The 72,089-nt window shown below is 45.4% G+C and overlaps 2 protein-coding genes across 5 annotated transcripts in view; one reads left to right on the top strand and one right to left on the bottom strand.

Annotated features, from left to right (window-relative positions):
- The window catches only part of TSHB (thyroid stimulating hormone subunit beta), a 1,330-nt gene extending 458 nt beyond the window's left edge, over window positions 1–872 (top strand). Inside the window, exon 2 of the mRNA XM_050954416.1 lies at window positions 542–872. Coding sequence (XP_050810373.1) covers window positions 542–784 — 243 coding nt within the window. The 3' untranslated portion in view covers window positions 785–872. The remainder of the gene's footprint in view (window positions 1–541) is intronic.
- Window positions 873–13,320: 12,448 nt separating this feature from the next.
- TSPAN2 (tetraspanin 2) lies at window positions 13,321–60,797 on the bottom strand. 4 transcript variants are annotated; one of them, XR_007774574.1, is made up of 9 exons: window positions 60,643–60,797; window positions 50,113–50,215; window positions 24,254–24,351; window positions 23,695–23,769; window positions 22,966–23,064; window positions 21,518–21,589; window positions 20,421–20,504; window positions 17,954–18,149; window positions 13,321–15,962 (listed from the first exon to the last, which is right to left on the bottom strand). XR_007774574.1 is itself a non-coding variant. In XM_050954397.1 (8 exons), the coding sequence occupies exons 1-8, from the start codon at window positions 60,709–60,711 to the stop codon at window positions 18,084–18,086; spliced, it is 666 nt and encodes a 221-aa protein (XP_050810354.1). In that variant the 5' UTR covers window positions 60,712–60,797; the 3' UTR covers window positions 16,535–18,083. The 4 variants fall into 4 exon arrangements, 2 of the variants coding, with proteins under 2 accessions (XP_050810354.1, XP_050810355.1); XR_007774575.1 differs by having other exon boundaries at window positions 13,321–15,175; XM_050954397.1 differs by lacking the exon at window positions 13,321–15,962 and having other exon boundaries at window positions 16,535–18,149.
- Between the last annotated feature and the right edge of the window lie 11,292 nt (window positions 60,798–72,089).

Below are 72,089 nucleotides of genomic sequence, written 5' to 3'. Positions count from 1 at the left end.
TGAATTCGGGGGTTAGGATGGAAAAGAGGTTTTTCTCCCACTTAATGAGGGACAGAATTTTTTTTAAATTACTAAGTGAATTGTTTCAGTAACTTCTGCCTCATCATGTGTGCAGCTGGTAAGTCAATGCACTGATCACAGTGATGGCAGTACAGTGTGGGGAGAGAGGTGTCTCTTACATAGGCAAGTCCCATGCTACCCTTAGAGCCAGCACCTAAAATTCCACCCTTAAACCAATAGGCAGTCAGTGCAGGTCACGGGGCTCTGGTGTCACTTGTGGGTTTACCTATGAGCCAGGCAGCAGGGGCAGCATAATCTGGAAATCTTCATAGAGATGTGGAGACTATTCACATGCAGATTTTTGGTGAGGGATCTCAGTAGAACTACACTAGAAATGCTGCAGCCATTACAGTCTGCAGGGAAAGATGCCTGCCTTCTGAACACAATCCGAATGACTCAGGGAGGTCTTGAGTCACTGGGTCACTTGTGTATCCTTCAGTAAAACAGAATAACAACATCTCTCTTCTTTATTTTTTTGTAGGACAGCAATGGTAAGAAGCTGCTCCTCAAAAGCGCCCTGTCCCAGGATGTGTGCACATATAAAGACATGGTGTACAGAACGGTGGTACTCCCTGGCTGCCCACGACACACCGTCCCCTATTACTCTTACCCAGTGGCCATGAACTGCAAGTGTGGTAAATGTAACACTGATTACAGTGACTGCATTCATGAGACAGTCAGGACAGACTATTGCACTAAACCACAGAAGTCCTATAATGTGTGAGCTTATTACTGCATGAGGTAGAAATGTACCTTCTGCCCCCCTGCCCCACTTAGCTAGTGGCTATCTATAACTGAATCATGAATAAAATTGTATTTCACACCAGATCTGCAAGCTGGTCTGTAGGATTTTTTAATCTAAAGGAATCCTAGCAAATTTACTGTTGTATCACCCTGAGCAACTGCAACACGGGAGGGCACTGGTGAAAGTGAAGCGAGGCAAAAAGGATAAAAATAATTGGTGTGCAGGGAGGAGTTAGGCATTGCTAGGAGGATACACCCTGGCCTACTGGATGATGTTCTAAGATGTGGTGATGCTGCTGTGTCATCTCCAGGCTCAACACCTGATCGTGATTATTTATTTTGGATCTGTTCCATGCCCCTTGGTGCCTTCTAGACTGAGTCACTGCAGTGTGCTCATTTCCTCTTTGTTCTCAGGTGCTGACATCCATGTATACAGCTTAATACTGTCTGTCTGAGAGATGCCTCTCCCCATGTGCAGTGTCCTCGGGTGCACAAGCTACATGTCCATGGCTTTAGACATCTGGGGTTGGGAATTCCAGAATCAAGGACTTTGCATTGAAAAAAACCCTTCTCCACTTGACTGAAGGAGCCTTGGTTTGTTGAGCTTTATGGCTTAGCTGTAATTTATGTTGAAGGGTAAAGGGAAAGGGGGAAAGTTGAACCTTCTGTTTGAGTTTTGTTTGTAAAGATTATATGAAATGTGGTTCGGACATATTGGGCTTGGTCACTTCAAAAAAATAAATAAAATAGGTGGCACATGGTCTTCTCCCAATGTACATTAAGTGGAATTACACATGCCCTGCTCCTAAATTTGGGGTCTACACTCACTCTGTGCACAGTAAGTCGCAGCCTTCTTTTAGGTACCGAGCAGGCATGGGTGAAGAGTCTGTGCCCACTTGTAGGGAAATCAGAGAAGGTGAATGAATGAATTTTTGCCTCACTATGAACCTCTGCAGATGTGAAACTGCAACAGGTGCTCAATGGTAAGCTATAAATAAAACAGACCAAACACACGGCGACAGGGCTAGGTAGTTTCTAGCAGGTGGTTCACAGCAGGGGAAAAAAGCTGCAGAACCCACTTACAGAATTTTACATCCCTAGCATTCACACATCTATTTTATTAACAGAATTGGAGAGGTCAGAGATGGAAGAGGGCCATTCAGGCCCTTTTCTCCTATGCCCAAGCCAATCTCACTCCCTTCACTTATCCAAGGACTGTATGTGTGTGTGTGTGGCGGGGGGGGGACGACATGCAGGGCTGCAGCAAAGAAAAAATATGCCTCATTAATACAGAAGGATCACTAGCTTTCACTGCAAGGTGGTATGGCAGGCACAGGGTACGGATGGTTTCTACACAGGGCCGGCTCCAGGGTGCCAAGTGCATGCTTGGGGTGGCATGCTGCGGGGGGCGCTCTGCCGGTTGCCGGGAGGGCGGCAGGCGGCTCCGGTGGTCCTCCCGCAGGCGTCCCTGCAGAGGGTCCACTGGTCCCGCGGCTCCGGTGGAGCATCCGCAGGCACGCCTGCGGGAGGTCCACTGGAGCCATGAGACTGGCAAGCGGCAGAGCGCCCCCCGGCTGTGTGCCGCCGTGCTTGGGGCGGCGAAATGGCTAGAGCCGGCCCTGCTTCTCCAAAGTTGCCATTAATGTCATAGAGGGCTTCAAGCTTTCCTTGCACCATATACATTTAAATTGCAGACTGCACACAGTGGATTTGGGGAAAGAGCCAAAGATACTGACCAGTTTATTCCTCTGCAAACAACAACAAAGAAAAAACTGGGATCAGTCATTACATGAGCTCACTGCCAAGGAAAATGACTGGCTAAATATAATCAAAGGTAATATTTTAACCTGGTTAAAAATTCTTGATCCAGTTTTATCCTCAGGTGCAGCTCCTAGCAAATTCAGTGGTTACACTGTGTTTATATGAGGGAAGAACTGGTTTTATTGCTGAGAAGTTCAAGTATGGAGTGAGTGTCACTAACAAGTTCAAGTAGCACCTATGTCTCTGCTGAACAATTAGGGTTTATGAGCATACAAAATCCATTCAGGGCTCACTCTAGAACCCACATTGTAAGTGATAAGTAGGCATTGTACAGGATGAATTTCATACTGAGTGCCTGTCTAGGACAGTTTACCTACTATGCATGTATGGTCTGAAATGGCTTCTGTTTTTAGCAGCCACCAAAGCAACCACCTTCTTTACAAGGAAATGCTCCAAGTTGTAAACTATGACTTTTTATAAGCCACAGCCTTTTGTTCCCAATTAATTGTAAAGAGTGAATTAATGAAACAGCATTGATGGAACAGAGAACAAAGAGAAATACCAAGACAGACCTTTCTAGTCCGGTAGCTGGAAAATCAAGTGCAGCTAATAGAAAAAGACTTGGCCCCCAACCCATTCGAAAATATGTTGTTCATGTTCCCTTCATTAAATAAATATATATATACACAACTACCCCTAATGTCTGATCACGCTACCCTCCGAAAAGTACACAAAATTCAGTAAAGCAGCAATGGTCGTTTCACATATAGAGATTTATCTCTCTTAGAATCCTCAGCATTGGGAGACATTCCCATGCACTAACAATATGCAGACTCCTGTACTGCACTGGCTGTTGGTGTCACAAGTCTGGCTCTTGCTGTAAAAGAATAATAGGAAATGTCATGAAAAGGATGCATACAGCATCCCCAAGCTGGGGTGCAACACTGAGCAGCAGCCTAGGGGATACATCGTCACAACCTTCCCTTAACTTTAGTTGATTAGTAACAGTGTATTCAGGGAACCCCAGATTCACTAAGAATGTAAGTAAATCAATCTGAGTTGCAATTTGTTTCTTGGGTCCTCTCTATATCGATGATTCTTGCATGTTCTGTTCCAACATGTCCATGGTATAAGGAGCTAGGATTAAAATCTGCCATATTGGGAAAGCTCAACAAGGAACTCCCCTATTCCAATCAAGTAAATGACTTTGGCTATACCAAAGAGAGAAGCAATGACTAATACTCTGCAGCCAGCCCCTCTCAGGAAGGCAGAGGGACCCTCCTTCCATCAAATTTTCCTGAAAATAGAAGACAATATATATTTTTTGTTTTCAGGCGCTCAAACATGTCATTTAATGTTCATGCTACCACGGCACACAGAGTGTTTTTCCCTATACACATTCAGCTTTCATGAAAGAGAGCAAAAACACAAATGTAAACTTATGGCAGCAGCATGTCTGTCTAATTCAGAACTAATGCTTCACAATCTATGAAAAGTTAAGAATATATCCTAATTGTAGGAGTTCTTAGATCACTGGCAAGACAGACTTCCAGCCCCATGCCACTGCACTAAAATCAGTGGAATTTAGGAACCTAAATGCCTTTGATCTAGGTGAAAATGTATTGACATTTACATCATGGCAGTCAGCTAAGAATGGTTCCCACTTGTATAGCTCACAAGTGCCCTTTCCCTCATGGGTGCACACAGCTGTCCATGCCTAGGTGGCAACAATACAATGATGAAGGATATCACCACATTTTTTGTTGGTGATATGATGTTTGAGCCGAGGCAGTTCATATACAGGCAGTGGCTGATTCTCAGTACTTCTGCACTGAGGGACAAGACTGTTATTACTTGTGTTTTATCAAATAAGAAAATGAATTCACATTCAGCAAAAAATATCCCATTTATAAATGAATTGGAATATTAACTCCCTGGCTGTCTGCCTAGTGCTACAAAACTAGTTCACCATTAAGAACTCACTAATCTCCACAATTACACAAAATGACTCAAAGCCAGAAAGAGTACCATTTTCAAGGCTGCCCAAGTCATACAAACCCCTAATAAGTCACTTTTGAAAAATATTGCCCGTCATCATTCTTCATTTGTTACCTTACGCAGTCAGCTAGTCTGCTGTAGCTGTCCTCACTTGTTCCTTTGGTTAGTGACTGGAGCTATGTCTTTATTACTGGAAAATCAAAATGTTTCATAGTAAAGCATAGTGCTGGCTTGAATAGATTTATACAGGCAGGGCCAGGAAATGCTCTTTGAAGACACACATCTTGTCAGTTAGCCATACTAAGACTTTTCTTGCTTTATTTTAGTAGACAGCAGAGACCAGGGTTTGGGGAGGGCATGGCTCTGCTCCACAGAGTACACGCACTGTCTGCTTCACAATGGATTGGCAGCTGAGGTTCCTGTTCCTCTTGGCACTGGGATCTTGGCAGCAGGCTGGCCAGGCCCAAGGTTCAGCAGCAGGGGGGTAAGGAGCGGGATGGGGTGGGAGGCAGGGGCAGTGGGGGGGCTGAGGCTCCTGGGGGTGCATGGGTCATGGGGGGAAGGCAGTGACTCCTGTTTCTAGGGGACTGCAGGGATTCTCCTCTCTCAAGTGCTGAGGGAGGCTCCTGGGAGCAGGTGGGTGTAGGGGCTCATGGGAAGGCAAAGATCCTTGAACCCAGCTCCCCGCTGGCAATGCACCTGTGGCGGGGGGGGGGAGGGTTAGGCTGCTAAGAAGGGAAGAGGTGGGTCCTAAATAGCATCTTTAGCCAATCCACTGTGAAGCAGACAGTGCATGTAGTCTATGGAGCAGAGCCATGCCCTCCCCAAACCCAGTCCCCCACCATTTACATTGCACATTGCAGCCCTTGCTCGTGGTGGTGCAAATTCTGAGACGTTTGGTTCCGGGGCTCCAGGAATTCAACCTGCCCCCAAAATCAGTTCCTTACCCTTGTCCAAGTGCACTAAAATCCATGGGTCTGCAAACTGCTTGAAAACCTGGTATGCTGGCATGGTGTAGCGCAAAGCTGTCACTTGGGCAAGGGGCTCCTCAGGCCTACTTACTATGTCCCCCCGCTTGAACCATTCCCAGTGGTTCTGGCCAGAGGCAGGGGTTAAGGTTGCTTTGCATGTCCCTTGACACTCTAGTGCCTAGTTTACAGAGGTTTAAGTCTAGGAGCTCTCTACATTCTGGAAGGGCAAGCAGCACTGGGCAACCTTAACTCTGCCTTAATGAAGGCTGGGGCAGAGCCTGGGCAGTGCCCGAGCCTGTAGCACAGCAGGGCTGAGGAGGTGCTAGTCTTTTGATTTAGGGGTTTGAGATTCAGGAGATACCAATTGGCATCTTGATTCTTTGCCACTAATAAAACCACACCGAGACGTACTGCCGCAGGCTGTCTTTGTGGCAGAACTGTGTCCTGCGGGGTAGAATGGGGGGACTGTTTCTATGGTCCACATTTCTTCACTTGTGCAACCAGTACCAGAGTAAGATTTTATGGTCATGCTAGGCAGGGCAACTCTAGGTATTTTGCTGCCCCAAGCACGGCAGGCAGGCTGCCTTCGGTGGCTTGCCTGCGGGAAGTCCCCAGTCCTGCGGATTCGGCGGCGCGTCTGTGGGAGGTCCGCGGAAGCCGCATGACCAACGGACACTTCGCAGGCATGCCACTGAAGGCAGCCTGCCTGCCGCCCTCGTGGCGACCGGCAGAGCACCCCCCTTGGCTTGCCACCCCAGGCACGCGCTTGGTGTGCTGGTGCCTGGAGCCGCCTCTGTATCTAGGACCGTAGCCAACTCCTATTGAAGTCCACGGGAGTCTCACCATTGATTTCATTCGGCTTTGGCATGATCCCGTGATGAGGTGAGTTCAGTGTTCCTTGGAAGATGGACCCATGGAAACCCACCTTTCTGCTGCTTCCTGCTCTGATCCCATGCAACTCTGAACCTCCTCCGTGTCTACAGTGAAGGACACAATGCCCCAGCCTCACATGAGCAGCCAGGAGGCTATGTGGAAAGGAAGCGACTCCACTTTATCTGCTGCAGAGTGTTTTGTGCCCCCCATTCACTGGCAATAATGACTGGAAACCACAGACTGGGTCACAAATGGCACCTTGTGCACCGTGACTGTCACCAGCAGAGGCTGTATGCGACATGAAAATATTCTCCTCAGCGGCTTGTCAGCCGTGTACTGTATAAACAGTTAGGGACCAGTGGTCTCACTGTGCAGCAAGATTTGTCCCAAACTACTCACTTGTCATTACAGGACTGTATGTGCTGTGGCTGGCACCTGGTCTATTGTAAAGTGAAACTAGATAAGAATCAGGTTTTGAAAACCGTGGCAACTTCTTCAGAGAACTCCTCAGGCCTGACTCAGCCAGCCATAGATGCACCCAACACTTCATCAAACAGAGAACCTAAGGCCTGGTCTACACTGGGGGCGGGGGGGTGATGTAAGATAACGCAACTTCAGCTACGGGAATACTGTAGCTGAAGTCAATGTATCTTATTTCAACTTACCTCCCGTCCTCATGGTGCGGGATCGACGGCTGTGGCTCCCCCGTTGACTCTGCTACCGCCGCTCACTCAGGTGGAGTTCCGGAGTTGACGGGAAGCACATTCGGGGATCGATATATCGAGTCTCCCCAATAAATCGATCGCTACCTGCTGATACAGCGGGTTGTCTGGATGTACCCTTAGACAGACCATGTTTTATAGGAGGTTCTAAATGCAGGGTGATATTGATGTTAAAATACTATAAATAATTGGGCCTGAATGGGCAGAGATTGGTTGAGCCACCAGAAAGGGAGGAAACAACTAATCTCAAGGTATGATAGGAGAATGATAGCATAAAAGGTCCTGCAATTCCTAACAGGCTTGGAGATGGAGCAGTTTTTGTGAGTATTGCTCATTTAGTTAGGTCAAATAGGGACTATGTTTTTCACCTTAAGTAAATGAAGTGTTTTGTTCAGGCAGAAATGGGTTGTGGTGAAGTGTGGAGGTTTGTCTGTTTGATGTGCGTGACGCCTATGTAGACTGGTGTGGGGCATGTAGAAATAGTCTTGGAAGAATTCATGTTTTTAATAATTTTGATATATATTGATTTCATTTTAAGCAGTTTTAACATTTTTATCTATTTAAATTTTCATAGTTGTGCAAAAGTATAAATTTTAAGCATTTTTTATTGATTTAAATTTTTACACATGTGGGAAATTATGGGAGCGGTCAGACAATAAATATTTAATGACAGGAGAGGGGTTGAGAATCAAAAAGTTAAAGCTTTATTACTGTTAAAACACAAACTGCTAGTAACAGAAAATGACTTTAAGGCATTTGACCCAAATAGTCAGTTTCTGGGATTACAAAAGGAGGTTAAAAAAATATCAGAGAGGTCAGTTATTTTAACAGTGGCAATTTATGATGCCAAAGGACTGATGTGCATTAGCAGCACAGATGCTGGGGGAGTAATGGGAGACTTAGTTCTGGGACACTGGATTGCAGAGCAGAGACATAAAGTGCTGCAGGTCCTTCATGTACTGCTTAGATAGTCCAGTGATAGTCCATAATCAGTTTGGGGAATGTGACAGATTAAAAACTCATTAACCATGCACATTTTTCTTTACTGTTAGGAGAGCAGATGTTTTAAAACAGTCTCAAACTCTCTGCAACCTCACTACACTGTCCCAGGCCTGCTCTTAGGAGAGGGAAGCATATTTATGAAGCCATTTCATTTCCCTTTAATGTACTTTATCCTGATGAATTTCAACATATTACAGAAAGAAAATAACCAGAGTTGTCAATTAACAGTATTTTGTGTGTGTGTGTGTGTGTGTGTGTGCGTGTGCGTGTGCGTACGCGGCTGGCTCCAGGCACCAGCGCAGAAAGCAGGTGCTTGGGGCAGCCAATGGAAAGGGGCAGCATGTCTGGGTCCTCGCCGGCGGGTCCCTCAGTCCCTCTCAGAGAGGCACAGTAGAGCTGCCTCCAAAGCACTGCCGCTTACAGCTTTATATATTTTTTGCTTTTCTTTTTCTCCTTCGCTGCTTGGGGTGGCAAAAAAGCTAGAGCCGGCCCTGAGTGCGTGTTGTTCTTTTGAAACTTGTTTGTGATTAAAAGGGAGCAGAACAAGTTGGTATTAAGTGGGCATTTTACAGCAGGAAGTAAGTGTGTGAGACAGGGCTGGTCTACGCTGGGGGGGGGTATCAGTCTCAGATACACACCTTCAGCTACGTGAATAGCACAGCTGAAGTCGAAGTATCTTAGATCGATTTACCTCAGGTCCTCACAGCGCGGGATCAACGCCCGCAGCTCCCCATGTCGATTCCGCTACTGCCGCTCACTCCGGTGGAGTTCCGGAGTCGACAGGAGAGCGTTCGGGGATCGATATATCCTGTCTAGATAAGATGTGATATATTGATCCCCAAAAAATCGATCACTATCCACCATCTGGACGAACCCCCAGTGTGTTACATGTTTGGATCTGTGAACTCTGAGAAACCTCTACAGGGAACTGGGGTGGGGAGGAATAATAGCATTGTTGCCTATGATTGCTTGGCTTTCTGGTAGAATCATTTTCAGAAATGGTCACACAACAGAGCAGTTCAGAAAAAAGGAAAAACCGTTGGGAACCAGGCTGAAGCAGAGTGGGAGGAGGATAGAACAGTGCACTTCCAACAGTGTTTTCATATGCGTGCATGTGTCACAGATGAATATTCTTTGTGTTACTTGAATGTTTTTAGATTATGATTTTGGAAAAGCAAATTGTGGGGAGTTAAGACATCAAATCTAGCATGTAAGGTGCAGCAGCAGGCAGGATTAAAACCACCACAGTGGGATAAGGCTTAGGACACCATAATTAAGATATAACAGACTATGGTACAAACATTCAAGGAACAAGAAGTGGCCAGTTTGGCTTCATGAAGTATTGACTCTAAGAACCAAGTTTTTTAAATAGTGAGTCAAGGCTGCAAGGAAAAGATAAGCACCGCAAAAAATGGTACTTTTTTAATTATAAGGGGAATAAGAACAGCTTCTACAAATATTAAAGAGAATGAAGCTCAGTTAGTAAAGGGGGAGGATGAAATGATTGGAAACTCAATAATGGCTGATACTGAAACGCAACTTAAAAAGGAGCAGTTAACAATACACAACACAAAGAAGTTTGAAAAATTAGTAAGGCAGGTCCAGTAAAAATAATTATAAAGAGCAGAAAAGGGAATACTTGGTAAAATCACAGTTACAAAAATCTGCCTGTCCAGATTATATATATATATCCTAGGATAGCAAGAGGAATAGCCAGCAAATTTATTGCACCCTTGGCTGCTTTTGAAAAATCATGAACAACTGATGAGACACAGGAAGACTTAGAGAAAATGCTCTAAAGTAAAAGTAAATGGATATGGAAGTTAGAGGAAGTGGGAACAACTAGTAAGGAGACTAGGTTGTGATTGTCCATGTCCTGATAATACAAAATTTAATGAGACCAGTTAGTTTCTATAATGATTTATACACATATATGCACATGTTCTGAAACTATATAGCCAAGCCATTGTAGCACTTGAAATCACCATGGGGGGAGCGGGGGTTCAGAAGGCATTAGAATGAGGGGAGAATGGTGGTCTCACACTCTAGCTGAGGAAAGGTGTTCCATGTGTAGGGGTGACACGGAATACAGTACAGAGAATTGTTTGATGGGGAAGCAGCCATATGAGCATAAGTAGCATGGTGTGTGTGTGTGTGTGTGGGGGGGGATGTTCTAAAAATTAAACCTTGGCATAAAATTTGAATAGTAAAGCAGTTGATACTGTCTCTCAAAATATTATTTCAAATGAATTCAGACTGGTTTGGCTAACAACACTCAGGGGAATGAAAACCTATTTAAAAGGAAAAAAAAGTAATGTGAAATGATAAAGGCCAGTACTGAACTGTGTGTTGGGTACCACAAGGACTAACGTTAGGCCAATTCCTATATAATATCTTCAGTAAGGATTTGGAGGAGGAATTAAACAGCATGCTAATGAAATTCACAGACAATTCCAAACTGAGACAAGTTACAAATATTAATGAAGACAGTACAAATATAAGTAGGGCATAAGGGCAGAAAATTTTACGAGGTTCTGTCAAAATGGGGTGTAATCCAGGCAGTGAGGGGCTAGGTGCCTTCAATGCTCTCTTGCTGTGACTCACAGCTTGGACACCGATAGCCATCAGACAAGCATGTACTAAGAGTCTGTGTGCTAAGCAGGCTGCTTGGCTCAGAGAGCTGTTGTTACATCCCAGCCATACTGGTATCCACCGGCCTTGGTGACTACTATCCAAGTACCTTCAAACATGCTTCCGGTCCTGAAATTTCCCCAAACCATGTGCCTGAAATGTCCAGTCCTTTCCTGGACCATTCAGAAGCATAATAAGGTTTGTTTGCACCTTTAAAAAGTTAGTACCCAACAGTCTGCCACATTAACTGGAGTTAATCACTTCAATTCATATACAGCATATTAATATGTTTATTAATAATAGGACACAAGGTAAGTCATATCAAGTAAAAGAAATAAAGGTAGAGAAGATTACAAGCAAATTAAAGTGAAAAACATGCTTCTAAAAGTCTAAAACAATCTAGCAAAGTACAGCCTTGTTTAAGATGGTTTCATTCACCAATCACTCTTTGTCCAGCATGGCTGACTGTCTCTTAGTCAGGATCTTCCACAGATGCACAGGGTGCTGGTTCCCCTTATCTTCATAGGTGAAAGATAACTTGGGGTTCTTTGCGCCTTTCTTTTATAGTTCCGCGAACTTTTGAAATGGATTCTTCTGAAAGTTGCCCCTCCAAAATAAAGTTTATTCAAGTTCAACATGGAGTTTGGTGGTGAAGGAAGTTCCATGCTGGTTTCTTCCCCTGCTGGTATTTGCTAAAATGCAAATTGATCTGTTCCTGCCCTCTCTGATGCAAATAAATGGCCACATGACAAGTGATTGCTCATCAACTGTGGTTACATCTGCTGGAGGTGTCAGCTTGTCCTTTGCCTGGGAGGAACCTGTTTACCCTGCCTGACTTGTCTGCTAAACATATTTAGTTTCACATTTCCTTCATACTTGTATGTCCCTTGGGCATTTACCATACATATACCACACAAGACTATTAATGATCAGTACGCTATTAGTTTTCCAGTGATACCTCACATGATATGTATCAGATTCAATTTATGACAATCAATTGGAACAACTGAAACTCACTACCAGCAGTGATCCCCTGGCTCTCTTGCATGGGGATACAGACAGGGTCACAGGCTCCCCTTGGAGGAATACAGTTAATACACTGGGTGGGGGGAAATGATTCAAAATACATATTTCAATGAGAGGGGAAAACAGGGAAAGCAATTCTGATGACAGGAGCTAGGGGAGATAGTGACAGATAGTTAGATCTGAGTTTGCAATGTGATATGGTTGCAAAAAAGCCTCAAACACTTTTGGGCCATATACACAGTCATCATGTCGTGAAGCAGGGAGGTGACCTTTATACAGGTCTAGTGTGACCGACCGCACCTGGTATACTGCATTCAGATCTGGTCACCACATGATCTAATACTCCATGAACTGCAGAGAGTTCAGAGACGGGCAAGCTTCCTGAGGCATGAAAGAAGGTTGACTCCCACTTTCGACTGGCCAACATTGCCAATCCCCATTGTCTATTTCTTATATTGTCAAACAAGCATCTTCATGCTTTCTCCCATTCTGCCCCTCATGCTTGGGAGGAGCTACCTGTAAACACTGCAGAGCTACCACATTATGCCCCTCCAAATCCCTCAAAACTTCCGTTTGGCATGCTGTCTACAAAAACACTTGACAATGAATACTCCTGCCTAGCATGCTAACCAATATTGTCTCACTGTTTCCTTGTACTCCTACATCTGTCTGTATCCTTCTGCTGTCGTCTGTTTTATACTTAGATTGTAAACTCTCTGGGCCAAGGCCTATCTTTTTTTTCTGTTTGTACAGCACCTAGCACAACGGGGATCCTGCTACATCACTAAGGCATGGTGGTAATACAAATAAATAATATGTGAAAAGAATGAACCCAAATCAGATTGGCCTCAATTCCAGGATTTATTTAATACATATCCCTTCCTTATACAACTTTATTCCTTGTGTTCATCTACAATACTGTAAAGCCAGTGAGCATGGTTCAAACTCTGAGAGCTTTATTGGGCTGTGGTTTGATGGAGACAGGACGGGGATCACAGAGCAAATGGGAATGTTCGGCAACCAATGTGAATGTGGAAAGACTTGGAGAATGGGGCCCGGATATGAAAGGGAAAGAACTAGGAAAAAGTGTATAAAGACAAAGAGAGAGTTTATCACAGCAGTTTTTTCCCCAGAGATCTTTGCGCCCTTCAGTTACTGTGATGCTGGGTTACAGCAGAAAAACATGCTTTGCAGTTAGACGGACACCCCACCACTGTTAAATACAGAGCTGGTGCTTAGTGTCTTGGGTTCTGGGCTGGTTCTGCTGTCTGATTTGTTACTGAGAAACAAGGCATAGGATGTTCTGGCTTGCAAGAAACATAGAATGAGGGCAAAGGGGCTCAGCGTGGTGGCAAGGGCTATTTCCAGTACATCACTGGCAGCAGCGTTGGGAATTTTGTTCTTCACACAAGAACTGTGGGGATCCCACAGCTGGAAGTTGCCCAAGCAGGGTGAAGTATACGTTGTGTGTATGTGAATGACAGGCCCAATTAGCACTTATCTGAGGCCACAAAAACTTGGACTTCAAAGACTTGTTTCCTCCACTTCTCTTATTTCAGGTTATCGTTTATTAGAACCTTTAAATTCAGTACAGAAAAGTCAATAAAAGCCAGTTCAGAACATGTCAAATGAAAACTAGTTTCAGCAACAGCACAATCACCTGACCAACATTTACAACTCAGGGGAACTCTCATACAGACAAATGCTCTTGCTCTCACAGGCCCTACAACAATCACATGATGTCCCAGTCCTGCCTGATGTTAGCACTTGGAATACAGGAAGAAGCATTTGATATTGGAAACGGGTGGCTCAGACAATCCTGGTCTAGCAGGGAGGTCAGGACAGGAGCATTGTAATACACCAATGTAGAAGGGGAACGGATTTGATGGTGAGCTGTGTTTATAATGTACATTTAATAAGAATTTAAAGGAGTTAGTCTCCAAAAGATCACAAAAAGTGGGTTTAAAAGGGTTCAGATAACAGCTCTGTTTCTTTTTCAGTAGGGATAGAATATATTTTACCTTGAAACAATCCCACTTGTTTCTAGTGGGACGATTGGAAATGAAACAGCTCTTTATTGTGTGGATATTCCAGGGATCTACTCCACTCAGATCCTGCTTGGCCCCAGAAGGCTTCTAAAACTAGTCAAATTCTGCCCTCAAATATGCACATGTGGCTCCTACAGAGGTCAATGAGAATTTCAGGAGCTCAGTACAATAAAAAAATGTTAGACAATTATATGAATAATGAGAATAATAAGCCAATTGATGGGAATAGGAAGAAACTTCCCCTACTGGCTGCTGCTTGCTACAGATGTTTCTGGCAGCTTCCTCTGAAGCAGCTGGTACTGGCCACTGTCAGAGACAGGATACTGGTCTAGCAGGAGCCCTGATCTTATCGGCGCATTGGATGTTCTCATGCATGTACGTATCTGAGGACAGAATTGGGTTGAGTGAATTCAATCCTGATGTGCTGATTTTCTAGCACAGACTATATTTTTTGGTGGTTTGGATTCATATGCCATAGAAAGTTTCCTTATCACAGCTAGATGGAGCATGTTGGGAAGAGTGCTGTGCCATCTGGCAGAAGTGCAGAGCTTGGGAATAAAATGAGAGTGCCAGATTTAAACCAAAGAGGAAGCAGCACAATGAATGGGGAATATTTCCACAGAAACTGGGGGTACTTTTCTTCCCAGATGTCAGGGTTGGATTTATAGCTCAACCGCAACTGAACTATAAGCAGGATTGCTCAATCTAACCACAGAAATGCCAAGGAAGGGTCTAATTAGTTATTGCTTGTAAAGCACTACAGAAGAATCATAATAATTATTATAAGGGGCAAAGAGAATAGTAATTTCACCTTCTATTGCTAGTAACCACTGGCTAAGAGTAAAATGTCCTTCAAATGCTAATACAGGATAGAGGAAACTCACTAATTCAGTGATATTTTGTCTACAAAACAACAGCATGAAATGGCGAGATGGAAAGACCACACTGTTAAAGCCACTGACAGACATTTTAAATATGCTGCTTCCTGGCCTGATGCACAATCATAATCCAGAGAATTAAACCAATAACTGGTATCATTATGTTCCTGATCTTCAGTACAAAGTGCATATCCAATATTCCGGGATAGCACTGGAACCCAGAGTACACCTAACTGTTATGCATATAAATATGAACACATTGTATAGAAAAAAATGATTTCATTAGAAAGCAAGGTGATTCAAGTCTGAATTTATTGAAATACAGTTTCTTACTGGCACTCTTCTCTGTTTCTAAAAGGCACTTAGAGGTAAACAAGCAAGAAAGGTTTCTGCAAGCACCAGTCCTTGACCTGGTGCATCTCAAAAGCAGAAGTGGGCATCTCCAGACTGACTCCATGTTGCTGTAAGTGAAAAAGGAAGCAAACTCTGGCTATTTATTACTGTTCTGGTGCCAAACAAGATACAGTAATTTTTTTTTTAAATGGCAAGGGTGTGTGTGTGTTTTTTAAAAAAAAAAAAAAACTCATTCCAGAGTGTGCGTGAGAGAGATGGATCTGCCTATACAGTAAATGCCCTCCCGCATGGAATGCAGTGAGCATTACAGTTATCTGTATTATCCAGAGCACGAGACCCGGTAAGGCCAGCAATGGACAGTGCCAATAAGGTTAGGTCTTAGTTCATAAAAGATCAATAATGCCATCATGTCTGCCTAATGTGTTATTTACAGCCTGCTGGTCTGCAAAGACCTTTTCATTTGACCGGCAAAGGCTAAGAAAACTGCTTCTGTATAGCAATGTCTATTTTTTGCCAGCCTTCTCTTTATAGGGTATTCCCCAGCTCCACATAACTGCCAAGGGCTCTCTGCCTTGTCTAGAGACTCATACTCTCTCCTAAAAGTGAACTACTTTGTCAGGCCCTGAAGATCTGGACTTGGGCTCATGCAGTAACCTCCTCAGTCCCTATCGTTACACAAGGTGTTTCCACAGGACTCTCCTCCAGTGAGGTCACTGCAGAAGGATGCAAACCTAGCTCTCTTCCTTGGAGCCAGCCACATTGTCTCCACGTTGGCTTGGGAAGCCTGAGGCCAAGCCCAGAAATTCCTGGCGTGGCCGTGTGTTGCATGCCCAGCTGCTTTACTTTTAGTGGAACACAGCTGCCTTAGGATATCAATGGCCATTCAAATGCTGCCTGTGAGAAATTACAAATGGCAAATGTAAAAGATAGGCAGGTCTGACACTCAAATATTATTAAGTGAATTGCAGAAAAGGTATAACCCTAGAATGATTTCCACCACCAAAATAAGCTTGAGGTGGTATAAATATGAGGTTCCTTGGGACTATGAGGGCAGCACACTCTGGGGTACACGTATTACATACAAACACATGCACTTGAGTTCATGCAGTGCTTGAATTAATGCCCTGATATAGCAAATATTTCTTGAAGTCCTATGTCCTTCCAGTATGTTTCAATGGAGCAAAGACTCTACTACAGTGAATGCATCATATTGTTGGCGAGCAGGGATCATTTCATGAAGGTATCAGTTGAGACGAGCCCTTCTCCATTATACTTACTCTCTAATTCAGAACCCAGGAAAATCAAATCACAATTGCATTAGAAAGCTGGATAGGGCTAGACAGAGAGGCAGGGTACTACATGAGTTCATGCACACCTCTAGCACAGCTCCTTTCTGAAACATTTTGGGGGGTGGGAAGAAACTGCTTTCCCAAATGAAATGAGCCAAAAATATAAAACTCTTAGTCTCTCAGGTACTTTATTTTCCCATTATGGAGAGAATACTTCCAGGCTGTTGAATGTTTTAAAAGGAACATTCTATTGTGAATAAATAAGAAAAATAAAAATATGGAAGCAAGCTATATAAACTCAAGTCCTGAGGTATTTCAAGGATACAGTGTAATTCTTACATCTCTTACCCGCAAAGCATAATTGCCAATGAGAAAATGACTCTTTATGACTATAAAAATGTCCTGCCTTTACTTCCTGCCCTTATACCCAAAGGAGAAGGTGAGAGATTTGAGGTAAAAGCCCTGCTGAAGTGGTGATAGTCGCAGTAGTTCAGAGCAGAGGCAGAAATGAAGGTATTAAAGTGCCACTTCTGTTTCTCCCTAACATGCTTCACGATTTATTTGTCTCCTACAGCACAGCTAGCCAAAGTCTTTGGCCACAAGATCTCCCACAACTTTGCTGCTTTCCTGGATAAAGGCTCCAATCCTGCACTAGCCTCTGTGCTGTGTGGAGTTCTGCTGGGGTCATTTGGCCTTTGTACAAGTATACGCTCATGCTAGCTGCTCCCAGTGTGGGGCTGTCAGCTGCAGCTCTCTTTGGCCCTTTCTTCTGAAATCTCCGCTTTAAAAATTAATAGGATTTTAGAGACCTTTCAAACTCATAACCCTGATTTTGTCACACAGACAGGGTTGGGAAGCCAAGGCACACTTTATCCTGATATAACTGACTCTGCATTACCCATCGGCCTCCCATCTCTGTCTTAACCATCCCACTTTTGCCTGGTTCTAGGACTCCCCAAGAAGCCTTCTTTGTTCAGATGTAGGGCCCAATCCTACCAACACTCCTGCATGTGACACTGAAGTCAACAGGACTACTTACATGGAGTACATACTTCTAGGAACAGGTCCTTAGATATCAACTCATTTGAATAAATCCAATTTATTAATTGTATTTCCTTTTAATTTTGGGGAGATTGAATAAAACTACATTAAAGGTTTCATTTTAAAAATGGCAGTTGCTCCTACACTGATTATTAGCCAACAGGGCTTCACTATGAAAGGGTTTCAATCTGGATATATGCCAGGGCTGTATGCACACTCTAACATAGTGGGGAAAGTGCAGGAATGGGCATGCAAACAGGTGCCCACACAACATATGTCATATGCATGCATTCACCCACACAATGTACTATATATACAGATATCTGTACTTGTGCATTCTTGCGGATCCGTATGTGGAGACAGGCAGGTGCTTACCCAATGTATATAGATGCGCAGGCACTCAGCAGTATATATGCAAAAATATTTAAAAACAAATTAATTTTAGGTACTACCTTTGCCTTTTCACTTCAAGAAAGTACATTTAAAACCCTCATTTTACTCATTTCAGTTTTCTGACTTAAAAGTCTGAACACAATTAAGGCAAGTCACACTCACCAAATGGGGCCTTTTCCTCTCAGTTGGTTAAAACACTAATCAAAAATGTATTACAATTATTAAACTCAGAGGATGCATCTTGCCAAGTTTAGCCTGGAAGTCCCGGAGCGTAGAAATTGTGCAGTGAGTTTTAGAGCATGTCTCTTGTATTGCGGATAGCACAGCAGAGAACCATGCTGAATATCATGCCAAAGATCTAAAAGAGAAGGAATGTGATTTAGAGATTTCCATGAGATGACCCCTCTTACAAAAGTAGGTGTAGTTATAAAACTTTCATTTCAGAACAATCTAATAATTTTCACAGAGTAGTGGGAACAGATGACTGTTCCTCTCTACAAGTCTCAGGAAAGAACACAGTTAACATGCAAGAGACATCACCATTACTCAGAGCTACGATGATACAACCATAGCAGTGTCATAGATGTTTTAAATGCTCTTCAACCATAATCCCTTTCCCAAATATCACTGGGGAGATTAATACTGTCAATGATACGTCGTCTGCACTGACATAAGATCTGCACTATCATTGGTATCAAATCCAGCACTGCAACAGAGGACTTTAATTTCACTCTAGCACAGAATCGTGGTTATAGGAGGTCTCTGTTCAAGCAGTCCCATGTGTACTTCTGAATAAGAGCAGAGCTGAGCTCTGGGTGTAAGATAGGCTAACGTATGGGATTGCTGCAGGATACTGTGGGTTTAGAGAGAAACCTAAACTCTTAATAATTACTGTACATGAGGCAAGTTTATAACTGCATGTAAGTAGAATCCATAGTCTTAAAGCACAGGAAACTGCAGGGGAAGGTTATAATGGAATCCAATGGAGGGTGCTAGAGTCTCTAGTAATTCCTCCTAGTCACTGTTTTTTTACCTCCAGGACAGAGTTTACAGGCAATAAGCAAAGACTTCATCCATGGTCATGAGAAACAGGCAAGCTATACCATTGAATCCCTCCCCCAGGAACAAAGGGCGACTGCTGGCCAGTCTTACCACCTGGGAGGAACAGACTAGCACTTGCTTCTCCTTCCAGCCCAGATGGCTGAGAGTTGTCAGGTTAACGCAGGACCATGAGGACCCCAAGTGCTTCGCATCTGACATCCTCTCTTTCCATATCTGTGCCCATTTCAATGGGAAGTTATGAAGATTAGATCCCTGTATGCAGTGCACACACACTCTCAGGCACTAAACAGCCTGGTTATTGAAGCCCTGTCCCATCTGGATTGCTTTGCCATATTTTCCATGCATGCCATTATATTTTAGAAAAAAGTCACATTTCAGGTTGCTTGTGGCTAACTGGATGTTATGACCTCCCCATATTTCTGAGAACTCCCTCTGCCTCTCTCCATCCTCACAGGTCAGGTGTAGTGACCATATTACTATGCTCTTTAGTTTGAAATATATGAACCCTCCCTCCACATCTGAACTCTGTGAGCTTTGGAAAGTCCAGGTAACTCCATTAACTTCCTCCTCCAGAGAGCAGGTGGGAGTGTAATTCCTCAGAAATCTGGTTTCATCCTGTGTCTTCAGGCTGCCATTGACTGCTGGATCTGGACCAGATCGCAGCACATGCAGGCTGGAAAATGCTTTAATCTCCAAGCCTGTCAGTTTGATGGGTCTTCCTGTGGGATTCATGCACTAGTGTGCCATCTAGCGGCCACATAGCTCAGTTATGAACTCTCAGATGTTTGGAAATGGCAAAGCACACTTTGCAAGAGAAGATGGAGTTTAAAACAAGTGAAGTGAGAAGCTTTGGGGATACGATGAGATGAATCAGTCACTGACAACGTGGTGTTGTTTAACCTGGATATCTAACAGTTAGAAGAGGAATATATCCTGAAGTTGCCTGCCTAGTTTAAATTCAGTTCTGTTAAAGCAATGGGCATAGGAATGAGGATGTGCTGATTTCTATTTCCAGGTAAGCCATGAACATCTATCACAATATCACAGGTTTTCCTTCACCAGATTGTTAGTGTGCATGACCTGGGAAAATCAGTTCCTTACAAGCAACTGGTTAAATCACACATCTTCCTTCATGTTCAGATCCATTATGAGTGTACAGCTTGGATCCAAATATTTAGGGACAAACAACATCAGTGCCGACAATGGGTTGGAATGGGTGAAATCTTAGGATAGTTGGTTGCTTTTCAGTACACTCGGCCTTTTTGGCTGAAGTTATTAATTTATATTTATTTACAACAGTAACACAGTGGAATTTCTCCTGGATAGTCTGTATTCACTCCATGGGGATGAAAAATAAACTTGTAAAACTGGGACTCTCCAAAATTTATGTGGAGAGTAGAGTGACTCTCAGAGAAAAGACCTAATTGAAAGTGTCAGGGAAAGTTGGTATCACATGGGAGTCTCCTCAGCAGCTACTGGAGAGCATCTCCCAGGAAATATGGACTCAAGGGAGGGTGCTGGGATTTCATATAGACAGAAAAGACAATGATATGATGTATTTACTCACAGTGATACCAGCAATTGCAATTCCAACGATTCCAACTAAATGCAGATTAGAGTTAATTAAATTCTGGATTTCATGCAGGCAGTTCTATTAAAAACAGAATTAAAGTTCCATTTAGCTCCTAGATAAATATTTCCAGATCATTTCCCTGACCCCCTGCCTTCATGTACATGGAGAAAGGCTAAATACAGTGACCTGTCTGCTAACCTGCCTCTCTATGCCTTGTGCCCTCCAGGACATTTCTTGCTACTAGGTAGCTTACTCTCCCCTCATCTGAGCCATCAATAGGCTTTACACTGCCAGGAACCATCTCCTTTGTCCTCCTCACCATACTCCTTTGTATCCCCAGGTGCCATCTCAACGGCACTCACATGTGGGTTTTTCATTAATCGCTTCCCCAGAAGTTAAAGCCAGCTGTGTCCGGATACACTAAATCAGGGGAATATGGCCTTTCGGGATAATGATGCAACTGCAGACAGGTGCCACAAAAACTAGAAATGAGAGTGTTTCCCTCATTTTAATTGGCACATTCCTAGCCAGGGTCCTCTGAGAATGCTGAAGATAGGCACATGCCATAATTCAACCTTCATCAGGCCTTTCATTCAGATTCCTAGACACCAACATCTAAGTGCCCCTGCTCTTCAGACTGTGTGACATTACTGACACAGTTACCTGGGGAGGTGGCTGGGAGACTGCAGACAACAAGTGCAGGGGGTGTTCACATTTCTGACCCCTCACTATCCTCTGCCTCCATGCTGTTCAGCTGCACAGAGCTTCCCATGGCTGAGAGGGTGCTGGAGCCTATTCAGGGCAGAGAGCAGCTCTGACTTTCCTGAAATATGATTCTACTTGCACATTTCTCTGATTTCATCTTAAATAACTTTGATATGGACAAAGGATATTTGAATCCCCTGAAGCTGGTTGATCTGACTGTGGACATAGTCTCTCCCCAGCTAGGTCCTCTGGGCTATAAACCTCAGTCAGTCCCAGTGTCATCATTAGTGCTAGTTTTGCTCCTTGTGTGTCAGAGAAACTTCTGTTTCAAACTGACATATCTGTGGTGAAAGGTAATTAAAACAATCAGCACAGACGACACTTACCTTGGGCACCTGGATGCCCTCTGGACACGTGGGCTTCACCGGAATCTCACTTTCTTTACCACAGCACTGAAGCTATGCAGTTGCGAGAGAGAGAGAGTGAGTCAAAAAAGGGAGAAACTACAGGCTAGTTTCCTGCTGAGACTCTGCATTCAGTAGCAGCAAGTGGGCCAGTAACTAAGAGGAAAGACTAGAGACAGGGGTACAAATTTATCCCCCTTTGGTAACTCCACTCCCTTTAGTAGATTTTCATGTACACTGAATGTGGCCCAAATTCTCAAAATTCTTTTACTTTCAAATTTCTGAATTCTCAATGGACAAGTAAATACCAGTCCAGAAACACTTACATAAAAAAAGCTCCTGGAAGGGACTTTATGGCCCAGTTCAGATAGTCTGACAAACAGACCTGACTGTTCAAGGCAACAGAAATCTCTGTCATGGAGGGCCCAGCAGTTTCTAAATCTTTTTACCCAGGAAAACACAAATAGTCCAAGCAGCATGTGGGCACCATAGAAATGTGGGCACCATGCTGAAGCTGCAGCAGAATACGCTAGAATCTTTATTACAGATAGAATATGCTGTTGGGTTTGTGGCCAGTGATAAATCAGCAGAATGTTTCAGTGGGTTTGTTTTTCCCATTTACATATCTCTGAGAAAATGCTTGGAATTCCTCTCTGAGTCATAATTAACAGGCATGGGAGAAAGGCAAGAGGTTCAGAGATTGTGAAATGTTAATTATGAAGAATGTTGGAATGATATAACAGTGACAAAAGAAAGGGTTTGATCTCTGTGGGAGGCAGCATGGCTTGATGAAATGAACACAGACTTGGGCGTAAGTAGGGCTCTTAAATTCTAATCTTGGCTTGGTTGCTGACTTGCTGTGTGGCCTGGGACAAGTCTCCCATTCTGTGCTTCAGATTCCCTGGCTGTACAATGGGAATGATGACAGGACCTACCTTTAATACTGTTTACATCACAGTAGGGAGTGGGGACCCTGGGCAGGATCAGTGTTCCATTGTGCTAGGCACTACACAGACAGAGGTGAACTCAGTCTCCACCATGATGGGTTTACGACCTCTCACAAGGGAGTAATTAGTTACTGTCTGTACAGCTACTGTTCAGCTAAACTTCAGGGACACTCACAAACTCGTCCAATTCTTGAGCAAGGGACATGAGGGCTAACTGTCCCAGGTGTCTGACAGAGAATTTCACTCAGAAATTGAAGGTCTAGCAGTTTTCATTTCCAGTGTTAGTACTTACCTGCAATTTGAGCCCAGGACTTCTGGCACCTAAAGCAAGCAGCCACCAGGTCACCTTTAAACAAACCCCTCAATTCTATTCTCTTAGGGCCCAGACAGTGGGAAGCAGTCACCCTTCTGCAAACCCTGGCTTTCAATTTTTGAAGGGCACCACCACTGCAAGCACCGTTTAAGCTCACATGGGTTACTCACAGCTGTGTGGAACTGAATGAGAGTTTTGTTGCTTTTCCCCATGTCCATCACATAGTCATCATAAGCTTCTTCATAGATGGCCTGGACCTCCTGTACTGCCTGCAGAAATGAGATAAGTCCAGTGAGATACTGAATTGGAGACAACTGGGGGCCTATCAGAACCTACTCCAAATTCAATATAGATCCCCGGCTTCCCTCTCCAGCCCCTACAATCATGAGAGACTCCTCTACATTATTTTATCCCTAGTGATCTGGTGGATTGAAATAGTAATAGAGATGCTCTGGGAGGGCAGGGCTCTTGGGGACTAATGAGAACTTGGGTAGAACCCTACAGCACTTGTTTACTGTATTTCTGCCAGGCACTCAGAACCCAGGAGAGGTTCACTAACAGAGATGTTCATTGTTTTGATTATGTACAATTCCCCAGAGTGTCACCCATTCCCCTACAGCTCTCCAGGCAGTTCTGAAGTTGATGTTACTCTCACATACAGGAATTATTTTTACTTTTGGATTTTCTGTTCATATATGGGAGCGGAGACTATGTCCCACTCTGAAGCACAGCTTCTCAGGCTCATGACAACATGAGCTCTCTGTGTCTAGAGAGTCACAGAGTCCTCCTGTTTCTGTGGAATCCTTCCCTAAAATGTGGCCTTTACCTGAGCCCTTCAGATCAGTCAGCAGCAGGAATCCAAACCCAGCCCATAACATCAGAATCACCTTGCTACTCACCACTTTTTTGCCTATAAATGCAAACACTCCAGCGGTGACTTCAGCAGCAAATATCACCAGCAAGCAGGCAAAAAACTGCAGAGGAGAAACAGAGTCACTACTAGTTTATTTTACATAAGGCCCTTTATACAAACTATGGATCCCAAACCATTCCACGAGGCTCAATACCACACAACAGCAGACGGAGGAAGGTGTTAGCAGGCAGAGGCAAGGGAGAAGGAGTGGTGTTTTCAGATTAGATTTTCAATGAGATAAAGGGAAGATGAGGTAGAAATAGACCCCAGGAGGTCTCTCCAGATGGCGGAAGTGACAGAGGAGGCAGGAGGCAGCAGCTGAGTCAAGCTAGCAAGGGGATAATTTCACACATGGAAGCTCTTGAATGGGACCTGCTGGAGATGTTGGGTTAATAAAGTAGCTGCTCATTATGAGGAGTAAAAGCAATTTACTGATCTCTGACCCCAGAGCTGTTCCCACCAGTGATGAAATGGTGCACCCCTGAAGGAGATTTCTATCACAATAACTTCCAGCAGAGAGATGGTCCATCAAGCCTGTTACTTACCGCTCCAAGCAGGCACTGAGACTCCCGCACTGCTCCACAGCACCCAAAAAATCCAACTGTCGTCATCAACGCCCCTGCTCCCACAAGCACATACAGCCCTGTGGGGAAACCAGAACCAGTTAGTCTCAGAAGAGTTCTAGCAGAACAGCCTTTCAGGCATTACATCACTTTTCTTGGCAGGGAGGAGCCTGTCATCCATTCTCAGTCCTGTGTTTGTGCCCCAGGGGACAGTCCCCTCTATCTCTACAGCCCCTCAGCAGGGCTGCTGTGTCCCACAAAGGGAACCAGTCACCTCCTTAGCTCTCCTAAGGAAGCTCCACAAAGGCCAGCCTGAAAAGAGTTCCATCTGTCAGGTCTCCTGTATGGAAACCTGTAAAGTCCAGCAAGAATTCTACTGCCCACCAACAGGGACCGTGTTTTATATATCACATCATATAGAATTGTCTTATAGCTAGTCACCACACAACAAGGAGCAGGAAATACAATCCTCTAAAGTCAGCACTGCTCAGGATCTCATCTCCCTGGAGTGTACGTTCTCTGCGGAGGAGAAAGCCTTTGCCACATGGAATTCCTGACATGGCCTCTAATAGGACCCATCTCATAGAAACCTCCCTAGCTTTTCTAAAGCTTACGGGCTTGGTTTTGCCAGATGATCCAGGGGGTGGTTGGGAAACACACTGTGCAGGGGGTGAGTTTGGGAAGCCCCATGGAACCATGCTGCTGGGATGGCTGGGCACAGTGCTAACGACACTCTGTCTCCTCCAGAAGGGAAGGCACAGACTCTATAGCATGGTGCTGTCCATGGCAACTGTATTTCAGCTTTGGAGAATACTGCTGGCTACTGGAAACGAGGCGTGGGGCCTATTGGGAAACTGATGTCTCAGGAGAAATGGAATGAGATGATCACATTACAACACCTGTGGACAAAGACTGGCAATAAAAAGTCAACGTTCCCTAAGAAGCTGCTGAGGGTCAGCCAGTGTGACTCTCAATGCCGAGCTTTACCTTCACAGAGACGGGGCATCTCTCAATAGGTCAGTGGATACATGAGATGCTTCTGTATTTGGAGTGTGGCTTTCTTTCTTTGGAGCATAGCAGGGACACCAGTGCTTCGTATAATAGCCACGCTCCAGATCCATTAACTAACACGTGCACTTATAGCATATTGATGCAGATGCCAAAACATCAGACACCAAGAGCTGAGAGGGGCTCATGTTATCAGCATAAGGCCAGGGACTTTCTTCCACAGCAGCTGCCAGCACAAGCAGCATGTGTTATACTAGGCAGTGTCATAAAGAGAGAGAGACAAACCGTGGTCAGATGGTCTGGTAAAGCGGTTATGTAAGAAAGGGGCAAGCAGACCAACTCTCAGTCCAAGATTCTCATATGAACCGCAGGCAGTGCCTTCTGCAGTGCCTGTTGCCTCCAGCCGGATTTCATACTGCCCTCGATTTCATCAGACATGGTTCGAGTGACCCTGCAGTAGCTGGTGAGAACACTGCGAACTGCCTCCATATTCTGGCTGGCTGTTCACAGCTAAGTGCTTCAGAGATAACTGAAGGGAGTGGAGGGTACTGCCCAGAAACTCTGGCTGACCTCTCTCTTGGATTTGTTCTCGGAAGAGCTTGGAGCCATCTGGGCAAAGGAGGTTTGCCTCTACAGAATTTGCATAGCATGAAGACTGGTCAGAAACAGTGACAATCATAAAATGTGATGTATTAGTGGATACTGCAAGGTGTCTCAGGAGCAGGCTGGGGTGAGCCTGATCAGGTGGGAGAGGAGACGGGAGACCACAGAAAGGACCCTAGCGCTGAGGGACACAGGTTTGGCACCTCCATTCATTTAAAACTAGACTGGCCAAAGTACAGTACTGTAGAAAATACTGTAGTGATCATCTCTGCCTCACTCTGAGAGCTATTCAGCTTTTGCCACCTCCAGCATCTCTGTGCATCTCTAAGTGGCATGAGGTCACTTGCATGGTTTTGTGTTCTAGACTTATCTGGGGGAGAGGGAGACAGGTGGGGGCTGCCTCTTCCAGGCAGAGATCACATCTTATTTAGATTTGTAAATTGTTTAATGATGAATGGATAATAATTCAGCCTGGCTGCAGGCTTTCAGTCAGAGCGCAAGGAGGGTGCTCATTACTCGATGGAATCTATGATGCCTTGTCCTCGGGTGCAGCACTGACCACAAACAGGCCTGCTGTCCAGCAAGCATCCTGCTACTCCAGCCTTTGCCATCTTTGCATGGGGGCTGGGAACTCAGACATACTTAATGCATATCAAATGCTAAAATGAGCCTGCAGCACTTTCCATCCCACTCAGCATGTGGGGGATGGGGATGCTAAGGTTGGTTGTCCCACTAGAGGGCACAGTCAGTCCCGCTTTCAGAGTCAACTGTACACTGTGCATTTTTATACTTTTACTATTTTCTAATGTTAAACATTTTATTTTTTAAAATTGACCTGAATCTTTATCATTCACATAACTGCAGAATTGAATACACACTAGGCCCTGCCGCATCCAGAGACCCCACAGAAGGGCGTAGGGATAACAGAGAGAAATAATTAAAACCCTCTGCATTCCCCAGCGCATCGTGGCAGCTCTCTTTTGGAGGACAAGTTCTTTGGGGCTCTCTCTGCATTTGTGCACAGTACATTCAGCACACAGGGATGCTAGGCAAAACAGCAGAGCTAGTCAAGCAATAGAAAATATTTCTTCAAAAATTCTACAGAAAATAGTTAAGTGTTAACAAAAATTTTCATCCAGTCCCATAAGATAGCATCATAATCTTATTACAATACGGACAGCCTCAGAACTGCAGTTTACTCAAACCATGGCAGAGTTCCTGCCCCCTTGTCCAGTAGCAACGGATGATCTCACTGCCATGCCACTGCTGTCATTAAAGTGTCACACTGGAAGGTCCCTAATCCCGATGGCTTTTCTGTCTCTTTCCCTCTATAATACACCTCTACCCCGATATAACGCGGTCCTCGGGACCCAAAAATCTCACCGTGTTATAGGTGAGACCGCGTTACATCAGGGTAGGGAGAGGAACTGCTCCCCCTCTGCCCCCAGCTTGCCATGCCAATCAGCTGTTTGGCCCGGCAAGCCTGGAAGGGAGCAGAGGGCGAAGCGGACCGGCGGCAGCACGCTCAGGGGAGGAGGCAGAGAAGAGCTGGAGCGGGGAGTGGTTCCTCTGCTCCCCCCCATTACTTGCTGCGGCCTCCTCCCGCCCCCCAGCCAAGGCTTGCTGTGCCAATCACCTGTTTTGCGCGGCAAGCCTGGGAGGGAGGAGAAGCAGAGCTGAGCAGCGCACTCATGGGAGGAGGCAGAGGTGAGCTGGGGCAGGGGGGACCGCAGCAAGTGGGGAGGGCGCAGAGGAACCGCTTCCTGCCTCAGCTCACCTCCGCTCTGCCTCCTCCTCCTCCCATGAGCGCGTCACTCAGCTCCGCTTCTCCTCCCTCTCAGGCTTGGCGTGCAAAACAGCTGATTGGTGTGGAAAGTCTGGGAGGGAGGGGGGAGAAGCAGAGCTGCGGTGTGCTCGTGGGAGGAGGAGGAACGGAGCTGAGCTGTGGCAGGGGGCCCCTGGGGAGGGCCGCAGCAAGTAATGGGGGGATGCAAAGGAACTGCTTGCAGTAACATGAATTCGGATATAATGAGGTAAAGCAGCCCCGTCCCCCGGTGCGTTGCTTTACTGCATTATATCTGAATTCACGTTATATCGGACCGCATTATATGGAGGTAGAGGTGTATCAATATCAAGAATTGGTGCAATATAAATCCTGCTAAAAGCTAAATAACCAGATTATTTTTGTGATAATGACTGAAATGTTAATAGAGGAGCAGTTGCACCAGCTGTTACCCAGAGAAGTTGGATTTCCTGAATGTGCTTGCAGTTCAAAGATTCTGAATTTACCAGCTTCTTAGCACCATGCAGCTTATTATTTACCTAGAGTCTTAGCATAATTCATGCCATTGTAAATGCATGTTGCAACAGGTTTTTGACTGGGTTTAAGGTAGGGATGTACATGGGTCTGAATCAGAGTTCATCTCCATGCATAGGATGAGGAGGGGTAAATCATTATCTGTGACATGCCTCAAGAACATCTTTCATCATGTCGCCCAATGTCACGTCTGCCATTTTCTGAGGGGGCATTCAGCTCCCATGGTGATGAGTGCAGTGTAAATAGTGATACAGATTTCCTGGACCCTGCTCTGCATGTTACCCTCTGCCTCCTCCATCATCAGTTATTGAACATCTTGGCTAGAGTCTTTCCTACTTCCCTTCATGTTGCCTCTAGCAAGATCAGATGAGGTTCTTTGGGGCCTAGGGCTCTGACCACTTTGAAGAGTCCTAATTGCATTTGGATTTGCTCTCGCTTCAGTGGCAAAGGCTTTTAGCATTTTAGTCACATGACTCATAGCTAAACTGCTACCTCTCATCGGAGCTTCCCTTTTAAGGCATGTTATAGGAAGTGCCTCTCACTGCACTCGCTAAATAAACTTGTCAGCTCCCAGAGTGCGCTGCCTGGTCTGGTGGCTGCAAGGGGCTGTGCTAACCGAGAAAAGCCACCTTCATACATCTCCCATTCAAGAGATCTCATCCCAGAACTCATCCCTGCTCTTTCAGGGACTGCCGATGTCTGACGCACACTGCTGCCTCTAGCTGGAAAATATGAACAAGAGAGATTTTTAAAAAGCCAAAACTGAAATAGATTTTAAACGTCTTCTTCAAACACACATGCGCACAGACACCAAATCTTTTGTTACAGGATGGAGGAGTGGGTGGGGGAGGTTCTGTGGCCTACGATATGCAGGCAGGCAGACTAGATGATCACAATGGTGCTTTCTGGCCTTAAAGTCTATGAGTCTAAAAAACTGCCTGAAAACAAACTCGTTACCTGGTCCTTTCCTCTGAACAGGATGCACTTTCCTATGACCGAGTGATGGAAGTGGAGACAGAGATATGTCCCTGCACCAAACACAAAGAAGTACAAGGGTGAGGCCTCGGCCTCCTCAAGCTCAGAAACAGATTCCCACTAAAAAGCAAGGCAGAAGAACTCTGTGTTAGGTGGAAGGACAGCGGGAGGATGTGGGAATGTGATAGCTGCTGCCACTGAATCAACTGGCAGTATAGGAAATAGCACTGTTCAGACCCCATCCCCCTCACAACCCTGTGTAGAAACACAGGTCCTCATTCAGATCTTCTTTGATATAACCAGGAGTATCCCCGCTGAACTCAATGGAGTTAGACCCATACAAGATCAATGAGGGATCAGTTCCAGTCATCCTAATATAATCATTGACATGGAGCCTTGGGTCATCAGTAACTAAGCTGCAGAGTCAGAGGCCTGTGTTAGGCTCATTCCCTTCAAAGAGGCTGGGAGGCATGGTGAACCACCTCCATCTTCAGCTCTTACTGCCAGGCCGGATTATGGTTCTGAGGGGCCTAAAGCTAATGGGAGAAAAGGGCCTAAGTCTGAACTACGTACTGCAAAGTAAAAAAAAATGAAGTCAAACATTTATCTACATACATATTTATTTATGTAAAATTAACAAGTTTATTCTACTCTCACTACACTCAATTCTTCAAAACAACCAATTTTTTTTCTAGCTTTAGCTGAGGTAAACTAATGAATGTCATTGTAATTCAATGACCTGACGATTTCATTCTCATTGCTCAAGAAGGACAAAGCACTGAGATGCTTTTGAGTCATGGTGGATCGGAGATCATTTTTGAGCCTTGTTAGAAAAGAGAAGGAACATTCTCCACTACAGTTAGTTAACATTAGCGACAAATACAGCCGTAAAGCAGTTTCAACATTTAGGAAACATTCTGTCACATTGGATTCAGTGACAACTTGGTACATCCAAATAGATTTGCTTTCGCCATCTTTTCTCTGTATATCTGAGCATGATGTGAATTCAATAAATTGAAGAAATTCTTTAGTAAAATCTACTGGGAGATCCTCTGGGTAATTCTGACACAGATGTTTGATTCCTTCACTGACATTGGAACTTGAAAGGTTAGGTGACAAATTTGTCAGTACACTAAAGGTTTTGTCAATATTTTTGTAAGCCTGGAGCCTCTACTGAACTCTTCAGTTTGTTGATGATTGTGATAAAAGTATTAACTCTGACGGCCTCCTTGCGCTGAATGAGTGGGCAATTACATCGTCACGTCTTGTCTTTTGTGGTGTTTGGCTGACTTATACTCATGGTTAGCAGTCCTTGCAGCCCCCTGAATTTCATACTCATCATTACTATCCTGCATTTGTTGAAGAACAGTTCCAAGATTCCTCAGGTTTACAGCAGTGGAAAGGTCAATCTGAACACTTTGCAAGCTAGACTGCACCTGCTGAATGGCTGAAGTATATCATTCCAGAGCTCACAAAAAATACCAGTTTCCAAAGTGTGCATTGCATCACTCAGGATCTTCACATCTTTTCTTGTTGCGGATTTTTGAGGTTCATCATCCTTGATGCTCTCTAGTGCTTTAAGGATGTTGGGGTATCGAAGAATAACTGCATTCACAGCTTCAGCGCTGGCACTCCACCGTGTCTCTGAGAATGATTTGGGCACTGGGCATCCCTTTGGTAGTGAATCTCTAAGAATCATCCAACAACTGGTTGATGCAGAGAAAAAAAACTGTACAATTCTTAGACAAATCCAAAAAAAGTAACTGTTTCAACACAACAATCCATAGCAGACTGGTCAGCAAGGCTGAGTGAGTGTGCAGCACATGGTATGTAATCAACCAAAGCACTGCGCTCTTCTATCTTTGCCTGCATCCCTGAATATTCGCCACTCATATTCCTTGCATTGTCAGAGCTTTGGCCATGAAACAGGCTGATGTCAATCCCATTTTCAGTGAGGAAATCGAGTAGGTACGAGGTAAGTTTCTCCCCTGTGTGGCTGGTGATGTTTACGAAGATCATGACATACTCAACTGGTCCACTGGGTAGCACATAACTCAAGATGACAGTCAGCTGATCTATGTTACACATCTGGTGTTGAGTCAACAAATACTGAAAAATATCCCACATCTTTAATCTCTTCTACAACAGCTGATAGTGTCTTCTTTGGCAACAGTGCAATAAATTCATTACAAATAGTCTTTGATAGATACAATGTATGGCCTTTTCCACGATTTGCGTGTTCATTGATGTGCTGAGCTAAGAAAGGGTCGAACTTAGCGATTAGCTCTAGAACACCAAGGTAATTGCCATTGTGTTTCGATCAGTCTCATCTGAGCCACGGAATGCCAGACCACGCTCAGCAAGAAAAACTATGGTTTCAACTACATGTCTGAGAACGTTCTTCCAATAAGCACAAGCTTTCAAAAACTGATTTTTCATTTGAGTATCAATTCTCCCACTAACTTTCTTTTGGGCATGGAAGCTGCTAACTGACAATGTATACTGCTCACTCATTGCATGATTCGTAACGAACGCAGTATTCTTCCAATCACTGAAGCCTTCACAGAACATTCCCCACTTTTTGGTATCAAAAAACAGGCAGCAATAAAAACAGTACACTTTCTTCTTAGAAGGCAAATAGATGAGCCATTCTCGCTTGCCCATCTGTTTGTTAGGCGTCACATATTCAAACATTGATTTGATCAGATAATGATTCCGATTGCCGTACTCTCGCTTTGTCAATGAAAAATCAGCATCTAGATTCTGGTATTTCTGTGGGTCCTTCTCAGTCCAATATGCAATGAGATCTTGAGAAGTCATGTCCCACTCATCTGGATCATTGGAGAAAGATATTTTTGTATTACTATCACTGGGAAAGTGTTCAGAGGAGTGGGGTGAGACTGCAGGTAGAGAAGCCACAGGATGCTGCTCCTTTTCATCAGGTGCAGGCACAGCAGGTTCACTTGGGCTGGTATTTGCCTAGACTTCCTCACCACCAGACTTAGCTGGAGGAAAAAACGTTAGGAGAGAAGGAGTACCTTCCAGCACTACATCTTGTCTTCGTTGTCTTTCTTTGGCCTCCTTCAATTTCTGCCATACTCCTTTTTTTGAGATGGTTTCTTTTGTCCAGTGCAGGCCTACTGTGTACGAAGTTCAATATTGCTTGGACCCACAAACACTTACTTAGCCGGCAAAGACAAAATCACAACCACCATAAATTGAATTTACAATCTTGATGGATTAATTTGTACAAAGCAATATCTAATGAGACAAAAAAATTCTGAATGCCCAGCTACTGTCACTCAGCTATTACTTCAATATGGGATGAAGGGCCTACAGGAGTGCCTAAAACAGGAGGCCCTAAGGCTATAGCCTTATTAGCCTATGGGTTAATCCGGCCCTGTTTTCTGCCTCTGAGCTGTTTCCCTTGTGAGCCACAAAGCCCCGAAGGTCATTAATCTGGCACCCCATCAGAGCAGGAAGAGGAAGAGCAAAAACCATGAGCATGTGTGCACAGGGTGGGTGTTTGATTACCACAGACACTGAGGCAATAATAATAATAATCTGGTGCAAGTGAAAAAGAGAGTGAGTGGCAGATCAAGGCCAAAGGGGCCAGTTTCAGTCTGACAAGTTTTAGCTACTTCTCTTCCCACAAATATCTTTTGTTTGCATCTGAGTACGATCTCTAGAGGTTGGGGTGACCATACGTCCCGTTTTAAACCCTGTCCTGGCTGTCCTGACTTTTTTGACAAAAGTGGGCAGCCTCGCATGGGGCAAGGGGTGAGGGCTCAGACTAACCCCACACACAGTGTCCCGTTTTCCCTTTGGAAAATATGGTCACCCTACTACAGGTGGAAACGAAGTCAGCATTGTTTGGGTTCTGTAAGTGAGAGCTTTTGTTTGGACTTAGGGTGACCAGATGTCCTGTTTTTAAAGGGATAGTCCTGTTTTTGGGACTTTTTCTTATATAGGCACCTATTACCTCCCACCCCCTGTCCTGTTTCTTTTCCACAGTTGCTATCTGGTCACCCTATTTGGACTCCAAGGACAGGCTGTTTACATCACCTCCTCTTGCAACTACACACATTCTGCTTCCCTAATCTCTGTCAGTGCTTTGGGGACAGCAAGGTCAGATCTGCCCACATGCTTGTTTGAGTCCTTTGCTGTTTGTTCAGTGCGATGGTACACTTCAGTGCTTTACCTTGGATGCTGGGGGCAGGTGCCTGTATGAAGAGAAAGTACTGAATATGGCCACATTAATGTGACATTGAGTGTGAAGGCCAAATCTGGGACCTTATTACAGACCTGGAGAAAACTTCCATTTGAATGGCCCAGCTCCTTACAGCTTGGGAATTCACCACATCAAACAACTCATGCATTCCAATTTAACAAAGCAACCCACCATGTACACTCAGCCCATACATTGCATACAGGATGATGAGGCACCTCCCATGTAACTGAACCCAATATGGTCAATCCTAACAGACAAACTACTTGGTGTGATTTTATGGCAAAAAGGACATTCATAGATTTATAGATTTTTAAGGCCAGAAGGGACCTCTGTGATCCTCTAGTTTGACCTCCTGTATAACACGGGCCACAGTTGTTCTCCAAAATAATTCCTAGAAAGTTTTCTTTTTAGAAAAACATCTAATCTTGATTTAAACATTGTCAGTGATGGAGAATCCACCATGACACTTGGCAAATTGGTCCAATGGTTAATTACTCTCACCATTACAAATATACACCTTATTTCCACTCTGAATTTGTCTAGCTTCAGCTATTGGATTGTGTGATACCATTCTCCACCAGGTACTCGGTCGGTACTTTTAGACTGTGATCAAGTCACCCTTAACCAGGGTGGATAAAAATCAATGATTTAAAACTAAAACAAATCTAAAAAAATTGGATTTTTTTGATAAAATGCTTTTTGAGGAAAAAACCTCTCTAAAGATAGGTTTATTTAAAACTACATTATAGCTCAAAGATATCACCTCATGGAATAGAGATTATAAATTCTAATTCTATAGTATGAGACCATATAGTCTTGTAATGTTTAACAGTTTTGTAAATGAGTTCCAATACTTCATGGATTAGGGACCCAATCTCATGGGGTTCCAGCGGCTTCTGTATAGATTACTTAGGTTAATCTTTCTATCTACCCAATGGGACTCAGTGCTCAGTCTAGAAGATACCATCAGAGATGCTTAAGTTTGCAGTTCTAAAACTGTGGATTTGTGTCTCCAGAGACAACATGCTTGTTAACAGCAAAAATGTTTTAAAATAAATAAATAAATAAATATATAGAGGTGAGAAATAACAGACCTCAACCCTATTGTCCATTTGCAAATTTGTGTACACACAGTCAATCCCTTACCTCTCTCTAAAAGTACAAAGTTTCAAAAAGTTCAATAAATAGAAGATTGTTGGGGGTGCAATAGATCTGGACAAGGAGAAGCCTGGAGATAAATGTGAGAAGAGAGGGACAGGCAATAGAAACAAAAGTGAAACTGTTTGAGCAGCATATTCCAGAAGCCTTGAGGTCTTTCTGGGTGTAGACTTCATTGATTTGAGATCTGCCATACCATTCTCTCACTAGAAGAGAAATCCTATAATGGCAGCAGGCTGTAAAAGAGACCCAATTTGGGAATATTTTAATGAAGTTCCTCTACCTGTGGGTAAGACAGGCATGCATGCAAAACGCAAACAGTGCAACAAAGAAATGCAAGGCCTGGTTGCTCGAATAAAACAACATCATGAGAAACATTCCTTCTCAGGAGGAAGCTGCATTAAAGATGATGAAAGGAACATGTCTGAACATGCAAGATCTTCAGGTTAGTAAACTTTTTTATTTCATACTTCTTTCTTAAGGACTGCCTGTCTTCCTTCTGGACTATTTTTGAATTCTCATGTTTGAGCAAAAAATATAGTTGTTACTCTACCGTACTATCATTTTAGATGTAGTTGTGATAAAAAAATAAATAGCTGAAATAGGCAGATCTTCCTTTTACAGTTTCACCTTTAAAGTAGTACTGAGCATCAGTGAATGCAATGAGTAACACTAAAGAAGCAGTATGATAATAATAATAATTAAATAACCGCACTGACTTATTTTATTTAGGAGAATCCACCCTCAATGTACAGGATTCTGACGACTATCCACCTTCATGATCAATATAATTTTCTATAGTTTCAGAGTTATCTGCCAATAATAGTGTTTAAGTCACATCATGTATGTCACATTGCCACAGTATATCACCTGTAACAAAAAGAAAAAAAAAATCCCCATCATCCAGAAACAACTATAGATAAGTTTGTGATAAGAACCAGCAGATTACAAAAACAGGTAATTGATGGAAAAAACTGCCTCGTTTGTTTATGCAACAAACTCTCCTTTCCATATGACTGAGAACCCACACTTCATTAACATGGCTCAGTCATTAAGACCAGGATACAGTCCACCCAACAGAGCAGATGTTGCAGGCAAATTGCTGGACAAAGTGTATGAAAGAGAAATTGAGCAGTGTGCAAAAGGTCTAGAGGGTAAAATTGTTAACCTGAGTCTTGATAGGTGGAGTGACGTCCACAATGACGCTGTTGTATGTGCTTGTGTGACAACAGAAGAAGGGACTGTCTTCCTTACCGAAACAACTGATACATCAGGAAATGCACAAAGAGCAGAATACTGACAAATAGCAGCAGTAAAAGCCAGAGGACACTGGAAAAAATTTCAAATGTCTAGTATGCATCTTGGTCACAGACAATGCTGCAAATGTGTGCAAGATGAGAAGAAATTATTTAGAAGAGAGTGAAGAGAATCCTAAGCTAATAAACACACGGTTGCAGTGCTCATTTGGTGCACCTCCTAGCCAAAAACTTCAGTGTTCCAGAAATAAAGGCTAATGTTGTTGAAATTGCAAAATACTTCTGTAACAACCACTTTGCAGCAGCTGCTCTGAAAAAAGTGGGAGGAACCAAGCTAACTCTCCCACGAGACGTGCAGTGGGACTCTGCAGTGGACTGTTTTGAGCACTATATCGAGAACTGGCCTAATCTGATGACAGTTTGTGAACAAAATAGTGAAAAAATAGCCCTGTCACAGCCAAAGTTCTCAACATTGGGCTTAAGAGAAATGTTGAACACCTGCAGATCACCCTGAAGCCTAATTCTGTAGCCTTGAACAAAATGCAGGGAAATAGCTGTTTTATTGCTGATACTGTTGAAATTTGGAAGGAACCGAGTGAGATCTTAAAAAGAGAAATATGCAATGAAAATGCAAATTACAAGCATTAAAAAAAAAAAAAAAAGAATGGAACAAGCACTATCTCCAGCTCATTTTCTTGCAAATATTCTCAATACTTGGTATCAGAGTCAAACCTTAACTGTTGAAGAAGAGGAGTTGGCTATGACATGGACATCCAGCAATCATCCCTCCATAATGCCAACTATAATAAACTTCAGAGCTAAGGGCGAACCATTTAAGAAATATACGTTTGCTGATGTTTTAAAGAAAGTTACACCAGTGAACTAATGGAAGTCACTTAAGCACTTGGATTCGGAGACTGTTGAAGTGATAATCTCACTTTTAACAGCAGTAGCTTCTTCTTCCAGAGCTGAAAGAATATTTTCTTTGTTTGGATTAATTCAGTCCAAACTAAGAAATCGTTTGGGACTTGAAAAAGCAGGAAAGCTTGTTTTTCTTGTCCACATTATGAACAAACAGGAAAATGAAGGTGAAGACGACTGAGTTAGCTGCAGAAGCCAATATTTAAAGTTTCTCATGTTGACCTGGCTGACATAGTCGATTTAATTTTTGTTTTTTTAAAACAAATATTTCATTTAACTATTTTAGTTAAAAATAATTTAACAAAAACAAATCTGATTAAAAAAACTTGAATGTTTAACTATATACTTAACTATATTCATATGCTTGTTTTGTTAAAATATTATATTTTTGCTATTGAAGAAAAAAATTCAGAATACATAACGTTGTTATTTTAGTTAAATAAAATAATTTAAATGTCTGTTTGGTGATGTTCTCCTCCTAATACAGGATGGCAAGAAAATCCTCCAAATATTAATGATTAACTTGTTGAATTGGAGATAGTTCACCTCCCATGGACTTCATAAATATTTGCTTCAATTACCTTTGGTAAATGAAATAACCAATCATTCATTGTCTGATATAGCTGTAAAACTAATCTGAAAAGTTTTCAAAATAAATCACTTAAAAATGTATAGTGTGTACCTTCTAAAAATGAAACCTACATCTATCTCTGAGTTGTGAAGAATATGTATTAAGGTTATAACAACCAACAAGAATGCACTTTTATGTAGAAATCCATGATTAAATCGAGTCTTCCTGACTAGTGATTTAAATCAAATCCACTCTGCCCTTAACCTTCTCTTCGTTAAGCCAGACAGAGTGAGCTCCTTGAGTCTATCACTATTAGGCAGACAGCTGGCTGTGAAGGATCTGGGAAGAACTGTCACTTTGCAATAGAGCTGGTAAAAAATGGGGTCTCATCTAAGACAATTATTTTTGTGAAAAAAATCTAATTTTTGACTACATTTTTTGTTTCTTTAAACAATTTTTTTTGGGGGGAAAACCCTTCAAGTTTTTCAGTATTTTTGGAGATTTTTCATTTTGAAATAGTGCGGAAATGCTCACCTCACTGTTTTGTGTTCTCTCCCTTAAAAAAAATGGGCAAAAATGTTAAAGTTAAAAACAGGAAGTAACACTTTCATTTTTAGCAACAACATTCTTCCTCTTTACATGAGAAAACAACACAACCCTTCGACTTCTTTGTCAGTTAGAAAAGAGAAAGTGGGAGAAAATGGAAAAGAAGCCACTTTTTTATACTTCACCAACTGGCAAAAGTTGCAAAGCTGAAAGGAAGTGGGGAGAAGTAGTTTGGACTACACTTCCTTAATTGTACAAATTTTCCTATAGGAAAACCATTACTTTCCAAAGGGAAGATTTCAAACGGGGATTTTTCCAATGACAATTCCCATGGGAAAGGTTTCCATTTTCCACCTAGCTCTGCTTGTGCTAATGAGGGCAACCTCAGACAGAGAAACCTACAGCCACCAGCAAAGAAGGAGGGCAATGCAGATGTAAGGTTTAAATCCCCACATGTTCACAGCATGGAGCGCCACAATATTGGAGCGCCATGGGAATGGGCAAATTACTCTTCCCTGGCTACTGATAGAAAGCTCTGGGACAGGATGCTATTTCTTTCTCTTTCCCTTGGCTATAAGGATATATACTCTATTTTGGAATGGGTAGGAGGCAACAGCTACCCAGCTTGAAACAGCATCTAGTAACAAGGATGAAGGGAATTTTGTGCAGCACCCACAGCTGAATGGAACATTTGTCCTAAGCACTGACTGCGGAATTCTATCACCCTGAATTGTTTAGGAAAAGGAATGGACAGAACTTTACAGCTGCAAACTAGGGCATGTTGGAGCATGTGTTGGGGGATTTGAATACACGTGGGTTCTGTGCAGCATCTCCTGCCAGGAGGAGTTAAACTCATTCATAGGGTCTGTTTTCTCCAAAATCCTGCTCACAGCTCTGAGACATGGACCCATGTCTGAGGTCCATCACTGTGGAGCAGTGGGAGATAAAGGCATAGTGTCTCTGTGTGGTCTTATTTCACATGGGTTTCTTATTTATCTGGCCCTCTGTAATTTTATGGGCATTTTTTTCCACTTTAAATAGGTCTCCTCTCTCTCCTGGGCTGAGAAGCCAACACTGCGCACACAGCCAAGTGTTCAGTCTTCACTAACTGAGAAAACAAGTAGCCCCATTCTTGGCATGATGCAGCCAGAGACAGCAATGGCAGAAGATCCCAGCAGCCAGGCTTGACTGGAAGAGATTTCCACTGAACCACTCAGTAAACTCCAGGGAATGGCTACTGGCTTACTATGGTACTGCAAGTAACTACAGTCCCATAGGCAATTGCATATTCTCCCTGGCAAGGGCTGACAACAGTGACAGGGACTCTCAGATCCCAAGGCTTCATTTGGTGACCTCGAGAAACCAAAGGTGCACATGCTTTGTGGTAGAAAAATCAGAAACACATTGAGTTGCTGGAAATCATGGGCCATATCCTCAGCTATTGTAAACTAGAAAAGTGTCTCCAAAAGAGCTACACCAATTTACACCAGCTGAAGATCTGGCCCCATTATTCGGTGTGCATAGATTTTTATTATAAATATTCCTATCCAATAGGTTTACAAAACAGGAGAGCAACCAACTGCTGTTAGCAACTGGAGAGAAATGAAGTTATGGATTTACAAACAGAGGGAGATGGAATTCACAACTTCCCATGAGCACAGCAGATAAACATAAGCACATCCTGTAACTACTGTGAATTTAATAGTTACTTTGTGGTTATGAGGTTTGCTTTTAACTGACAAAGTGATAACACAGGTTTGACCACTTCACTGTAGTATTTGCCTAATTTACCTTTTCTCCTTCCTGCAACTTTTTAAAATGTAACTGTCAAACATGTTATATTTAGACGGCTATTTAAAGCAAATGAAGCTCTATGTGATATTGCTGAGAGTAACTGACAAGAGATTATCACGCTCCAAATGGTGATTTCCAGTTGCACTATAGAGCTGCTGATTTCAGAATCACTTGAGCGTTCCAAATAGCAACAAGTACATGTGCTTCTGTTAATACATTATAATTTCTGAATTTAATCCTAAAATAAGCACCACTACAATGTAACCGCCCGTCCTGCATTTCCGCCCCCTTAGTTAGGATATTTCCCTGAAAACAGAATCTTTGTTTCTTTTATTTGTATTACAGTCTAGAGGCCCATTGGCTAGACACTTACAACACACTCTCAGAGCACAATTAGCCTACTACTGTTGTTTATTCCCCCACCTTAAATCACTTCACAACCCTAAATAATTATGTTGCAAGAATGTACAAACTAACATAGCGCAGTCATTGTCTAAACCAGAACATGGAGGTAGTATGCAGGCAGCATGTGCTATAAAACACTGAGCTAATATCTAAATAAGGTACCAGTGTATGCTAGTCTTAGACATGATAGACAATTTTTAATGGAGCTTCAACAGTCCCAGCAGACTTCAAGATTACATGTGGCTTGATTAGTGACAGAAAAGTTATATTCCCTAGCGCTGTGTAAATCTGTTCAAAGGTATTGCAGGCTGACTTGTTCATCTCCCAGCACCTGTGGTTATGTCAGTGCTACGAAATGTACTGCCCTTGTGATGTTTGAATGCAAACATGGAGAATTTCTGGGTGCAAGTGCACAACAGTGAAGAGAATAATGAGGACCATCTCTTCCAGGTTCTTTAAATCAACTGCCTCAACCTTGGCTTTTGGAGCACATGTAAAACTGTTGGTATATACAGTCCATTAATAAACTTGGCAGTATAGCTCATACTCGGCAGATGAAAAATAAGAAGATTTTGGCATAAATTGCCAGTTTAATATCTGCAGCCGTAACGTGTCTGCTCCAAATCTGTCTTATCTGTGCTCAGAGTCATTTGAGATGGGGCAGAAGCTTGAGAGGATCCTGGCTTCTTTATGGTGTCCATTAAAATCTCCTCTTGATACTGCCAGTGGATAGTCCCACTGTGAGTGTTTCCAGCTCTGTAACACAGGGTAGGACACTTTCCGCATGATACAATCAGTTTTTTTGTGCTGTTCCTTTTTCTATAAGCCATTTTCTATCCCTTTCTAGAGAGCGGATTCTAAAACTGGGATATTCTAAATAGAAGAGGGTGTGTGATGTATAAGGGATCTAATTTAAGAAACCTGTATGTGCCTGGGCTTTAGGTATTGTGATGCAATGTCACAGCAAAAATGTTCTTCATTTGTTAATAGCCAACCAGGAATTTATTATCCCCAGTCAACTGAATCACATTTTTCTAGAATTAAGGCAAGTATTGTCTTGATGACAGAGTCTGGACTAGGAACAACTGTACAGCTAGGAGTCTAACTTCTGGTAGTCTGACTGGACCTTGACCCCAGAATCAGTTTTCAATCAGCTCAATGAATCACAGTGGGCTAGGGTAGCTGGGATCCAGACAGTCTGTTGCTAAATGGTGTTGTCATAGGGGAAAGCAACGAACACAATGGCAGGTGCCAAGGTGATCTGTAAGTGCTTTATATAAAAGAATCACAGGCCTGGGGAGGGGAATGTGTTATTCATAGTTACAGAGTTAAAGAGCAGGTGCATTAATGAAACTGAGTTAAACGGCAGTTGCTGCTGCAGGGTGGAGACCTACAGGAAATGGCAACTACACAAGGAAAGAGAAGAAAAGTGAAGGCAGATGCATCACCCAGCATCTCTTCAAAAGACAAAGAAATCAGTTTTAAAATGCATTTTCTTGGTTAAAGGGCTCATTAAACTCATTAAATGCCTCCTGATTCTGAGTATATGGAAAATGCAAAACCCAAGAAGAAACAGCACTGTCAGGCTTGGGGGTGTATCTACGTGAGATCACACATGGTCAGTTCTGGGTCTGGTACTTCTCAATATTTCCCTTAATGACTTGGATAATGGAGTGAAGAGTATGCTTATAAAATTGGCAGATGACACCGAACTGAAAGCGGTTGCAAGCACTTTGGAGAACAGGATTAGAATTCAAAATGACCTTGACAAATTGGAGAATAGGTCTGAAATCAATACGACAAAATTCAGTAAAGATAAGTGCGAAGTACGACACTTAGAAGGAAAAATCAAATGCACAACTACAAAATAGGAAATACCTGCCTAGCAGTATTGGTGAAAAGGACCTGGGGGTTAGAGTGGATCATAAACTGAATGAGTCGAGTAGGTGATGCAGCTGCAAAAAAAGGGCTAATATCATTCCGGGGCATATTAACTGGAATATCCTGTGTAAGACAGAGGAGGTAACTGTCTCACTCCCCTTGGCACTTGGGAAGTCTCAGCTGGAGTACTCCATACAATTCTTGGCAAAAAGGTGGATAAATTGATACAGTCCAGAGGAGAGCAACAAAAATGATAAAAGGTTTAGAAAACCTGACCTCTGAAGAAAGGTTAAAAAGATTGGGCATGTTTAGCCTTGAGAACAGAAGGCTGAGGGGGGGATCTGATAACAGTCTTCAAATATGTTAAGGGCTGTTATAAAAAGGATGGGGATCAATTGTTCTCCATGTCTACTGGAGGTAGGATATGAAGTAATGGGGCTTAATCTGCAGCAAGGGAGATTTAAATTACAGATTAGGAAGAACTTTCTAACTACAAAAGGTATCAAGCTCTAGAATAGGTTCCAAGGGAGGCTGCAAAATCCTCATCACAGGAGGTTTTTAATAACACATTAGACAAACATTGGTCAGTGATGGTCTAGGTTTACTTGGTCCTTCCCCATCAAAGGGCAATGGAATCATAGAATATTGGGGTTGGAAGAGACCTCAGGAGGTCATCTAGTCCAGTTCCCTGCTCAAAGCAGGACCGATCCCCAGATTTTTACTCCAGTTCCCCAAATGGCCCCCTTGAGGACTGAACTCACAACCCTGGGTTGGGCAGGCCAATGCTCAAACCACTGAGCTATCCCTCCCTCGATGATCTTCCAGCCCTACAGTTCCATGATTCTATGATCAGTGTATTTAAATGGCTTTTTGTTGTCGGAACTCTTATTTCATGGTTACCTGACCTCCCCATGCCAGCACATGAAGGGTCCTGGCTCTCAGGACCTCTCAGCAGGTGATACAAAACCGTGCAAGGTGAGGCGCTTCTAACAGTTTCAGTTTTTCCTTTAGTGGCTTTCAGTACAGTAGTTTTCATTTTCCACTCAGGGCTCTTTCTATGCAAACCTTCCTCTGACTGCAGCATGAGGGAGTGCAGGGGAAGAGAGTTGAGTTTACCACCTGAATCTAAGGTGGAGGTTAAAAGTATCTGCAAGGTTAAGGGTTGATGTGCAATAGCATGATTGCCAGCAGCAACTCCCAGTCCCCGGGCAGAAGGTGTCAGGTCATTGTGCCTTTCTGTGCAGACGCTGCTTTTGCCTCCAGTTCTAATTTTAAAGCCCTGCTGGAATTTGATGGGCCTGTGGATTTGGAAGAGACTGAACAGGACTTTTTAAAGTGCTGACTCAGGATATGGTACCTGACCCAAAACACACATCTAGGTGGCACTGAAAATGGTCTAAGCACAGGAGTAGACAGCTGCAGTTCATATGGTGTCATGCTGCTGGGCTGCTCCTGTTTGCGTGGGCACCCAGCACTATGGAGAAAAGCTGCTAATATCCTTCTGCTGCAGACATGACTTCATATCCTAAAGCATGCACTGTCTCGTTATAGCCACTCAAAGCTAGCAGGATCATTCAGCCTCCTCAGTGATCTGAAAGAAGAGCCCCAGCCTTCACTGTATTTCCAACCACAGCCACTCTAGCCCCCACAAATGATCAGGTTATATAACTGGGGTGGAGAAAGTACAACGTAATAAAATGATGAAGAACTTGTAATGTGAAGGGAGTGCTGTGCTTCTGAGCCGAGTGTGCTGCAGGGTGCTACCATCCAGGCTGATTCATTCACACAGATTAGTTTTCCTAGTACATTTCAAGGCAACATGGACTGGCTACATCCAGTTTATATTTTACTCTAACTGACCATGCTGTGGTTTAATATTTTACTTGCTAGGAGATATACAGTGAGTTCCCTTCAGCCTGCTCTGTGGGGCCCGAACACAGACCTTCCCCTTCTGCCTGGCCAACGCTGGAGGAAAGGGCTGGGTCTTGAACTGTCCCATAAACACCAACAGACTCATGTTCTAACAGACAAGTGGAGAAGTGATGTCCAGAGCCTAGGAGAAGGCTCTGTTCCCAGTCCCCACCTGGGAAAAACTAGGACCTGTGAAGCTGAACACCCCAACTGCCACAGGGAAGAGAGATTCCTCGGAGTGCCACACAGGGAATTCTAACTTGACTCTGCAGGCAGATGAGAAGGCTGGTCTGGGAGCCCTTGTGCTGGAGTGTCACATACTGTAGCATTAACTCCCTGCTATAGAAGCTTCCCCATGTCAGTTCTCAGGTCACAAACTTAACGTCCTGCTTGACAGGAACATATTGTCTTCATTTTGGGCTTTAACATGTTAAACTTAAAAGCAGCAGCCCCACAGGTAACATCCCGACCAGCATGAGAAGTTCATTCAGGAGTGGGAAATTACCAAACAGAGACACTGAAATGCACTCAACTAAAATCTTGGGTTCACCGAGGTGTCACTGTCCCCTTTAGAGGGTAGCACATGAACCAGGCTCGCTTTCCTTCCCCCAAAAAGCAAGCCACTTCATTTCAGATTTCTTGGCGTGATGGTCTCAGGAAAGAAACAATCAAAAGGAGTTCCCTCTTCCTGCAGATCTTTGTTCCCTCCGACCAATGCAGACAACACAAACAAGATGTGTCTGCATAGTAGCAGCCCAGCACTGTAACCATATCCCAGAAAGAAGATAATTAAAGGAAAGAGACTTTGAAGATTCATCATGAAATCTAATGGAAAAAAAAATCACTGTCTGAGAGCATAGTCACAGCTGGAGCAAATGCTGCCATTATATCTCACTAATTACAGCAGAGACATAAAACATGTGCTGTTAAATGGTGTAAAACAGAGGCACTGGCATGGCTGCTATCAGGTGTGAGAACTTCAAGCAGTTTAGGCAGTGTGTGCAGTTCGCTAAGGCTTAGGATGACTGCCTCCTCTTGCTCTGTGTATACATTTATAAACAGCTGGAACCTTAACCTCAATTTCAGCATGTATCATAAAATCATAGACTATCAGGATTGGAAGGGACCTGTGAGAAACTGCAGGGGGGTCAAATGATTTGATTACTATGGTGTTAAAATATACCCTTCCTGCCAATCCTGCTCTTGTGAACTGTAATGAGGAACCTGAACCACCAACACAAAGTCACACCAGAGACGCCCTTGAGCCTCTGACACAGAAATCTGCCCACGTCAAAATTGCCAGTTTGTCTCCAACCAAGAGGAATATTTCAGTGACTGGAAAAGTTGGCTGGACTGCTTAGCAAGTGCAGCCAGAACTAAATCCAGGAGGCAAAGATGATGCCTGATTGCTGGTGAGGGACAAGGCTATTGGGGTGGTTCATGCCAGCCAAATGGAAAATACAGGGGTATAAATTATCAATCACGTTAAAGGAAAAAATATTTCAGATGCAGGAAAACACCCCACCATAAATAAGTGAGATGGAAACCAGTTCAAACCAGGTACCATATGAGCAGAATCCGTCTCCCTCGGGAGCCAGTCTGAATGGCCTTAGAACCTCCACAGGCACAGTTCATTCGCCCTGTTAACTACATTCCATCTGCCCGGTTTTACCCACCTCCTTCAATCCATGCTCCTCCAGAAGGAGATTACAGCCAGTGCCCCAAAAATTAAGCCTAACAATCCCCCAGCACAACCCTTCTCTTCTGTGGCAGATATCTCCTCTGAGAACAAGCCTCACGCAGCCAAGTTCAGCATGAATCCCATGCCCGAGTGCATGAGCTGGTCTACACCCCATTTTTGTACTTCTATGAACTGGTTTGGAAATGGTTGGAAGCAGCGTAGCTCCCTAGTGTGGATGCAGTTATACAAGTGTAAAGTCCTTATATCAGTGTAGTTCATTTTGAAGCACCTTTATGCCAGTATGACTGTCCACACTAGCGAGTTGCACCACTTTAGCCATCTCTTTCTAAACTGATATAGTTTGAGTGGTACAAAAAAGGAGTGTAGAACAGTCCTATACTGATCAGACTGGGGTCCCCAGGAGCCCTCCTAGGATGTCCCACAGCAGATGTTATACTCACAGCTCTAATGCTTTCCTCTTGGTCGTCTTATCCTTTTCAGTAGAAGAGATTGTTTTCTCTTCCTGGTTCTCTAGAGTCTCCCCTATGTCAAGTGTGCATACTGCTAAGCCATTCCTTGCTGCTCACCTTTCCCAGCCACGTGGAGCATGCCAAAAGGACAGAATGATGCAAAAGCTACCTCCAACACAGCTACAAAGCAGACTCTGAAAGCAGCTGTAATACAGGCCCCAGCACTGCCTCTGAGCCGATATGATTACACGTGAGGATCTGGATCCTCAGGCTTGGAGAAAGTGGCTGCAGAGCCGCCATTATAAACAGGCTAGAGGAAAGATTTTTAATATAATCAAACATATTTATATCTCCCTGTCACATTGATGACCGCAGTGCCCTTGAGTGGCAGCCCCTTCCATAGGACAAACACACTCTGCACTAGGACTCGGTGCTGTAAAATCCTGGCTGTCAGCACGAAGGGGCCAGTTTGTCTGGAACAGAAGATACATACACAGCTCCTGTGCACTGCCTGGAAAAATGAGACTCCTGGAATCTCTCTGAATAGGCCCCAGTGGACAAAAAGGGAGGGGTGACTCATACCTGACACTTATAAGAGTCAAGTGCTTGGGGCACCTCAGCAATGGGTGAGGTTCAAGCATCTGAACAGAACAACCTGCTGCACAGAGAAACACGAACTCTCTTCCTATCTCTTCATGATGTGGAAGGTGCTAACATCTTTGCTAATAGTGAAGGCCTGCCAGATTGCCCAAAGGCCACAGTACTATTCAGCTGGGATTTGACTGGACACTGTGTAGTCAACAGTGTAGGTTCAAAGGGTTTCCCAGTACATTTCTGTCCTGTTCCTCAACTTTCCCTCTTAGCAGATAGGTTCTGCAGTGTAAGGGTTCTACAGATATCCAGACAAAGAATTCCTGATGTCTGATTTGTGTTCACGTATCCTTTTATGTAGAGACTGTCCGGTTTGGTCAATGTACGTGGCAGAGGGGCATTGCTGGCACATGATGGCATATATCACATTAGTAGATGTGCAGGTGAATGAACCTCTCCCATCTGGCTCTACTTACCTACATGCCTCCAGCTTCCATCCAGGACACAACACAACACATCATCCATTGTCTACAGCCAAGCCCTAAGATACAATCACATTTGCTCCAATCCCTCAGACAGAGACAAACACCTACAAGATCTCCATCAAGTGTTCTTAAAACCATAATACTCATCTGGCGAAGTGAGGAAACAGATTGACAGAGCGAGACAAGTACCTAGAAATCACCTACTACAGGACAAGGAAAATAACAGAACACCACTGGCCATCACGTACAACCCCCAGCTAAAACCTCTCCCGCGTATCATCAACAATCTACATCCTATCCTAGAAAACGATCCCTCACTCTCACAGACCTTGGGAGACAGGCCAGTCCTCGCTTACAGACAGCCCCCGAACCTGAAGCAAATACTCACCAGCAACTACACATCACATCACAGAAACACTAATCCAGGACTCAATCCCTGTAACAAACCCGTTGCCTTCTCTGCCCCCATATCTACTCTAGCGACACCATCAGAGGACCCAACCACACCATCAGAGGCTCATTAACCTGCATATCTACTAATGTGATATATCCGATCATGTGCGAGCAATGCCCCTCTGCCATGTACATTGACTAAACCAGACAGTCTCTACGTAAAAAGATTCATGAACACAAATCAGACATCAGGAATGATAATATACAAAAGCCAATAGGAGAACACTTCAATCTCCCTGGACACTCAGTAACAGATTTGAAAGTAGCCATCCTTCAACAAAAAACCTTCAACACTATCAGTTTGGGCTTGAATAGGGACTGGGAGTAGCTGGCTCACTACAAAGGGAATTTTCCCTCTCTTGGTATTGACACTTCTTCATCAATTATTGGGAGTGGATCACATCCACCCTGACTAAATTGGCCTTCAACATTGGTTCTCCACTTGTAAGGTAACTCCCTTCTCTTCAATGTGTGAATATATATTTATCCCTGTATCTGTAATTTTCACTCCGTGCATCTGAAAAAGTGGGTTTTTAACCCAAGGAAGCTTATGCCCAAATAAATCTGTTAGTCTTTCAGGTGCCACCGGACTCCTCGTTGTTTTTGTGGATAAAGACTAACATGGCTACCCCTCTGATATTAAGAGGTTGTGAACATCACTGCATCACTGAGTGACCAGGGATATATCACATGCTGTTTGTCAGGGTCTAGCCATCTATCCATTTCATACTGGCTATAAATGAACCAGCAGTAATTGATTGTGATGAACAGAATAACTTTGTGTCTACTCAGGTCTCTTAGGACATTCGGAAACACATGAGGAAGGGAAGACCTCCAGGACATGGTGTGGGCAATTCACCAGGTATCATTTCACAACGGGCTCAGAATGATGTCCCAGTATGCTGCTAACAGTATGTTCTGCTGGAGGTAACATCTTTTGTAGGAGAGATCAATTCATTAAAAATCCTGTGGGACGTTTGACAGTGAAGGGGTGTTGACCTGGTGTCCTGGCCAAATTCCAATCTGAATAATTGCATTCTGCCTCCTTAAATGTCCACTTCAGTTTTACGGGACACAGTATTCCTTCCTTCCTGTTTCTAAACTATTGCACAGTGAGCTGTCAGCCTCTGGCTGCATTGTTTAAGACAGAATTGCTGTGGATCAGGACTGAGATGAATGGGGCCCAGGACTGGAGTAGCAAGAGTTCTATAGGCCAGGATGTATGTGCATTAGGAGAGTTGAGCAAATGAAGTTTGCAAGATGCCAGGCTGCCGGCAAAACCTTGAGGCCCTCACTTGCAGGAGCACTATGGTCAAATAACTTCTAAATTACAGATACGGTGTCATTTGACCCACCAAGAGACTGGGGTTTGGGTCAATTCTTAACTGTACAATGGACATTTAACAGTAACTGGAGAAAGGGTTAACTTGGACTAAGATTCCAGGATAGAAATAACTGGTGCCATGCACTGCCTCTGGGTCAGCTTTCACTTCTGGCAGGCATTCAACTCCTCCAGTGATTCATATTTAATACTCTTACACAAGCAGCCAGGATTTTCTCTCTCGCTCTCTCTCTGGAGCTCCCCAGCTGCTGCTGTGCACTTGGCATTGGACAAGGATGAAATGACTGTGATAATCAGATTGCATTAAATGAACCCGCTTAAAGCTTAAAATAGACTCAATCTGACTTCTAATGTGATCAGAGGAGAGGGGAAACAAATCAAAGGCATGGGAGGCGTCTCACAATTGGCAATGGATGGATGAAGAAATGGGAAGTATGAAACCACAGGCAACCAATGCACAATAACCAATCAGGCACATAATATACATGTAACATCTGGACCCTCCAGAACACCCCAACAGCGCTTGAAAAGCACATCTGGAATTCTGGAAAAATTACGTTTTTAAATTTACATAAGACCAAGTAAAGCGCCCTAGGGCTGAGGAGCTGGGCTAGTCACTGCTCAGGTTGGGGGAACAATTCTGGAGGTGACAACAGTGCAATTCTACTTTTCAGTCATGTCAGGATTTGTTCCAATTCCACTGAGACAACATTGGGGGCCTGTGTGTGCAGGGGCAAGAAGAAGCAATGAGCAGTAAGTCCTCCCATTGTGTTTGGAGCTGTCTCAGAAATATGCAGAAAGGATCCTGTTGCAATCTCATGGAAACATGCTCTTGCCACTGCTTCTAATGTGGCAGGATATGGATCACTCCAATTTCACCATGCTGCTGGCTAGCACCGGAAAGGAAAGGCCTCAAAGGGTGCCGTGGCGGGCAGACCTGAATGAGTGTGCAATCCTTCCCAGTTTCTGTTTCATAAGCACCAGCATTACACAAAAATTCAACTATGAAATCATATTTAGGAATTAATTCAAGTCTGCAAAAGTTGTTGCCAAGGAGAGAGAATTAAGAGAGTCTGTCACTTAATGTGGCATGGAAGGGCAGGAGACAAGGTTCGTGCCATTCACCTGTCAGACCTTTTAAGCACCATTTTTGTACGTATTGTGTAGAGTAGTGCTTGGGATCGTACTTGCTGGTGAAACTGAGGTTGGAGATACAGCCAAAGTCTAAGCCCCTTAACTTACCCATGTAGAAGTACTCTGGGGATTTTTCCTCCGAAGTTAAGTCTCCCAGGACCCCACCAAATCGCAGCCATAGTCCAAAGGCAATGACAGCCAACCCTGCCAGCTGGAAAGCAAACAGAGCAGTTAATAACTGAACTCCAAAGGCCTGGAAAGAGCTGCAGCACGCCAAAGAATTGCAACGAGTGATTCCTTGTGCTTCCTGGAAACTCCAAAACTGCAGGATTATAAAGTCGCAGAACTCAGCAGGCACCTCTCAATATTGGATACCAACAAATTTCTGTTACAGAACAACTGGCCTTATCCTCTCCTCTGGCTCTTTAACACCACAATGCTTTTCAACCCGTTAATGACTTTCAAACATTATAAAGAACCAACCTTACCCATTCATCAAAATGGCCCCAAACAGCCTTGTAGGTTCTGAGTGCCACACAAAATGATAGGGCCCAAACAGAGGCATAGGGGAAGGGCGTCAGTGCTCAGGCTGCCACAAGTAGTTCCCACAAGTCCAAACAAGCAGAATTTTGAAGAATTTGCCCAGTGTGCTGTTATCTGGGTGTATCCTGGTGGTGTACAAACACCGACTGGAAAGTTCCCTAATGGGAAAATCTCATTTTCCTCTCTTCTGTCTGCATTTCCTCCTAGCCCCACAGCCACTCCCCATTCCGCTCCTGAACACCACAGTTACCCAACTGGGATAATTTGAAGGCAGGCCAACCCAGCTTACTCTAAGCCCAGAACATAAGTCTGAGGTCTATGGAACTGGTGCATGCCCAAGGGCTGAGATGGTAGTGCCAGCCCACACTGGCTTCATACAGAGCTAGTGGGAGAGGAATAACTTCCCTGACTGTATTTCAACCTAAATCTTGTGGCCGTTGTGAAGCTGAGTAAACAGACACTGGAGCCGGGCGAGTTCCCTGCCAGTGCATCAGTGGCCCTGCTGCATAGTCAGGAGGAGCATGGACGCAATGGGCCCAGCCTGTGGCTGCTCTGAATCTCTGAGGAAGATGAGGCCAGGGCACACACTCCTCCCCCACCTCGGTTATAAATGACAGTCTCTCTGTTTCAGGAGGTCCAGCTGCCAAACAGCATTGTCCACACGAGACACACCAGATTCTGATTAGAGGCACGTTCAAACCAGGAAAAAAAGATTCAGAAAAAGGATCCTACTTCACTGGGGGGAATGTGCTGAAGTTATGCAGGGCTAGGCCTGATCAGCCCTTGGAGGGGAGGCCACCAAGGACAACCCGTGGTGCAGGGAGTAATAGTGGCCTTTTACTACAGGACAGTCTTCACCGAGAGCCCCAGCAGGGAGTTGGGGGCACTGTCCCAATGAGGGACACACTGCGTGTCTAGCAAAGAAGGTAACAGTTTTTTCAAACATCAAGAAGAATCCCATTTGATATAAACCCAGTGCAATGGGATGTCAGCTCAGGAGAAATGTTTAGATAATGGGCCCAGTTCTGCAAAGTGCTAAGCCTCTTCTGGGAGCTGAGGAGTCCCCCAGCTCCCACTAATGTTACTGGGGCAGAGGTATTCAGCACTTTGCAGGATCAGACCCAATCCTCCCCTAGAGAAATTGAGTGCAGAGCATTTAAGTGCACTGTCAATGCAGAAATGGTCAATTTCCTGGTGCTCCGCAAAGGACACTCCTATGGTAGATAAGGGCAAAAATACCTTCTAGGTTATCCGTCTGAAACTGTCACATCAGCATGGATCAAATCCAGACACTTCAAAGAGGACCATGAAAACCATAGACATCAGCCTGGCTGTTAAGGGAAGTTCTGCCAGGGCTCCACCAATGTGCGGACAGGAGGCTGCTTCAGAATGACCCTGCAAACCAGAGCTCAGGGCCAATACCAACAGACTTCATCCCACAAAGCTAATTTAAGTAAAGATGAAGCCAGCACAGAACAGAACAAACACTGTAGACAGAGTCCAGAGCCAAAATCTGTAGCCGCTGCCCAATCTGGAGGAGGGTGAGGGAGCTCACTGCTTCATCACATCTTTGGCATCTAACTGACAGTACATGCCAAAGATGGGTCTGTCTGGGTCTCTCTCACCCTACTGGGCACCTGTTCAGTACCGATGCTAGTGACTTCAGCACAGACTGGAAGCAGCACTTGAGGGGATGGGCTGAAAGTGAGCAACAGGGCAAGAAAGCAAACTGTTGGACTGGCTCTGGGGCCTGGCTTTACTCTACCCACACAGTGACATAGCCTTCCCTAGGCAAATGGACTGGCATGAACTTCATCACTGTACACAAGCCAAGTGTCCCCTAGTGCCCCGATCATACTGCTAGAGACTGCGGAGCCAGACTCATGGGCTCGCCTTAGGATTATTAGGGTCACCAGTAGGAGTTACTGGGAAATTCAGGTTTACTTGGGCTATGTGTGCCCTTCTAGGTTCAGACAAGTTTTCTGACTGAAAGTGTCAGAGTTGTGTGCATGTAAAGCAACTTCCCAGCCAACCAGAAACAGAGAGACTGAAACCTGTCTTCTTTCTCAATACATTAAACAAGACACGATAGCCATTATTTTCATGAAATCACATAACACAAAGCTTTGTACTGGTCCTGTTGGATTCACAGCTGCAGCTGAGTAACAGCACTCCCAGTGCACATTGGCACTGTACGCATTGGAACTGTGGCACTTAAACTGAACTCAGCTCCTCTTTTGTTTAACCTTATTCAAAACCTACAAGGTAAAGGGGAAAATACCCTACCAACATTTGCCTAAAAGAAAAGGCTGAAACTGTAAGGTAGAGGGCCTATTTTGCAGCTTCTGACAGAATATGCAAAAGAAGGGGGAAAGAGTGAAAAGCTATTTAAAAAGTGTTTGTGTCCTTTAAAATAATTCTATTAAGATGTTAATGTTTTGCCCTGGAAATGTGTGTTTTCAGTGTCATTTATGCCATGAATTGGGCCTGCTAGACTTTCAATAGTTAACCATACTTCAGGAAAACTGCAGAGTATGAAACTGCAAATGGCATACATGGTAGAAATGTCTCTATGGAATCAACTTTTCCTAAATGACCCATAGCTGGCTGAAGGAACCCCAGACTTGCCTAGGAAACATTCATCCAGTCAGACTGGGTTGCAAGTCTTTCACTCAGTGCGACTGTACAGGCTCTTAACTGAGAAGCAATTTCAACAGAAGAGTTACTATAGGCAAACACAGATATTCCCTTTAAGCGTGCCTGCCAGCCAAAGCTGTATCATTTAGTTGCCAGTGTGGCTCCATCAGACACAACAGATTTCTTCTTTCCTTCCTTTATGGGAAACCTCATCAAAGGGGGACTGTTAGGTGTGAGACGTAAATACAGTGATGGCACGACTGCCCCCCAAAAGTAATACTATGAAAGAAAATGCCTTTATTATCCTTTAGTTGTTTAACAAGCTTGGGTTCTATAGTCTGCACCCTTCTGACCATATTTAGTCTGAATCGCCCTGCTCAGGATACTAAGCAGTGATCAGAGCAAGTCTGTGTTTCCAGAAGGCTTTTAAGCAGCATCAGAGGAGAAGGTACAATGCTACATACCGATCAGTTGACTAATAGGTTACAGCCCTTCTGTCAGAATAACCTAGGAGGAGTTATTTACAACATAAGTTCATGGGGAAAACTACAAGTATTCTGAATCCAAAGTATTGTATATACATTTTCTACTAGGTACTGATGGAAGTAGCTCTGGGCAAGCCCCACCGAACTGCTAAAGAGGTAGAAGGCTGTTTGAATGAGATCAAATATTTTCTGTACTGACAATGGCATGTCTCATACTGGATAGAACTTCAGTCACAAGAAAGCTCTGCAGGCTTGGAGAGTTAGCAGTAGGAGAGAAGATAGAGAATTGTGTCTATTTAGCATTCTCTCCCTCAGTGTACAGAGGCAGGGAGCTATGAATGGGCTTTATATAGGGTCAGTGTTACAATATCACATACTTTCTGCTGAGAATGCAACATTGGTTTAATTATTCAAAGTGCAATTGAAGTGTCCTGTGTCCAAGGTTCCCAAACTTGGGTCCACAGAGAGCTGTCTGGTGATCAGGTGGTGGTTCTCCTTCTTATTTCCAGCTGAGAAACATAGTAGATGTGAGGAGAGATGAAATGCGGAGCTGGAGCAGCCTCTGTGACCAACTTTTTTTTTTTTTTTAAGTGGACAAACGCTTCTCACATTAAAGGCTACAAATATACAACGGCTTCCTAAAATCACTTCTCTAGGTACCCAATGGCCCTGCCCAGTTGTACTGAACACTTTTACAACATGCAGGTCATGCTAATTGTATAATTCTAGGAAATCATCTGCCTACAAGAGACGGAAATTGCTGATGGCAAAGAAATCCTTTTATATTATCACTAATCAAACTGGAAAATAAATATTACCTCCGGCAATTTTATCCAGAGCAGCTCTCCCTGAGAGCTTGGATATCTGGCAAAGCGCTGTAACTACACAGTTGATAACTAGGGATGTAAAATGTTAACATTAGTCTTACCGGTTAACGTGCCTTAACCATTAACCCCCAGGCTGGCTGGTTGGCCCCAGCAACCCGTGCCAGCCGGAGCGGTCCCAGCCCCAGCAACCGGATCAGCCCCAGTAACCAGCACTTTAACTGGTTAACCATTTAAACAAAATATTTTTAATCTTTTAAACGATTAACTTTTTAAATGGTATTTACATCCCTATTACATCCCTAATAACACCACCATTAAACCCTGCTGTATTGTTTTGTAATTACGGGAGCTGAGGTCCTGTGTGTATAGCCAACATCTCCAGAGGCTGTCAGAAGTTGTTAAGCCATGGTTTTGGTTAGCAGACTTTGATTCCTCTCTCTGCTTTCCAGCAGTGGAAAATCTAAGCCATCTTGTGTTTGTAGATATCAAAGCAATCTTAGCGCTAACCAACATTATAACTTCCTTCTGCTCAAGTCGCAGCTCCAAGGAGGATTAGCACAGAGAAAGGAAATGGACTACTGGCTCCCTGCACAGCCAACACACCAGGATGTGCCTAGGATAAGTGACAGGTGCAGGCCCCAAGCTGGGCAGCACTGGGCACTGGGGGAGTGAGTGAGAGGTGTGGCCCTGGGCTATTGGACACTGGGGCAATGAGCAACAGGTTTGATTCCGGCTGAGAGGTCTAAGAGAATAAAAATGGGAAGGGGTGTCCTGGGAAAGGGCCTTTCAGCCTAATACTATCGCTAATGGCTGTATTATTACAGAGTTTCCTTTAGCTTGTATTCAACTAGACATCATCAGAACTGGCCCTGTTGTTAAAACTATGATAAATACTTCACTGTGCATCTTAAATTGTGCACTGGCACCCTGCACAAACTCCCGCTAAGAAAATTACATTATAGGCAAAAACTAGGCTGATGCAATAAGGATAACATATTAAACACACTAAAGGCAGGGATTCAAAGTGACAGCTCCCTCAGCAACAATAATTAAGCCCCCTTGCAGCTAAAGTACATTTGTGGGAACCAGCTCCTTGTATTTCCTGACTTCTGTGCAAATAAAACCTCAGGCTTGGAAGCTGCACTAACAGCAAGCCCTAACATGCATTGTCACGTTGCACGTTTGCTTCGGAGTCCCACTCCATGACCTCTAGAGCACTGACATCCAGAAAGACTCCAAACAGAACTGTGCTCCTTACACAGCCATCTCAAAGACAGGGGAACTCTTGCCACGTCTGGTGTACGCAAAGACTCTGGAGGACCCTGTACATACCTAGCCTGAAAAGACCTCTCCAGTGGCTGACAATGATCTGTTGCTAAACAGAAGGTCTTAATAATACACGGAGAGAAAAAATTTATTAGTATGTTTGGCAGTACTTTGGGGGTACTTTAAGTCTCTTGCAATATTTGACTGTATGTGGAAAACTGCCCTGCCTTTTCTGGTAGGCAAATGACACACCACCCACTGGTACATGAGGGATGCTGTTTTCACCTGTTTGTAACTTCTTTATCTTTGAAACTGTTTTTGTTTTTTTGCAGACTTAGCAAACCCGCACCCCTCTCTATCTAATCTAGGTATCTACTGCATCTCTAGAACATCTGCACTTGTGCCATGTGGGAGCACAGGATGACATAGACGGCAACTTTTATCCAAACTGGCTTTGAGTTATCCAGGCAGAGAAAGGCATGAGTAGGATTTTATTTTTAAAAGAGCAGAAATCCCCCTCACTCCATTCCAAAATACTTGCATAATAATTTTAAAAGAACCACTGAAAAGAAAAATGAGAAAATTCAGCCCAAAAGATAATTTTGCTAGAAACTTACAAGCCACTGAATAAAGCGCTTAAAAAGCCAGTGATGTTTAAAGTACACACAAGTGCTAAGGAAACATATTTATCTTCTATAACTTTAGATGAACCATCTGATGTTTTGATTACTATAGGAAGTGACCAGAACTCAACTGGCAGCATATGGTGTGAACTGAGTGTGCATCTGAAGAGCATCAGGTCGCTCTCATGCAGATGTGCTGAGATCGCTGCCTGTCATACTGACCAATACTGTCTCACTGTTTTCTTTTATTCACCTCTATCTGTAACCACCTCTTGTCTCCTGTCTTTTACTTAGGCAGTAAGCTCCTTGGGGCAGGGACCTTTTTCTGTTCTGTGTTTGTCCAGCACCTAGCTCGATGGGGTCCTGGTCCATGCCGGGGGCTCCTGGGCACTGCCCTGACACACATTATTATTATTTATTCTTTGTGCTGTGTGATGGGGCAATGGAAAGAAGCACAGATATTAGTCTCACCATCTAATGCACTACAGGAAGGCACTCACATACTATGGTGATGAGGGCACTAAAACGTACCTCTATGAAATGGAATGTATGTGTGGGAAGCCCAGTTACTTTCACTGATAATATACGGAACGTGTTTGTGTGTGCATGTAGATAGGTCCCTGAATGCCTAGTCACCCCTAGTTAGCAAACATGATAGGTATGTACAGATATCTGTACACTGAAGGAGCCTACTCCTAATTTTGAGGAGGCCCTGAGAATACAGACTGTGCTATGCTTTCCTTCAAGTGGCCATTAGAGGGTCTCAAGTTTTGAGGGCTGGTGCAACATCATCCCATATCAGTATGGTGCTGCAATGGATGATGTTTCATCACCACATCAGGATGTTGTTCAATGAACTGACCACACTGCGATGGAAAGCATTTGTCTCATAAGGTGAACTTGTAAAAGCAGCAGCAGACAGGTTCATAGGCTCAGCTCACAAGAGCTTGGTGCTGGAATGCATATGATGTCTTGGCTTGTGGATTTACTGTTTGACTGGGAGGAACTGGGCACTTCTGAAAGTTAACTATGTCCGTTTCATATTTTTAAAGAAAGATGCTGTCTCAGCTGAGTTCTGCCTCTCTATGTATCAAGAATTTTTTGTTCCGTGATGAGGCGTTTCCTAAGGTTTATTAAAAACAAAACAACAACAACAACAAAAGAAGAAGCCCAGAGCACTGGATAGGCAAACTGTATTTTAAAAGTTAAATCTAAAGTAATACATAAATTATGTAACTTTCTTTTGATGTATATGTGCGCTGCCCAGAAGTTCGCTTCCCACAATGTTACAGCAAAGTCACTGTGCTGAAACAAACATATCCTGTGACTGTTGCAACTGGGTGAGATACTTATCCTTCTTTCCTGTCTTGGTTATGTGTAAAACAAGAATATCTCCTATTACCACTTCACCAAGACAAGGTGTATCAGCTGGAAGACCACAGGTCCACGCTCTCACAGTCTAACATGGAGGCTTAATAAAGCTCCACATGAGAACTACACTGGACAAAACATCCAAATAAGCAATTTTACATGATTGTGAAAATATTTCCATATTTAGAGCCATGGTTTCCAACAATGGGTGGTTTTGTTTCTCTTTCGATTCATGGTTATCAGCACTGCCCAAGCCCAGATAGCAGCACAGTACTGGGAAAATACCAATTTCCAGAACAATGCCAAGGAATAAACAGCTCCTATGATTTTTGTTAAACCAATATGTACAGTAACTCCTCATTTAAAGTCGTCCCGGTTAACGTTGTTTCATTAAGTGGCTGATCAATTAGGGAACATGCTTGTTTAAGGTTGTGCAGTGCTCCCTTATAATGTCTCAGCCACCTGCTTTGTCCACTGCTTGCAGGAAGAGCAGCCCTTTGCAGCGAGCTGGTGGGGGCTTGGAACCCAGGGCCGTCCAGAGGGGGGGCAAGTGGGGCAATTTGCCCCAGGCTCCAGGCCCTGCAGCGGCCCCCACAAGTTTTTCAGGGCCCCTGGAGCAGGGTCCTTCTCTCGCTTCAGGGGCCCCGGAAAACTCTCATGGGGCCCAGGCCCCTAGACCTTCTTCCGCTCCAGGTCTTTGGTGGCGGGGGGGTCCTTTCGCCCCGTCGAATTACTGCCAAAGTGGGACCCGCCACCGAAGTGCTGGGTCTTCTGTAGTAATTCAGCAGCGGGGGGGCACGGCCGCGGGTCTTCAGGGCACTTCGGCGGCGGATCCCGGAGCGGAAGGAACCCCCGCTGCTGAATTACCACCGAAGACCCCAGGCCCCCAGAATCCTCTGGGCGGCCCTGTTGGAACCAGGGTGGACCGGCAGCCCCTCATCAGCTCACTGCTCCCCTAAGTTCATTGTGCAGCAGCTACCTAGCAGGCTACCAGTTGTCTAGCAGTTCAGCTGTCCCTCCCCTCACTGCCCTGTGCTGCTCCTGCCCTCTGCCTTGGAACTGCTCATGGGAGCCTCCTGCTTGCTGTGTGGGAGGTGGGAGAGGAGGGGCTAATGTCAGGGTGTCCCCCCTCCCCACTGCTCCTGCACCCCACTTATCCCATCTCCATCAGGGGTGGGAGGGAGAAACACGACAGGGCTCAGGATGGAGGGAGCTTCCTGGGAGCAGCTGCTGTCTCAACTTGCTGATCTACTTAACAAGGCAATGTACTTAGAGTGGGTTCAGCGTACTTAAAGGGGCAATGCTCATCTCTCTCTCACACACAGGGTGTGTGTCTCTGTCTGCCATGCAGTCTCCCCTCCCTCCATTCCTGCTGCCTTGTAGAGTGTGAGGCTATATTAACAACAATAGGTTAACCCTTGTGGGCTCAGCCAAAAGCTAGTTCATCTCTTCAGCAGTAAGGCATTGCCTGGGAAATATCTCACCCTCTTCCACCCTCTGATTTCACCACCTCAACCAAACTTCACAATCATCATCGTTGTGTACAGTATTAAACTGTTTAAAACTTATACTGTGTGTGTGTAATTATATATATAACTATGTACATATATAAATAAATATAATGTCTTTTGTCTGGTGAACAACATTTCCCTGGAACCTAACCCCGCCTATTTACATGAATTCTTATGGGGATATTGGATTCGCTTAACATTGTTTTGCTTAAAGTCACATTTTTCAGGAACATAATTACAACATTAAGAAAGGAGTTAACATATAGATGAAGTTATTTATTTCTATTGCTGTATGGTTGGGCAAAACCCCGCATTTACTCTTTCACTACAGACCACTACCTATTTTGTTCTAGCTGCTGGTAACACTGGTAGGTATTTAGAACTGGAGGAGAAGAGTGTGAGTTTTATGTCAAAAGCTAAGAGTATCAGATATTAATTTGGCATTTTTTGGAGTTCAGTATTAACATCACTCCCGAAGTAAATATTCTTGCTAATGAGCCTCACAGAACAGAATGTTTACAAGATCAAGAGCAGAGTTTGAGAAGCTTAAGCCAAACTGCTAAAGACACTATGCAAGGCTATTATTCAACTTGTGTACCCAAAACTACACCTAGGGCTTGGTGACTACTCCCTCAGCAAGTGATTGTGGGGATGCTGAAATTAAGGGTTGTTTCTATGAAGGAAGATAGCATTCTAAAACACAATATTTTAGCACCCCCAATGAACATACCTACAAATATTGTTACTGTGCCAGGTGCATGTTTAAATAGAATGGACAAGATTTCCTCCTGATCTGTAGATGCCTAAATAAGTGATGTAAACAGCATCCATAATTACTTGTGCCTGCAAAATTGCAAGCACCAAACCAAAATCCAGGATAAGGCCAGGCTGAAATGTGTCCTAATGGGTGGACAGCTGTGGCATCTGCTCCTGGGGACTAGGGCAGTGTGCACACTTACTTATTATTTACATAGCACTGACATGCAGCAAAGACAGAAACAGCTGTTGCCCTGAAGACCTTATAAGCCCAAAAGAGAAAATCATGTGAAGGGTGCAGGAGAGGGATCCCCCAAACTAAGTAGAAAATATAACAGTCAAATGTACATTCCCTTTTCATTCTGATTAATTACCTGGAGGTCAGCGACCCAGCGCTCCCCCCCCCCCACCTGGCTGATGGCCTGCAGGTGTCCCTGGAGAAGTGGGCGTTGGGGGGGAGCAGCTGGGGAAGGGGTTCCCCGGGTCAGGGGGTCTGCGAGAAGCAGACGAGCCGAGGTGGATGCCAGTCCTGCCCGCAGGGTGAGCAGCACGACAAGCGAGCCCCACAGAGACCCCGGCGCCGCAGCCCCCCGCCCCAACCTGCTGCGGCCCCACTGACCCAGAAGACGAAGTTGAAGGCGAAGAGCAGGAACTTGATGCAGCGCAACCCGCCCCGCAGGTGGCCCATGGCGGGTTCGGGCTCGGGCTCCGGCTCCGCGCCCCGGGAGCTGCCGGCGAGTCGGGGCGCGGCGGGAGACAGGTGCAGGGGGAGGAGGGGGCCTGGCCCGGCGGGGGCGGGCAGGAGCAGACGCCGCCCCTGGTGCCGTGCAGCCGGCGGCGGCGCTGGGGCTGGTTAGCGCTTTGCCGCGACTTCCCCCTGCCGGTGCGCGGCTGCAGCCAGTCTGGGTCGGGCTCCTCGGCGGCCGTCTGGGGTGGATTGCAAAGAAAAGGCTCCAGCTTCCCATCTGCATCCTCTCAGCCACTGGCCTGTCCGGCGGGCAGCTGCGGGACGCTCCCAGGGACTCCCTGAGTAGCCCCCCTACTTCTCCTCGGTTCCCTCTAGGCTGCTGCCCCTCCCTCCTTAACAGCAGGATCCCAGCACCTCCCTGGCACATCCTGGAGGTGGTCGGAGTTTGTGCATGTCCTTAAAGCCGCCTGACCTTCGGGGGAGCAGTGTGCGCGCCCCAGACTGTGGTTAGGCAGGGAGGGTGTTTTGTTTGTAATGCCTACGCTGCTCTGTTGTCGTAGCAGCGAGGGCACGCAGAGAAGTGTGCCCCGCACTTGGAGCAGAGATGGTGAGGGTGGTGTTTTGTGCCTTGTTGCTGGGGGAGTTCACGCCATGAAACTCAAGAACAGAAGAGTTCTAAAGGGGAAAATGTTAAAGATACTTTCCCAATCCTAGCTGCTCAGGCTTTTGGTTTCTGGGATTTGCATGAAAATGCAACGTTCAGTGTCAGGGATCCAGGAGTTGTACTAACGGTAAGGGGGAAAGAAGGGGCTTATATAGGGGTGGAACCTTAATGGGCCATGACATAAGAGTCATAGAAATGTAGGACTGGAAGGGACCTCAGTAGGTCATCTAGTCCAAACTATTACCTAGACCAGTGGTTCTCACCCTTCCTTCTTTGCAACTGTAGGAGTTTATGCCCCTACCTGCCACATAAGTAAATATACCAATTAAAAAAATCAACATGCAGCTGTTACTAAATTTTAAAAACAATAAGGCATTGATTCAAATGGAGCCAATTATCAATTGTAATAAGAGGCAAAAGCAAAACTGCGATTGTGGTTGATGCTTTCAAGTAAATTTGCACACTTCGTCATAGCAACTAAATTAACATATAGATGGCAACAACTTTGAATAATACTACACAAGCTTAGCAGAAATCTATCAAAATGCATAGCGCTATCTGAGGACCTGATACATCCAGATGACTCAACTTTGCTAGTTAGTCATTGCTGTGGGTAAAAAGGGAGAATAAGGTTTTTTCCCCTAAAGCGTCTTATGCCCTTGCAGAATACATTCCGTGCCCCCGCAGGGGGCCCACCCCTAGTTTGAGAACTGATCTTGACTATCCTTGACAGGTGTTTGTCTAACCTAGTCTTAAAAACCTCCAGTGATGGAGATTCCACAACCTTCTTAGGTAATTCATTCCAGTGTTTAACTACCCTGACAGGAAATTTTTCCTAATGTCTGTCCTCAATGTCCCTTGCTGCAATTTAAACCCATTACTTCTTGCCCTGACCTCACTGGATAAGGAGAACAATGTATCACCCTTCCCTTTATATACTTGGAAGACTGTTATCGTGTCTCCCTCAGTCTTCCCTTCTCCAGACTAAACAAATGCATTTTTTCAATCTTTCCTCGTGAGTCACGTTTTCTAGAACGTCAATCATTTTTGTTGCTCTCTTCTGCACTTTCTCCAGTTTGTTCACATCTTTCCCACAGTGTGGTGCACAGAACTGGACACAGTACTCCAGCTGAGGCCTTATCAGTGAGTAGAGTAGAATAATTACTTCTGCTTGGCTCACAACACTCCTGCTAATACATCCCAGAATGAAGTGCTTTTTTTGAGCAGTATTACATTCTTGACGCTGTTTGTGATGATCCATTATAACTCCCAGATCCTTTTCTGCAGTATTCCTTCCAAGGCAATCATTTCCCATTTTTGTATTTTTGTGCAATTGCTTATTCCTTCCTAAGTGTAGTACATATGTGGTTCTCCTCTGATTACAGTGCATGTATGGTATATTATTCAAGTCTCTTCCATATGGCTTTGACAGGCTTTTCAGCAGCCCTTCCCTCACCCACAGCAGCTTTGAGAAGGAACATGTCAGAGACAGAGGGTATGTCTACACTACCCAGCGACTGATCTATCGGGGATTGATTTATTGCGTGTAGTGCAGACGTGATAAATTGATCCCCGATCGCTCTCCCATCAACTGCTGAACTCCAGCTCGGTGAGAGGCGGAAGGTCAGCGGGGGAGCCGCGTTGCACCGTGAGGACGCGAAGTAAGTAATTTTAATTCGAGCTAAAATATCTCGACTTCAGCTACGCTATTCTCGTAGCTGAAGTTGCATATCTTAGATCAATACCTCCCCCTCCCACCCGCAGTGTAGACCAGGCCTGAGACTGCTTTGTGGGCCTCTGCCAGAGGCCACAAGGTGAGGCAGACGTTTTTGAGACTAGGACCCTTAATTAGGGTGACCAGACAGCAAGTGTGAAAAATTGGGACAGAGGGCTGGGAGTAATTGGTGCCTATATAAGACAAAGCCCCAAATATCAGGACTGTCCGTATAAAATCAGGACAGCTGGTCACCCTACCCTTAATATTAAACATTTTATCCAAATATTTAATGTGTCAAATGTTCATTTGCCATTTCATGTTGTAATAAAATAGTTTTATAGGGAGACTTCACCTATCTAGTTTGCTTTTGCATTTAGTGCCTCCAATTCTGAGATGCATCCCTGCTGAGATCCCTCGAGAGGTTAGTGTAGTGTAGATTCTCAAGACAGAGTGTGATGCAGTAGGGACTGTCTGTGTGGGGAGTGGGAGAGCAGGGGAGGACTTTAGGGGATGGACAATGCCAGGGCCTGTAACCTGAGCTAGGTAAGGGAGGGGAAAGGTCAACACCTTTGCCCGGGAAGGGAACAAAGGAAGGGGGTGGCAGGAGGGAAGCAGTTTGAGTTTGGGCTTGGGGCTGGACGGGCGGAATTCAGGGTATCCTAGCTAGGATCCAAGCACCCTGAAAGCCCAGAAGGACTCGATGGAGGGGTCCTGACTGTGCCTGCAAGCCCTGCTGTAACCTGTGTTCCTGTTGTCCAATAAACCTTCTGTTTTACTGGCTGGCTAAGAGTCACTGTGGGTCCCAGGAAGAGGGGTGCAGGGCCGGACTCCCCCACACTCCGTGACAACTGGTGGCAGCGGCGGGAGATACTGCACCCCGTGGACGGCGCTTCCTGTAGTAAGTGACTGGGGAGCAGTACAACGAAGGGGTGATTAACCCCTGGGAGTGTGTGCCCAGTGAGAAGGACTTTGCAGTAACAGGGTCCCCTGGGGGATTGCAGCGAGCGGTCCTAGGGGTGGAGGAGTCTGCAGCTCGACCCTGGCAGAGAGGTGGTGACCTCAAGAAGGGCTAGTGCACTAGGGGTCCCCCTGGAAACCGTGGGGAGCGGCAAGCACCCCAGCCTGTAAGTGGCCAGCAGGAAGATGTATGCCAAGCTGCGCAAGTGTGACCTGCTGGAGCTGTGCAAGCAGAGGGGGCTGCACCCAGGGAGACTCAGCAAGGACCAGCTGATTGCCCAGCTGGAGCAGGGAGACCGCATGAATGAACGGAGCCCTGTCTCTGAGGGAAGCAGCTGGGCAGATGCAGCGCAGGCACCAGGGTCTGTCCCCGCTGGGAGTGGTCAGCCGGCAGACGAGAGCTTCCTGAGACCTCCCCTTCCTAGGCTTAGGGGAAGGGCGAGGAGGAGCCCAGTGTATACCGAGGGCACCGTGACACCCCCGGCCAGCAGGGGATCCTCCCGGCGAAGCGCACCCCCCAGCAGGGGATCCTCCCGGCGAAGCGCACCCCCCAGCAGGGGATCCTCCCGGCGACGCTCACCCCCCAGCAGGGGATCCTCCTGGCAACGCTCGGCATCCGTGGAGCGGATGCGGCTGGAATATGAAAGGGAGCTGAGACGGGAGGAGCTCGAGTTAAAGAGGCAAGAGCTGGAGGAGAAGGCGAAACAGCGTAACCATGGGCGGGAGGAGAAGGAGAACCAGCGTAAACATGAGCGGGAGGAGAAGGAGAAACAGCGTAAACATGAGCTGGACCTGACCCAGCTGAGGAGAAGTGAGGCCCCGGCTGCGGTGAGTGAGGGGGGACCCAAGCCTACAAAGAGCTTTGATAAGCACTTGCTGCCCTGGCGTAGGGAGGGGGAGGACATAGATACCTTCCTGACGGCCTTTGAGAATGCCTGCGAGCTGCACAGGGTTGACCCTGCAGACAGGATCGCAGTTCTCACCCCCTTACTGGACTCCACAGCCGTGGAGGTGTACAGCCGACTGAAAGGGGCGGAGGCAGGGGACTACGAACTGTTCAAACAGGCCCTGCTCCGCGAGTTTGGGCTGACTCCTGAGATGTACCGGAAAAAGTTCCGGAGCCAGCGTAAAACCCGTGAGGTCACATACCTACAACCGGTCAACCGGGCGCAGGGGTATGCCCGCAAGTGGACAGCTGGGGCCCAAACTAAAGAGGACCTGCTTGACCTATTCATACTGGAGCACCTGTACGAGCAGTGCCCATCCGACTTGAGGCTGTGGTTGAAGGACCAGAAGCCAGAGAACCCACAGCACACAGGCCAGCTGGCCGACCAATTTGTGGACAGTCGGGCAGGAGATGGCAGGGAGGAGTCTCGAAGGAGCAGGCCTGCCTCAACGCAGAGAGAGAGTCATCATGGGACCTCCCAAAGGGGGCCTATGGAGAACCCCCCCAAAAGGGGAACATCCAGTATCAGGTCCCTCCGACCCACTCAAGGGGACCCACAAGACATGGGCTGCTATCGCTGTGGCCAACGAGGCCACATACAGGCCCAGTGCCCCAAGCTCAGGGACAGACCAAGCAGACCCAACCCGCAGAGGGTGGACTGGGTAAAAACCCAATCGGAGGAGGGGCTACATTCCCAGGAAAGGAGGTCTGGCAACATACCACCTGTGGATGCTCCAGGCTCCGGGTTTTTGGTTTACCGGGTGGGCAGGGGGCTGCCCCTCCGGAAAGAGTGCATTGTTTCCCTGGAGGTAGATGGGAGGAAGGTCATTGGGTACTGGGACACGGGCGCAGAGGTGACGCTGGCCCGGCCCGAGGTGGTGGCCTCAGATCGGATGGTGCCCGACACCTACCTGACCCTGATGGGCGTGGGCGGGACCCCATTCAAGGTGCCCGTGGCAAGGGTACACCTGAAATGGGGGGCCAAGGAGGGCCCCAAGCATGTGGGGGTACACCAATATTTGCCCACTGATGTGTTAATGGGAGGGGACGTCGAGGACTGGCCTAGTAACACCCAGAGTGCCCTGGTCATGACTCTTAGTCAGAGTCGGCAAAGGGCACTGCACCCCGACAACGGGGAAGGTACTCGACCCGAGGTGCAGGACCCTAACCCAGGGAGCGGGGAACGCCCAGGGGCACGGTTCAGAGAGGCTGTGGCCTCAGACCCAGCCAGCAAGAGAGAGCCGGTCCCCATCCCTGTCCTAGCTGCTGAGTTCCAGGCCGAGTTGCAGAAAGATCCCTCCTTGCGGAAGCCCAGGGACCGGGCTGACCTTAGTGCGGTACAGACCATGAGGAGAGGTTGCAAGGAGAGGTTCCTGTGGGAGAAGGGGTTCCTGTACCGAGAATGGGCTCCCCCAGGGGAAGTAGAGTCAGAGGGGATCAGGAGGCAGCTGGCGGTTCCCCAGAAGTTTCGTCACAAGCTGCTGTACCTGGCCCATGACATCCCTCTTGCAGGGCACCAGGGAATCCGGCGCACCAGGCAGAGGCTGCTACAGAACTTTTACTGGCCTGGGGTCTTTACCCATGTCCGACAGTACTGCCAATCCTGTGACCCCTGCCAGAGGGTGGGGAAGGCCCGGGACAAGGGGAAAGCGGCTTTGAGGCCTTTACCCATCATAGAAGAACCTTTCCAGAAGGTGGCCATGGACATAGTGGGACACCTCAGCAAGACAACCCGGTCGGGGAAGAAATACATCCTGGTGGTGGTGGATTTTGCCACTCGCTACCCCGAGGCGGTGGCCTTGTCCTCTGTCGAAGCAGACACAGTGACAGATGCACTGCTGACAATTTTCAGCCGGATGGGGTTCCCCAAGGAGGTCTTAACGGACCAGGGGTCCAACTTCATGTCGGCCCTGCTCCAGTCCTTATGGCAGAAATGTGGGGTCCAGCACAACTGGGCCTCAGCGTATCACCCCCAGTCCAATGGGTTGGTGGAAAGGTTCAACGGGACGCTGAAGATGATGCTAAAAACATTTATGAACCAGCACCCGCAGGATTGGGACAAGTACTTACCTCACCTGCTGTTCGCGTACAGGGAGGTACCCCAGGAATCCACCGGGTTTTCACCTTTCGAACTGTTGTATGGAAGGCGGGTAAGGGGGCCCCTAGACCTGATGAGGGACGAATGGGAGGGGAAGGCCGCTCCCGAGGGAGAGTCAGTGGTGGAGTATGTCCTGACCTTCCGGGAAAGACTGGCCGAGCTCATGGGCCTGGCCAGGGAGAATCTGGCCCGAGCCCAGAGGAGGCAGAAGGTCTGGTATAACCGCACAGCACGGGCCCGTGCCTTCGCCACCGGGGATCAGGTGATGGTTCTCATCCCCGTGAGGAGAAACAAACTCCAGGCCGCCTGGGAAGGGCCCTTCAAGGTTATCAAGCAACTGAATGAGGTAAACTATGCGGTGGAGCTGTCAAACCGGGCACATCACCGTCGGGTGTACCATGTGAACATGATGAAACCATACTATGACAGGGGGAATGTGGTGTTGGCCGTGTGTGGACATTGGGAGGGGCAGGGAGATGACCCCTTAGTGGATCTATTTCCTGGGACAAAAGCTGGTTCCCCCCTGGAGGCGATTCCCCTCTCTGCTCAACTGACCCCGGGCCAGCACGCTGAGATCAGGGGAGTGCTGCATCTATACCGACAGCTGTTTTCCAACCAGCCTGGACGCACTAATTTGACTGTCCACCGGGTGGAGACCGGGTCACATCCCCCTATAAGATGCTCCCCTTTTCGGGTCACTGGTAAAACTGCCCAGGATCTTGAAAGGGAGGTCAGGGACATGCTGGCTTTGGGGGTGATCCAGCCGTCTTCCAGCCCTTGGGCCTCGCCAGTGGTGCTGGTCCCCAAGAAGGATGGGTCAATCCGGTTCTGTGTGGACTATCGAAAGCTCAATGCCATCACCGTATCTGATGCCTACCCCATGCCCAGGCCTGACGAGCGCCTAGACAAGCTGGGAGGCGCTTGGTACCTCACCACCATGGATCTTACCAAGGGCTACTGGCAAGTGCCGCTGGACGCAGATGCCAGGCTGAAATTGGCCTTTATCACCCCTCTGGGGCTCTGCAAGTTTCTGACCCTGCCCTTCGGCCTCAAGGGAGCGCCGGCCACCTTCCAGCGCCTGGTGGATCAACTACTGAGGGGGATGGAGAGTTTTGCCGTGGCGTATATTGACGACATCTGCGTCTTCAGCCAGACCTGGGAGGACCACATGTCCCAGGTTAAACAAGTCCTGGACCGACTCCGAAAGGCTGGGTTAACAGTAAAGGCTGAGAAGTGCAAGGTGGGAATGGCTGAAGTATCTTACCTGGGCCATCGGGTGGGGAGCGGCTGCCTGAAGCCGGAACCAGCCAAGGTGGAGGTGATCAGAGACTGGCCTGCTCCCCAAACCAAAAAGCAGGTCCAGGCCTTTATTGGGATGGTGGGGTACTATCGAAGGTTCGTGCCCCACTTTAGTGCCATAGCCGGCCCCATCACTGAACTGTGCAAAAAGGGGAAGCCAGACAAGGTGGTCTGGACTGAGCAGTGCCAGGAGGCTTTCCGGGCGCTGAAGGAGGCTCTGGTTAGTGGCCCAGTTCTGGCAAACCCAGATTTTGACAAACCCTTTATGGTGTTCACCGATGCCTCAGACACGGGACTGGGGGCGGTGTTAATGCAGGAGGATGAAAAGGGGGAGAGACACCCCATCGTGTACCTGAGTAAGAAGCTGCTACCCTGGGAACAAAGCTACGCGGCCATCGAGAAGGAATGCCTAGCCATGGTGTGGGCCCTTAAGAAGCTAGAGCCATATCTCTTTGGGCGACACTTCACCGTGTACACCGACCACTCTCCCCTGACCTGGCTGCACCAGATGAAAGGAGCCAACGCCAAGCTCCTGAGGTGGAGCCTGCTCCTGCAGGACTATGACATGGTCGTGGTCCATGTGAAAGGAAGTGCCAACCTGACAGCGGATGCGTTATCCCGGAGAGGGGGCCCTGAACTTCCCCAGGTCACTGGGCAGAGTGACCCTGCTCAGTTCAGTCTCGAAGAGGAGAGAGATGTGATGCAGTAGGGACTGTCTGTGTGGGGAGTGGGAGAGCAGGGGAGGACTTTAGGGGATGGACAATGCCAGGGCCTGTAACCTGAGCTAGGTAAGGGAGGGGAAAGGTCAACACCTTTGCCAGGGAAGGGGACAAAGGAAGGGGGTGGCAGGAGGAAAGCAGTTTGAGTTTGGGCTTGGGGCTGTGTGGGCAGAATTCAGGGTATCCTAGCTAGGATCCAAGCACCCTGAAAGCCCAGAAGGACTCGATGGAGGGGTCCTGACTGTGTCTGCAAGCCCTGCTGTAACCTGTGTTCCTGTTGTCCAATAAACCTTCTGTTTTACTGGCTGGCTAAGAGTCACTGTGGGTCCCAGGAAGAGGGGTGCAGGGCCGGACTCCCCCACACTCCGTGACACAGAGAGATATGGAACATATGTACAAATGGGAGATAAAGGGGGAAATAAGGGCCTGTTTACTTGTGTGTGTAGTGAATGCAATAAACCTGTTTTGTGACATGACAACCTAGGGATGGATTCTGGGGTTTGGTTTCTGTTTTTACTATTTTTCAGTGTTTATTTTTGGCTACTTTAGAGCCTGGCAACTTTCTAGAGAAACCCTTCCTCTAATTTGAATTGTGACTGCAGACACTTGATCAGGGATCTGCTGTTTCATTAGCAATGAAGCAGACACAGGATTAAAACAGAATCTCATTAAAACATCCAATATAGTTTGTGACACAAAAAGAAAAAAACACATTACCTCCCTCTGCTGCTGTAAGTGACCAAGAAGTGGTCCCTGGCAGGGTTGGTCCAGGACTGTTTCTGTCACTGTTAAAAACAAGGCAACTAAGGAGGACGCTTCAGTGTTACTCACAACTTTCCTTCTTTTCGAATGAGTCCGACCCTAAACATGTCTTAACGGCCTCATCCAGCAAAGCACTCCAGCATGGGCTTAATTTTGAGCATGTAAATAGCCCCACTGAAGCCTATGGGACTGCTCGTGCTCAGAATTAAGCATGTGGTTAATTGATTTGCTGAATTAAAGTTGCCTTAATTCAGCTTGTCATCATTAATTTCCTTTAAGATTCTGATGCAGAGAAGCAGAAGCCTTTCAGGTAATAAAAAAGACTCAGTTATACAAGATGATTCTGTCTGCTTAAGCAATGCATAAATGAAAACATAAATATAAAATCATTCTGGTGATAAATGCTGCTTGTTTCAGCTTCATGAAAGAATTAAGTCGTGCACAGCAGAAAGACTAATACTTGTTTCTCTAAAAAATATATTGTGAAAGAGGGTTGTGCTGAAAACTTTCCATGAACTAAGTCAGTTACACTTTACCTTAATAGGCATCAAGTGTAAAGCTATCAAGGCAGCTGCCAGCTAATAACACAGTTCTCACTGTGTGCTGCATACAGTCTTGTGCGGTGATTGTAATGTTGATGCTTAGAACTCAATGTCCACTTTCCTACCCAGAAGTTTCCCATTGGGGCTTAGATTTTCTTTTTGAAGTGCAGGCTGGGTGAGAGGATTCATAAAATAGCATCTGAAGTTAAGTATGAATAAAAGCTTAATTTATTTTGTGCAATATCTGCAAATTTAATGGAACAATACTGAAAAATTGCACACATGGTACATTTAAAGGGGAGCTTTGTGATATAGGAGAAGGACCTGGATTAAAGAATCAATGCCTTTAAATCAAAGCCTCTGTAGTTTACACTTTACTACAGCTATCAAGCAAGCATTATGGTGTTACTGCCTGTGGAGGAGGATCCTGCAGCTCAGCCTGCAGCTGTCATACGACTTCAGAAAGACAATGCTCCCTTTGGAGTTTTTCTTGAATTTTTATTTGGGACGAATCTTGTATTTTCATCTACTCTCCCTTTGCAAAAAGAATAGATACTTGTCCCATTCCATATAAATCCTTTATGCCAATCCTTGTATCCCCCCACAGCTTTGCCATCACCCATAGATCCTGACCTGAAGTCCCCCTTTCGTATTTCAATTCTGGAACCCAATCTACCCTGCACTGCTTTTCCCATGCATCAGCCCTCCAGCTGTTTCTGTCCTGGCCTTCTGCCATATACACCACATTGTCTGATGGTTTTGTGATGTGCACAGGTAGAGATAGGATGAGAGCCAGCAAATTCATTTTATTTGTGACCAAGACAGTGGTGAAAGGCTTTTGTGGTAAATATATTGCAACAAAGGCAGGTCTCATTCCATCCAGCCAGCTCTTCAGCACAGTTCTGAAACAGTAACATAAGAGTTACTGCCTGTGCTAGCACCTCTGCATCATGCTATGCAATACAAGTAATTAAAATGTTCCCAGCTCCATAGACTCCAGAATCCCTCAGTTATCAGCTCACCCATGGTCCAGGAGCATCCCTCTGGCACTGATATTGGGCTGGGAGAAGTAATGGCTCAAATAAAATTCTCTCCTCAGGTTAAAGCTTGTGGCCCAGGGCTAAATCCCCAAATGTGCCTCTGGGGCCAGAGGTATCTTTACGATGCATGCTGGGCAGGGGACCATACGTGGCTCTGTGGTGCATGCCTTGTGCGGGAGGCATGAGTGCTTCACACCATCTTTTGGACTTCCCGATCCTGGAGGCTGTACCAGCCCTTGGCACAAGTTTGAGTAGCTTCATAACTTGTGTCAGCAAATACCAGCTAACAAGAGGCTATTGTGCTGTCAAGGTCACTGGAGCACACAACATTGCAGCCTGTCCACCTCATTTCTGACAAGACCCCAGCCTAACCCAGAACACCAGAGGAAGGGGACAGGAGAGGCTATGCCAGCCCTCCCCTAACTCAGGGTTCTCAACTCTGGAAGAATACTCAGCTGCTGCCTCAAGGAGTGGTACAGACAGCACATATGAGTAGGGCCCTACTAAATTCATGGTCCATCTTGGTCAATTTCATGGTCATAGGATTTTAAAATTGTAAATTCATGATTTCAGCTATTTAAATCTGAAATTTCACAGTGTTGAAATTGTAGGGGTCCTGACCCAAAAAAGAGTT

The sequence above is a fragment of the Gopherus flavomarginatus genome, chromosome 5 (genome assembly GCF_025201925.1).
Source record: "Gopherus flavomarginatus isolate rGopFla2 chromosome 5, rGopFla2.mat.asm, whole genome shotgun sequence".
Taxonomy (NCBI): domain Eukaryota; kingdom Metazoa; phylum Chordata; order Testudines; family Testudinidae; genus Gopherus; species Gopherus flavomarginatus.
The sequence above is the reverse complement of the archived record's forward strand: the minus strand, read 5'-3'. Positions and strand labels throughout refer to the sequence as shown.

What these genes read in the sequence shown, in the direction of transcription:
- TSPAN2 (XM_050954397.1), bottom strand. Translation starts at nt 60,711, where the DNA reads ATGGGCCACCTGCGGGGCGGGTTGCGCTGCATCAAGTTCCTGCTCTTC. An exon ending in CCTTCAACTTCGTCTTCTGG is followed by an intron (nt 50,216 to 60,642) that starts GTCAGTGGGGCC and finishes TTTGCTTTCCAG; the next exon opens with CTGGCAGGGTTGGCTGTCAT. An exon ending in CATTTATAGGCAAAAAAGTG is followed by an intron (nt 23,065 to 23,694) that starts GTGAGTAGCAAG and finishes TCATTTCTGCAG; the next exon opens with GCAGTACAGGAGGTCCAGGC.